This window comes from Mobula hypostoma, chromosome 31, assembly GCF_963921235.1.
Source record: "Mobula hypostoma chromosome 31, sMobHyp1.1, whole genome shotgun sequence".
In the NCBI taxonomy this organism is placed as follows: Eukaryota; Metazoa; Chordata; class Chondrichthyes; order Myliobatiformes; family Myliobatidae; genus Mobula; species Mobula hypostoma.
In genome coordinates, this window is record NC_086127.1 from 7,454,384 (window position 1) to 7,526,472 (window position 72,089).

General features: G+C 46.5%; 4 non-coding genes across 4 annotated transcripts; 3 read left to right on the forward strand and 1 right to left on the reverse strand.

Moving 5' to 3' along the window:
• Window positions 1-5,922: 5,922 nt before the first annotated feature.
• On the forward strand, window positions 5,923-6,012 carry trnap-cgg (transfer RNA proline (anticodon CGG)). Its single transcript is given in 2 exon segments — window positions 5,923-5,958; window positions 5,977-6,012. It is a non-coding gene; the product is annotated as a tRNA-Pro (tRNA).
• A 6,039-nt stretch (window positions 6,013-12,051) lies between these two features.
• On the forward strand, window positions 12,052-12,134 carry trnas-uga (transfer RNA serine (anticodon UGA)). The gene has a single exon. It is a non-coding gene; the product is annotated as a tRNA-Ser (tRNA).
• A 9,865-nt stretch (window positions 12,135-21,999) lies between these two features.
• On the forward strand, window positions 22,000-22,082 carry trnas-uga (transfer RNA serine (anticodon UGA)). The gene has a single exon. It is a non-coding gene; the product is annotated as a tRNA-Ser (tRNA).
• Window positions 22,083-36,401: 14,319 nt separating this feature from the next.
• trnae-cuc (transfer RNA glutamic acid (anticodon CUC)) lies at window positions 36,402-36,473 on the reverse strand. Its single transcript has one exon. It is a non-coding gene; the product is annotated as a tRNA-Glu (tRNA).
• Window positions 36,474-72,089: the final 35,616 nt, after the last annotated feature.

Consider the following 72,089-nt stretch of genomic DNA (forward strand, 5'->3'; position numbering starts at 1 on the left):
ACATTGATACTATGATGTTACGTGTTATGAGCGATGCAAGTGAACGCCCCATAGCTTTTGCAACACGTTCCCTTACCGCTGCACAGAAAAATTACGCGAAGATTGACAGAGTGGCCTTGAGTATGGCTTGGGGTATTTTACCCAGCACTTGTATGGGAGAGAATTTCCCAGAGTTATTGCTCGCCAACCACGAGTGTCCAGTTTTAATCCACGATCAGCAGCACCGCCAATGCAGAGACAGGCACTGGTTCTCGGAGGACACAATGACAAGATTAAATTTAACAGAGCGACCAATATTGGAAACGTTGTTATGTTTTCCCGTTTGCCCTTGGAAAATGAAATACTGGGAAAAAAAAGTTACAAAAATAAACGACACTCCTCTTCACGTATTTTTCCTAAGGCAAATCTAAACCGTTCCAATGATGTCAGAAATTATCCAAAGGGAAAGCAGAAAAGACCCCATACCTCCTCGGGTCTACATGGCCATCCAAAATGCCTGGAACGTACAGCATAAACTACTGTTCCCCCAATTTACCAGCGTCGAGATGAACTTGTCCTTGACGGGGGTTGCCCTATATGAGGAGATTGCGAGTTGTTGGACCATCCAGGATGAGGTAAAGTGTTGGAAGCGCTAAGAGAAGGCCATCTAAGCGTGTTTAAAATGAGGGTGTTGGCCCGAAGCTTTGTCCGGTGGCCTGGGATAGTTCAGCAGATTGAGCAGCTTGCCATGGACCGTGCAACATGCCAACATGTTCAAAAGATGTTAAGAAGTAGCGCCTCTCCATCCCTGGGAATGGTCTGCCTTGCCCTGGCAGAGGATCTATGTGGATTTTGCCTGTTCGTGCGTGCGCACGAATTTCATGGTGGTAGTGGATGCAGCTACAAGGTGTTCCCAATAGCATCCACTGCAGCCCCGCACACTGTTGATGGGCTGAGAAGCCTCTTCGCAAGGACGGGTGTTGGTCAGTGATAAAAGACTTAAGGGAATAGATGGTTTAGAGGGTGGGTTTGTTCAGCGTCTAACGAACACGCTGCAAGCAACATCGGCACAACATGCTGCGTTAACACCGAAACAGAAGCTAGTCGATGTCCTCCTTGCATATCATAATGCAACACATTTCACAACCAACAACTCACCGGCCGTGGGTCGTACCTTTCGCTCACGCTTGGATCTGCTCAAACCCAATCTCAGAAAGTGTTTGCAGGAAAAGGGATTGAGCAGATTGAGGAAGTATGAGGACCCGGATTGAGTAGATTGAAACATAGAAAATAGGTGCAGGAGTAGGCCATTCGGCCCTTCGAGCCTGCACCGCCATTTATTATGATCATGGCAGATCATCCAACTCAGAACCCCGCCCCAGCCTTCCCTCCATACCCCCTGACCCCCTGCCGAAGGGTCTTGGCAAGAAAGGACGACTGTTTACTCTTTTCCTAGCTGCTGCCTGGCCAGATGAGTTCCGCCAGCATTCTGTGCGTGTTGCACGGATTCCAGCATCTGCAGATTTTCTCTCGTCTGAGAACCTGAGTATGTTGTCTACTTGAATAAGCTACTTTGATGTGTGTAAGCTAAAATTATATTGGATTGATTAACGTCCAGCTGCTTTCTTATCGCTCAGTTAGATTTCAGAAAACTGATATTATAGGAATTTATCTCCTGGTAAATTATAAAAATTACAACGATTCATGGACTGGGCAATCGCGATATCCCGATAACTAAAGTCTCTTGGCAATTTCTAAAAGATTCGATTGTGTGGTTTAATGGGTAAGGCGTCTGACTTCGGTTCTTCATCTGATGTCATCAGAAGTTTGCAAGTTCGAGTCCTGTTACGTTCGTATTGCAACCTTAATGTATTGGATCCAGACATCGATTTTGAAGACGCAACATTTTATTTAATATATCTTGTCTGTAATGGTTTTATGTAACTATGTTCACAAAAAACGCGATTAAAATCCTCATCTGCTAACAGGAGCTGCTGCTAGGAAGGCGAAGAGTGCTTCACATTCCGTAGATCGGGCTCAGTTAGGATACACCGCAAGTGAACTGGGTAACCATTGGGACAGCACATCAAACACGTTTCCCTTGCGTCAGAAACGCACACGGGGAAGGTCCTGATTGTGAAGCGAAGGACTATCATCAGAATTCGGACGGGTGGCTACGTTTGAAGGAAGAATGATAAACGACTATAAACTGATAGGAATTGGTACAGGTACGTCATGTTTCAGTCCAAGGTGTGAGGCCGCAGTGCTGTTGTCCTGTAACTTGCCCAGTCCCATTGTTAAACTGTGAGAAGTACAAGTTATTTGAGCGTATTTCACAAAACAGTAATGTATCCAATGATTCCACCTGATGCGGGGACTATTTACGTAAAATACAGTAGTTAGCACGCAGGAACTTTCAAATCATCTCGTCTTCTCTGACCGCAATCCAAAATTAGACTAATTCTATCTGGTCGCGCCTACTCCATTTGCTTCTATTCTCGTCTTCTCTGTCAAAACAAACAACAACATCTCCTCCTAAAAAAAAGTTTAGTTTCTCCGACCCCCATGCCCGGAAACTTGAAAGCACTTTAATCGTTTCATTAGCTGCAGTAATAAAGTTAACCACAAATTTACCCATCATGGCCAGGATAGTCTAGTAGTCTAAGGTTGTGTTTAGGTTGCAATATTCATTGTAGAGGTGGTTTCCAGTTCCACTTCTGAGAGTTCGGCAATCTTCCTCCCGTTCGTTTCCTTGTTCTCTTTACTTTATCCCGGTTTTGCTGAATTACAGTTTCCATCATTGAATGTGTATCTCCAGCCTGTTGTTTTTTGCGATCTTCTCATTTTCCCCTCGACTGTCAGCAAGATATGTAAGCATCATCCTTTCCACTATCTCTCATCCCAGCTCCTTTCCGGTTGTTTCCCAGATATTTGTTGATGGAAATGACTACAGAAATCACTCTGGGCGTGGGGGCGGGCGACGTGGACAATGTGCTATACAGTTGGGAATGAAAATTTGGGAGAATTGCGACATAGATACTAAAAAGAGATAAATACAAAGAGTGAAGTCGGAAAGTGACGAGACATGAGCTGGAAGGTCACGTGATGGAGCCAAGCTTCAGTGAGGACAATCGAAGTAACAGAGCAGAATATGAGCTGGATTTGTGCAAATTTGTCCTGGCCTCAGCTCTTATTGTGTGCTATTTATCAAAAGCCTCCGCCATTGATAGTACAAATATATCTATACACACAACACCCATCAAAGTTGCTGGTGAACGCAGCAGGACAGGCAGCATCTCTAGGAAGAGGTGCAGTCAACGTTTCAGGCCGAGACCCTTCGTCAGGACTAACTGAAGGAAGAGTGAGTAAGAGATTTGAAAGTGGGAGGGGGAGGGGGAGATCCAAAGCGGTCTCTCAGTCTGCGTCGGGTCTCGTCAATATATAAAAGGCCACATCGGGAGCACCGGACGCAGTATATCACCCCAGCCGACTCACAGGTGAAGTGTCGCCTAACCTGGAAGGACTGGTTGTGGGCCTGAATGGTGGTAAGGGAGGAAGTGTAAGGGCATGTGTAGCACTTGTTTCGCTTACACGGATAAGTGCCAGGAGTGAGATCAGTGGGGAGGGATGGGGGAGGGGGGGGAGACGAATGGACAGGGGAGTCGCGTAGGGAGCGATCCCTGCGGAAAGCAGAGAGAGGCGGGGGAGGGAAAGATGTGCTTAGTGGTGGGATCCCGTTGGAGGTGGCGGAAGTTACGGAGAATAATATGTTGGACCCGGAGGCTGGTGGGGTGGTAGGTGAGGACCAGGGGAACCCTATTCCTAGTGGGGTGGCGGAAGGATGGAGTGAGAGCTGATGTACGTGAAATGGGGGAGATGCGTTTAACAGCAGAGTTGATAGTGGAGGTAGGGAATCCCCTCTCTTTAAAAAAGGAGGACATCTCCCTCGTCCTAGAATGAAAAGCCTCATCCTGAGAGCAGATGCGGCGGAGACGGAGGAATTGCGAGAAGGGGATGGCGTTTTTGCAAGAGACAGGGTGAGAAGAAGAATAGTCCAGATAGCTGTGAGAGTCAGTAGGCTTATAGTAGACATCAGTGGATAAGCTATCTCCAGAGACAGGGATAGAAAGATCTAGAAAGGGGAGGGAAGGGTCGGAAATGGACCAGGTAAACTTGAGGGCAGGGAGGCAAAGTTAAGAAAGTCAACGAGCTCTGTATGCGTGCAGGAAGCAGCGCCAATGCAGTCGTCGATGTAGCGAAGGAGAAGTGGGGGATAGATACCAGAATAGGCACGGAACATAGATTGTTCCACAAAGCCAACAAAAAGGCAGGCATAGCTAGGACCCATACGGGTGCCCATAGCTACACCTTTAGTTTGGAGGAAGTGGGAGGAGCCAAAGGAGAAATTATTAAAAGTAAGGACTAATTCCGCTAGATGCAGAGTGGTGGTAGAGGGGAGCTGATTAGGTCTGGAATCCAAAAAGAAGCGTAGAGCTTTGAGACCTTCCTGATGGGGGATGGAAGTATATAGGGACTGGACATCCATGGTGAAAATAAAGCCCTGGGGGCCAGGGAACTTAAAATCATCGAAAAGTTTAAGAGCGTGAGAAGTGTCACGAACACAGGTAGGAAGGGATTGAACAAGGTGGGATAAAACCGTGTCGAGGTATGCAGAAACGAGTTTGGTGGGGCAGGAGCAAGCTGAGACAATAGGTCGGCCAGGACAGGCAGGTTTGTGGATCTTGGGTAGGAGGTAGAAACGGGAAGTGCGAGGTGTGGGTACTATAAGGTTGGTAGCAGTGGATGGGAGATCCCCTGAGCGGATAAAGTCGGTGATGGTGTGGGAGGCAATGGCCTGGTGCTCCTTACTGGGGTCACGATCGAGGGGTAAATAAGGAGGTATCCGCGAGTTGTCACTGTGCCTTGGCAAGGTAGAGGTCAGTACGCCAGACTACAACAGTACCCCCCTTATCGGCGGGTTTAATAATAAGGTTAGGATTAGTGCGGAGAGAGTGGAGAGCAGAGCGTTCCGAAGGAGTGAGGTTGGAATGGGGACAAGGTGCGGTGAAGTCGAGACGGTTGATGTCCCGTCGGCAGTTAGCGATAAAGAGATCCTGAGCAGGCAGAAGACCAGAGCGGGGTGTCCATGAAGAAGAGGAGGGTTGAAGACGGGAGAAGGGGTCATCGGTGGGGGTCGAAGAGTCCTTGCCGAAGAAGTAGGCTCGGAGACGGAGACGGCGGAAGAAGAGTTCCGCATCCTAGAGATGATGCCTGGCCTGCTGCGTTCACCAGCAACTTTGATGTGTGTTGCTTGAATTTCCAGCATCTGCAGAATTCCTGTTGTTTGTATCTATACACACAGGTTGATTCATTAATTCATTCCAATTACCCAACTCCCACCAGCCACCAGGGCAGAGAATTCCTGAGATTTATATTCCTGTGCAATGGGAAGTTCAGATTTAGGTAAGTGTCCCTTGTTTGAAATTGTCCAATTGGCAAACGCATTCTAACATAAGGAATCAGGGTCCCTTACTATTTTCTACCTTCTAATCTTAAAACGAATACGGGCCTGACATATTTCTAAAGAAAGATGTGACATAATGTCAGAGAATTTTGAATCTTTGTGGGTGGATTAAGGAACTGCAAGGGTTTAAAAAAACATTATGGGAATCATATATAGGCCTCCGAACAGTAGCCAAGACGTGGGATTAAGATTCCATGTGTCGGTATCGCAATGGAATAAAGGGAATTGCAGAGGCGGTAGAGGGGAACTTGCCAGGGTGGATTGGAGGAGGATACTAGCGGCGATGAAACCCGATGGACTGAATGATCTAATTCTGCTTTTCTCTCCTATGATCTTATGGCATCGACCTCTCCTCTCAGCTATGAAAATTGCTTTGGTCTTCCAACTTTCAATGGCTTCAGAATTTAATCCACATATGTGGCTCGTTGGTCTAGTGGTATGATTCTCGCTTCGGGTGAAAAAAGAACTGTATATGCGAGAGGTCTCGGGTTCAAATCCCGGACGAGCCCCGTTATTGGATATTATCATTGATTTGTTTCTCGATTTTTACATCGAAGCAGGGAGTCATTCGTTGTATCAAGAAAGAACAGAAAATGATTTGGAAGTAGATTTCAATGCAGATAAGTGGGAAGTTGCGCATTTCAAACCAGCGAAGTAGTTATATATGAAAGGTAGAGCGCTAGGGAGTGCGATTCAACAGCGGGACCGAGTAGTACAAGTGCATAGCTCGCTGAAGCCGTGTCATATGCAGAGATAGGCTATGGAAAAGGAATTCAGCGCGCTGGCCTTCAGTGGTCTGAGCTTTGAGTGTAGGAGTTGGGAGATTGTGTAGCTGTTACACTCTATTACTGTATGGGGAAATGCGTGTAAAATGTAAAGAGCCTTTGTTTATACAGTAAGACTATGGAAAATTCGGGGTCTGCCTGGCCATGAGCTCTGTAAGCATTGATGTGGCCGAACAAGAAACCGGCAGGCGAACTTGCAGACTAGGAGACCGTTTCGCTGAACACCTACACTCTGTCCGCCAGAGAAAGCAGGATCTCCCAGTGGCCACAAATTTTAATTCCACTTCCCATTCCCATTTTGATATGTCAATCCACGGCGTCCTCTACTGTCAAGATGAAGCCACACTCAGTTTGGAGGAACAGCACCTTATATTCCGTCTGGGTAACCTCCAACCTGATGGCATGAACATTGACTTCTCAAACTTCCGCTAATGCCCCACCTCCCCCTCGTACCCCATGCCTTATTTATTTATCTATCTACCTATCTATCTATCTATTATTCCCCGCCTTCTTTTTTACCTCTCTCTTTTTTCTCTCTGTCCCTCTCACAATCACTCCTTGCCTGCTCTCCATCTTCCTCTGGGCTACCCTTCCCCGTTCTTTCTCCCTAGGCCTCCTGTCCCATGATTCTCTCCCTTCTCCAGCTCTGTATCCCTTTTTCCAATCAACATTCCAGCTCTTAGCTCCATCCCTCCCCCTCCCGTCTTCTCCCATGATTTCGGGTCGCCCCCTCCCCCTCTAAAATCTCTTACTATCTCTTCTTTCAGTTAGTCCTAATGAAGGGTCTTGGCCCGAAACATCGACTGTACTTCTTCCTATAGATGCTGCCTGGCCTACTGCGTTCCACCAACATTTTGTGTGTGTTGCTTGAATTTCCAGCAACTGCAGAGTTTCTCGTGCTAACCTTGTAATCAATATCAGTAAGACCAAGAGAAGAACTACCAATCCTTACCGAGGGTTCAGTAGGGTGAACATACTCAGCGTCTTGGGCGTCAACATCTCAGGAGATCCATTCTGAGCCCAACATATTGATGCAGTCACGATGCAGGCGCGCTGCGTGTTCACTGAAGAGATATAGAAACAGAGAAACAGAAACATAGAAAGCCTACAGCACAATACAGGCCCTTCGGTCCACAAAGCTGTGCCAGACACGTCCCTACCTTAGAAATTATTTAGTGTTACCCATAGCCCTCTTTTTTTCTGAGCTCGATGTGCCTATCCAGGAGTCTTATAAAAGACCCTATCGTATCCACCTCCACCACTGTCGCCGGCACCTCATTCCATGCACTCACCACTCTCTACGTAAAGAACTTGCCCCTGATATCTCCTCTGTACCTACTTCCAAGCACCCTAAAACTGTGCCCTCTCGTGTTAGCCATTTCAGCCCTGAGAAAAAGTCTCTGACTATCCACACGATCAATGCCTCTCATCATCTTTATACACCTCTATCAGGTCACCTCTCATCCTCCGCCGCTCCAAGGAGAAAAGACCGAGTTCTCTGAACCTATTCTCATAAGGCATGCTCCGAAATCCAGGCAACATCGTTGTAATTCTCCTCTGCACCCTTTCTATGGTTTCCACATCCTTCCTGTGTGAGGCGACCAGAATTGAGCACAGTACTCCAAGTGGGGTCTATATAGCTGAAACATTACCTCTCGGCTCCTAAACTCAATGCACTGCATGACTTTTTAACCAGAGTCCTGCGTAGCAGCTTTGAGTATCCTATGGACTCGGGCCCCAAGATCCCTCTGATCCTCCACACTGCCAAGAGTCCTACCATTAATGCTATATTCTGCCATCATATATGAGCTACCAAAATGAACCACTTCACACTTAGCTAGGTTGAACTCCATCTGCCGTATAGACTGCTGTGAAAAAAAAAATCTTGTGAATGTGTATGGACGTACGTGGAGAGCATTGTGAGTAGTTGCATCACAGCCTGGGATAGAATCTAGGGAGTGCTGTCGGCTCAGCTTGTTCTATCCCGGGCACACACCTCGCCACCGTTGAGGACATGTTCAAAATACGGTGCCAAAAGGCGGCTGCAGGCATCATTCAGAACGTACCATCAGGCTTAGGGTGTGGGGTGGTTGGGTGTACAGGAGACTGAAAATGGACACGCAGGTTTTTAGTGAGAGCTTCTTCCCATCTGCTTGGACATTTCTCAAACATGAACGCTCCCTGACGATTCCCTTTTTCAAAATCTAGTTATTGCATTTTACTGTCATTTACAGTGACAGATAGAAAAGAAATCAAATCTTTAGAAAGAGATAACATAGTATCCGAAGATGGGAGTTATAAACAGGCCTCTAGCAGCAGAACCTGATGGGAGTTATAGTCAAGTCTTCGAACAGTCGAGTACAAGTGGTAACTGGAGATACGCAAGTCATGTAAAAGTGACAATATTATGACGAGCACCGTAGCAAGTAGCTTGGGAAAATCAAACTGCTGCTGGATCCCAGCTGAAGGAATTTGCACAATTTCTGCTCGGTGGCTTTTCGGAACACGTTATGGTTGAGCTCATTAGGGAAAAAACAATTCTGGATTGTGCTTTGTGCTCTGGTTTGACGAGAAGCGTGAGATGCCGAAATGCTAAAGAGGCAGTGATTAGAATCGGATCGAATTCACCCGGCAGTTTGAGAGCGAGAAGCTAAAAGCTGTCGTCTCGGTATTACATGCACAAATGGATCTGCAGAGGCACAAGGGAGGAGCTGGCAAAGGTGATAGATAAGATAGAGTTCACCCTGCAGTTGGAGAGATGGGAGCAAAAGTCAGATGTGTCCGTATCATAGTGGAGTAAATGGAATTACAAGGGTATAAGAGGGGAGGTGGCCAAAATTGGAAGAGGACAGTAGCAGGAATGATGGCAGATCAACAATGGCTGGTGTTTCTGGGAGCAAAGAAGAATAACTGTAAAGGGAGGATGAGGCAACCGTGGTTGATAATGACAATCAAAGGTACCATAAGAGCCAAAGTGAGGCTAGAGAATAAAGCAAGAATCAGCAGGAAGCTGGAGGAGTGGGACGCTTTCTAAAACCAAAAGAAGGCACCTAAAAAGTCATTGCGAAATATGAAGGTAAGAAGGGTGATAGAGAGACGAAAATGCCATGCGTTTTTCCAGACACGTAAAATGAGAGGCGAGAGTGCATATCAGACAACTGGACATATACAGTGGGGAGCCAGTAATGGGGGACAAAGAAAACATGAGCAGGCTGAATGATTATTTTTCGTTTGTCTGCTCTGTTGATTATACCAGCAGTACGGCAACGATTGAAATGTATCAGAGGGCATAACTGAAGGTAGGTGTTATGACTAAGGACAAGCCGCTTGAGAAGATAAAAGGTTCCGAAAATAGATGTCACCCGGAGCAGATGGACTACACCCCGGGGGTTCTGACATTGGTAGCTGAGGATATCCTGGAGGCATTTGTAGTACTCCTTCCTCTATCACTAGACTCTGGAGTAGTTCCAGAAGAGGGAAAATTGCAATTACCACTCCACACTTCAAGAAGAGTGGAAGGCAGAAGTAGGAAATTATAGGCCGGTTAGTCCGACCTCAATAGTTAGCAAGTTGTTATAGTCCATTATTATCGATCTGGCTTCTGGAAACTTGAGGGACGCGATAAAATAGGCCGATAAAACATGGTTTCCTTGACAGAAATTCTTTCATTTCAAATTCATTGGAATTTTTTGCGGAAGGAACAGGTACGATAGAAAAGTGAGAGTCAGTGAAGATTGTTTGCTTATATTTTCAGGAGGCCATTGACGACGTGCCGCACAGGGGGTTGTTAAATGTTACTACACGAAAGATACTAGCATGGGAAGAAAACGGGCATTTTCTGGTTGGCTGCCCGTGACCAGCTGTGTTCCGCAGAGTTCGGCGTTGGAACGGTTTCTTTCAAGTTATGTGCGCAAGGTGTGTCTGACGGAATTGACGGATTGTGGCCAAGTATGTGGACGATAAGAAGATAGACGTAGGGGCAGGTAGCGTTGAGGAAGCGGAGATTCTGCAGAAGGAATTGGACAGTTGAGGAAATTGAGTAAATAGTTGTGAAATGGAGTATCGTGTAGGGAAATTAATGGTCATGCGTCTTGGAAGAAGGGATAAAGCTGTCTATGAACGGGGAAAATTTTCAGAAATCAGAGGTGCAAAGGGACCTTGTGTAGTATTCGCTAACGGTTTTCTTGTAGGTTTAGTCGGTGGTAAGGAAGGCAAATGCAATATTAGCACTCATTTCAAAAGGTGTAGAATCCAAAAGCAACGACAGAATGCTGACGAACATAAAGCATTGGTCAGACGGCACTTGCAGGGTCCATAGAAGGTTCACGAGAGTGATGCCGGGAACGGGTGAGTTAACCTATGAGGGGCGTTTGATAGCTGTGTCTGTGCGCCCGGCAGGGCCATCTCATTGAAACCTAACGAATATTGAATGGCCTAGTTGGAGTGGAAGTGCGGAGGATGTTTCCTATAGTGGGGGAACCTAGGACTAGAGAGCACGGCCTCAAAGTAGAAAGATGACCGTTTAGAGCAGGGATGAGGCAGAATAACTTTAGCTAGAAGGTGTTGTCTGTAGCATTCTTCAAGTCAAGTCAAGTCACTTTTTATTGTCATTTCGACCATAACTGCTGGTATAGTACACAGTAAAAACGAGACAACGTTTTTCAGGACCATGGTGCTACATAATCAATACAAAAACTACACTGAACTACGTAAAACAACACAAAACTACATTAGACTACAGACCTACCTAGGACTGCATAAAGTGCACAAAACAGTGCAGGCACTGTAATAAATAATAAACAAGACAATATGCACAGTAGAGGGCAGTAGGTTGGTGTCAGTCCAGGCTCTGGGTATTGAAGAGTCTGATGGCTTCGGGGAAAAAGCTGTAACATAGTCTGGCCGTGAGAGCCCGAATGCTTCGTGCCTTTTACCAGATAGCAGGAGGGAGAAGAGTTTGTATAAGGGGTGCGTGGGGTCCTTCATAATGCTGTTTACGTTACGGATGCATCGTGTGGTGTAAATGTCTGTAATGGCGGGAAGAGAGACCCCGATGATCTTCTCAGCTGACCTCACTATCCGCTGCAGGGTCTTGCGATCTGAGATGGTACAATTCCCGAACCAGGCAGTGATGGAGCTGCTCAGGATGCTCTCAGTACAACCTCTATAGAATGTGGTGAGGATGGGGGGGTGGAAGATGGGTTTTTCTCAGCATACGCAGAAAGTAGAGACGCTGTTGGGTTTTCTTCGCTATGGAGCTGGTGTTGAGGGACCAGGTGAGATTCTCCACCAGGCGAACACCAAGTAATCTGGTGCTCTTAACGATCTCTACAGAGGAGTCATCGATGTTCAGCGCAGAGTGGTCACAAGTGGCCATGGAGGCCAAGTAATTGGGTGTATTTCAAGCAAAGATGAAAATGGCTTGAGTAGTAGAGACGTCAATATCTACTGGGAAAAAAAGACAGTAGAATGGGGTTGAGGGGTAAATAAATCGGCTATGGTGACATTGATACAGACGCCAATGTGAACCCTCCGATCACACGTTCTGACCTAACGGTGAAGAAATAAATCCAAAAGTAGTCCAATCATACTTCTGTATCGGAAAGATGATCCCCAGTTTTGTAACTGAAAACAGCTTGATATTCAGCCAACACACACAGCATCTATAGGAAGTACAGTCGACATTTCGGGCTGAAACCCTTCGTCAGGATATTCAGCCCTCTCTTCAGGTGTAGTGCCCGGTCGGAGCTCAGTCTTGCCAGAGCTGCGATGGCCGAGTGGTTAAGGCGTTGGACTTGAAATCCAATGGGAGATTTCCCGCGCAGGTTCGAACCCTGCTCGCAGCGCTCTCAGTACAAGCGTGGGGAATTTGAACTCTATGTATCCTCCCTATTGAGTTGGTTGATAACATTTTTATTTGTATTAAAAATCATATAAACGATGCATTTCTACAGATTATGTGGAGTTCATTTCTATTCCTACTCTGATCAATTGCTTTGAGAAAGTCAAACTCTCTCCAGATTGGAGCTTTACCCTCTCGTTAATCTAAATGAATCAAACACTCTGAACGGATCCTTCAGCGTCAACGGCTAGAAGTGGACTCCATACTTTGACTCTACGACAGACATGTCGGCTTATTCTGAACGTCCGTCTCTAACCTCAACCAATTCCTGTGTTACTGCCGTTCTAACAGAGTCTACGCAACAACATTTGCGGCTATCTTAAAGGTTTCCTTTGTTAGAGAGAGAGAGAGGCTTCCTCTGATGAAATCTCCGGTATATCTGCAGATCTGTTACAAATCCCTGCTATCAGGCGATAGAAGCGACCAGATGTCATTGACTCGAGATGCCCCGATCCCTGAGATTAGACGTTGTACAGTTTCTCCCAGAGATTCAGCCTGCCGCTGTGTAATCTGTAATCGGGTTTTTGCAATTTAAATTGCCAATCTGAATGCACATCAACCGGGGAGGCCAGCTCCATGGGTTTAAAGACTTGCTGACTTTGAAAATTTAGAAACGTTCCTTCCTGTCTGGGGGACAGATCGTTACATTTCGGTCGCCCATTATGCTTCACAATCCCTCCCTGATTTCCTTAATGTTTCAGAAATGCACTCACTAAGGGATAATGTCTGTTATCTGTCAAGTAGGGGACTGTGCACAATCCTGATTTGATAGAGACAGACATGAGTGCATAGCGGAACATCTGGAAAACTTCTGAAATGTCTGCTTTGCTACCGCTGCTACTGTGCGGTAACCGGAATCTCCGGAGCTGTAGGCCTCGAAATCCTCGGCTTTGAGTGTTTCAGCGGCCAGGGAGAGGCCGAAGGCGCACGGCAGAGGCTGGCGCTCGGGAGGCTGTATCGGAGGGGCTGGTCGGAGGCTCGAAGTTTTCGGACGGATGGGGTCGGCTGCTTCCAAGGTATCGGCAAGTTGACGGTGCCTGGAGGTTTATGGCAGGGAGTTTCTCCCTTTTGCCGCCGCTATCGGGGACTCGGGAGTCGTTCGACTCGGGGCTGTGAGACTACTTATTTATACTGTGCCTATGGACTGTTCTTCATCAAATTATGGTATTGTTTTGCATTGCTGTAGTTGTATGTTATAATTATGTGGTTTTGTCAGTGTTAGTCTTTGGTCTGTCTTGTTTTCTGTGATATCACGCAAGAGAAACATTGTATCATTTCTTAATGCATGTATGCATTTCTAAATGATAAATAAAAGAGGACTGAGTGTTCTCATAATCTAATATCCTATTTAAATTAGCTGTCTTGTAACATCCACAACCCTGAGTCGTGAGGTAGTCTATCGTATTAGGAACGTGCGGGCAGATAGTCCTGTTTAACTCAGTTTTAAACGATAATCCTTATTCTGCAGCTAATTTTCCAGGACTACACGTCTCAGACGTGGCCTTAGATCGACTGCAATTTCCATATTCTACATTGAACAATTTTAATTTCAGTCGTTCAATAGAGCACCTACACTTCGCGCGGGCAGGTGTGTGCGCGTACGCGACGTGCCCGCATTGCAGAGCGACGCACAAGTATAAATGCTCACAATGCGCGTAGGCCAGTTGCGTAGGTTACGGCGTCCAGTTGACGCACAATATAAACCAGCCAAGTCAGTGCAATTGTTCTGGGCCTCTCCAGTGCTGCGGTACAAATAATCAGAATAAAATTACCGTCACCGGTCACCGCACCAGCCTCACCCTCAGAAACCTGCATCCAAGGAATCGTTATTCGCTGGTGCCATCTTGACTGGAGCGCCTTGCCCAATCTGAGTTCCACTCAATGGCTGGATTTTGATTTGCTGAGTTCTCGTCCCGTGTCCAACAGAATGCTGAAACCAGTAACGTGTTCGTCAATAATTCCTGATCGTTCGGCGGGGGACAGTTCGATAAGCTGTGGAGATGATAACTATCCGATATTTCCACCAGTCCAATGATGGCCGGATTTCTAGATGTGAATAAACACGAGATTCTGGAGCTCCCGAAGCGGAGTTTCGACCAAAAAGCATCAACAATATCTCCCTTCGCCCCCGCCCCCCCCCCCCCGAAGTGGCGGAGCCACAGATTTTTTCCTGTTGGTGCTACAGTGGGGCTGAATTATTTAGTGATAGTGCTAAGGGATGTACCCTATGGTAATATGTATTCACAAGGCCAGACGCGTGGTGTTCAAAAGTCAGTTTCAAACATTGTGCCTACTATAAATGCCTCTGTTGATTCACAAGCAACAGCAATTGATAGATATAATATAGAAGTGAACTGCGACAGTGTCAACAGCATCAGAGACAACCCGGGCTACACAGAGCATAAACAAACAAATGAACAGAGCATCCGAACCACAGCACACAACGTGAATCACGCACCAATCCCACAATCAGCGTCAAATGCGTGTTCTTCAACTGAAAAACACAACACCAACCCACAATGTCCACTGCTATTCGCGTTACGTAGACAGACAATGCCAAAAGATACACCGTTATTAAAGACAAATGAGGCAAACAGCAGATGCAAGGCTTTACCAGGATTTGGACAATTCGAACTCTGACCATGCAATACCTCAATTAATTGGGCTACTAAATTTAAAACAAAAATCAGCAGAATCACCGCTTGGACGTCTAAGCAAACCCGGTAGGCTTAATAGCAGTAAATGTAATAGTTTAGGATTTGCAGGAAAAAGGACTATGGGATATCCACCACAAAATAATAATTATAATCAGCATTAGTCTAGGCCCAAATTTTTAAAAAATCAACTGTACTCACCACTGATGTTTTCAGAGAAGCACAGTCCGTCTGTTGTTGTGATTGGTGGCGAAAGCATCAATGATTTTCTGGATGTCAACTGCCTTGGTCACTTGGTCTAATGCAGATTAGTTTGTATAAATCCAACGCGGTAGGGTCTCATTAGAGCTATAAATTCCACTGTCTGTCCTTGCTTTTGTTTTGTTTCCAGCAGAAGCCAAACCTGACGTAGCTCTGCAGTCAGGTTCACTGCAGTCACACCATAGTATTGGGCCACTCAACAAAATTTCCCCTACTGCCACATCCATCATCCCCCCGCTGTCCTCGCTGGGCAATGCCTTGACATGCACTATAGCGTAGAGATTCAACCACTGCTCTCATACACTCACGATTTTCTTGGACAATCTTTGCATGTCCTTGGTCAAGCATATTTCCCAATCTTGAAACGTCTTGTTTTCTCAATCTGAATTCGGCCCATGCCTCCATAGCAAACTTATGAGCTGCATTTACACGGTGGGTTTTGAAAGCTGTTGTAGCTTTCCGCCAATTGCGGTAACCGATGACAGTGAAGGTAGACTCAGAATGGAACCCATATCCTCCACACAGGAAATGTCTGCATGCGAAGCAGAACGTAGTATCTTTCGTGATCGAATATTCCAGTCAGTCAAACCAGCCAGGAATAAAACTCGTTTGCTGATTGCCAAACTGTTGTGAGCAGCAAAGGGTACTTTTTCCATGCTGACCGGGGGGTGCTTCCTCAGGCTGCTGGCCAACATGGCTAACAGTATTCCCACTAGCACTGGGAGCAGCTTCATCCGCGGTCTCTTCCGAATCCCGCTCCATTCCTTGTTCCTCTACTTCGCCCTCACACTCCTTCGATGAACTGCTGTCGTCCTCATCCCCACTTACTGCTTTCTGCATGTCACTTTCAATTAAGGGGGGCTCAGGCTGAGACACCAGATTCCTCTGGATGAGGTCGTTTTCTCATTAAAAATCGATCCATTTTCACGCCGGCCAAAATAATGCACGTGCCAGCCCCACGCAAGCTTGTAAATGCACAATGTGTGTGTGTGTGTGGGGGGGGGGGGGCATCCGTTAGTCTCGCGAGACGATGGATCTGCGCCTGGATCCTGCACAATCAATCTCTCGCGTGAGTGAGTGTGAGTGACATCACCACCTTAAGTGATCTTAGATTAATTTAATTGATTACATTAGATTGTGAGGCTACGCAGTCCTCTTTTATTGTCATTTACTAATGCATGCATTAAGAAATGATATAGTATTCCTCCGGTGTGATATCACAGAAACACAGGACAGACCAAGACTGAAAAACTAACTAAAAACACATAATTGTAACATATAGTTACGGCAATGCAACAATATCATAACTGATCTGAGGATAGCAACGGTAAAACACTGACAAGGAACGAATAAGCAGAAGTGTAGAGTGGATCTGACCTTAAACCAGCACAGAGTTAATAACTTCATTGCTGCGTGGGTGCTATGGTAATTAGAGGGGCTGTTTCACTCGATCAACTAGAGAAACAAGCTGTATTCAAAACTATACACAGAAAGCAGTTGTAATTAGTATGTCAAATTTCATTTAATTTCTTAGTGGTGTTATGGTGGTGTTAGTGTAATTTCTGCTGGTGCTATAGCACCAGCAAGCACAGCTCAGCACCGCCACTGCACGCCACCCCCCCCCCCACCCCCCACAGCCCCCGTAGATTCTAGTGCCTCGTTGAGCTTCTCCTACACTGGCATAATTGATGGTGATTCAATTGACCTGTATCCAGTGACGGGCCAACGGAGGGATCATACGCTATTGGCGATTACCTCAAATTGAAAGTGAATTTCTAGCCATATACACCTCCACGTGTATCCACAACTGCGGCAGCTGCTGATAAGTAGTAAAATGTCCAAATATCCTTCGAGAAACAGCACAGTTAGAACATAAAAAATCCAATTGAGTGCAAAATGATCAAAGCAGTCATCGCATTGCTGAATACTAATGAAAATGATGTTGCCGAATGGTTATAGAATTAAACAGTTCAACCTATCCTCGCTGACGCTGATTCGAATGCAACGTTACCCGGCATGCCATGCGGCTCAAGTTTCTGAGGGAAATCTGCAAGGGCACTACTGATGGCGATTGCACCCAGATGCATCTGGTCGGACAACTGGACAATTATACTGGGGAGGCAGTAATGGAGGACAAAGAAAACATGGGCAGGCTGAATGATTATTTTGCGTCCGTCGGGTCTGTTGTTTCTACAAGCAGTACGGCAACGATTAAAATGTACCAGAGGCCATAACTGAAGGTAGGTGTTATGACTAAGGACAAGCTGCTTGTGAAAATAAAAAGTTTCGAAAATAGATGTTACCTGGAGCAGATGGACTGCACCCCGGGGTTCTGAAATTGGCAGCTGAGGAAATCCTGGAGGAATTTGTAGTACTCCTTCCTTATCACTAGACTCTGGAGTAGTTCCAGAAGAGGGAAAATTGCAATTACCACTCTACACTAAGAAGAGAGGGAGGCAGTAGTAGGAAATTATTGGCCAATTAGTCTGACCTCAATGGTAAGCAAGTTGTTATAGTCATTATCGATGTGACTTAGGGGTGCTTGGAGGGACACGATAAAATAGGCCGATAAAGCATGGATTCCTTAAGAGAAATTCTTTCCTGTCAATTTTGTTGGAATTATCAGGCAGGATAGAAAAAGGAGAACCGGTGTAGGTTGTTTGCGTTATAAGGGGGCGATGGGACCCGACCCAAATACAAGTCACAGACACTAAGATACTAGGAACAGGACTAGGTATGTCAAGAAAGCAAGGAAAGTGAGGAAGAAACGACGCTGGACAAGACACAGGTCCTGGACGAGACTAGGATACAGGGCCTGGGATAGGACTAGACTAGGAAAGCGGTACCTGGACGAGGAACTAAGTACTTGGAACCTGGATAAGGGCTCCGAGTCAGAGACTGGACAGGGACCCAGAACCTGGGTCTTGACTCGGTCTAGGACACCGGATCTAGTCGAGGACAGGACGTGGCTACAGGAATGGACGTGGAACTCCTGCACAGGCCGAGGCACGTGGACAGGACGATAACCCGAAACCTTAACTGGGTCTTTGCAGAGCTGGAACATGGAACACAGAACTTGGACCCTTCCTTGGGAACAGGACTTGGGGAGTCAGGACCACTCCTAGAGAGCATTACGTAGGGCCGGGACTCACACACAGAACATTGAGAGACAGATATCCACTCAAGATAGCGGCAAACGGCCGGACCTACCCAGCGGAGGCGTGGGCACAGAGAGACGGTTCCAAACAACGAAAGACAGTTCCTTATCTAGACACAGCAAGGTTCCAGTCTTGCTCCGGCGGTAGACCTTGACAGCGATACAGGCGAGGACTAGGGCGAGGTTGCAGGCGAGTCTTCAGGCCAAGGCATCAGGAGGAAGGTGAAGGGAAGGGTAGGAAACAATCCAACCAATGAAGCTGAACCCAGGAGCTATTTATGTAGTGTTACGAGAATACACATAAAATTAAGATGTTTGCTGGCCTGGGCTAGCATCAGTGGCATCAGCAGTTGGTCTGCCACCTGCCCTCAGGGGAAGGAGAGATAAGGAACAATGGAGCAGCGTCTGGAGATGTGTAATGAAGGGACGTGGGAGAGAGAGAGCTGTCTGGAGCGGCTCCCCCTTTGAACCCTGAACTGTTTGAAGTGGTGGACAGGCGATACCCCAGCAGGGGGATAAAAAGGGGCAGGTTCGCTAAGACAGACACACGTCACCCGAGGTAACGAGACCCTGGAAGCGGTACGCCTCTCACGAGTGGTGAGAAGTACCGGACAACGCACAGGCTGGAAAGGTACGATCAGCGGGAACCCGGTGTGTGTCCGCCCTTGCCTGGGTGCCGGGTTCACTGCAGAGGATCGACCGCATCTGGAGGAGGGGTCACAGTCGGTGACCTCAGATGACATCACCAAGCCCAAAAGTTGCTTGTGAGCCATCTCGCCGGTCTGTGAGTGAAGCCGTGTCTGAATGATCAGTTGTTCCTGTCCTCTGTCTCTCTTCCCCCACGTTGTCCATCCATGGCAACGATTACTGCGAACTGAACTACTAACTGGACTGAACTTTGAGTCACTTTTAAATTTGGTCATTTACCCCTAGACAACGATAGAGCTTGATTGATGCTGTTATTTTAATTCTGTGCACATGTGTGTTTATCATCGCTGAACTGTTGCATTTATTATCCTTTCGATTACTGTGTTGCTTGTTTCTTTAATAAAACTTTCTTAGTTCTAGTACTCCAGACTCCAACTGAGTGATCCATTTCTGCTGGTTTGGCAACCCAGTTACGGGGTACGTAACAGTAGCCAGCCCAAAAATGAGAATCAGGTGCCTCAATTAGAGCAACCAACAGAACAAATGAAAACCTGAAAACCTGGAATAAGGAAACATGGACTGGACCTTGAACCGGAATTCGGACTTCACGGACTGGACCAGGACAGTTTGCATAAGAGGCCTTTGACGACGTGCCGCACAGGGGGTTGTTAAGATCACAAGATCACAAGACAAAGGAGCAGAAGTGGGCCACTCGGCCCATCGAGTCTGCTCCGCCACTCCACCATGAGCTGAACTATTTTCCCATCCAGTTCCAATATCCGGCCTTTTCCCCATATCCTTTGATACCCTGACCAATCAGATACCTATCAATCTCCTCCTTAAACACCCTCAAAGATCGCAGCTGTATGTGGCAACGAATTTCGTAAATCCACGACCCTCTGGCTATATCTATATTAAAAAAAATCCTCATCTCCATTTTAAATGGGTATCCTCTAATTCTAAGACTGTGGCCATTTGTCCTGGACTCACCCACCAAGAGAAACAGCCTTTCCACATCTACTCAGTCCAACCCTTTCAACATTCTAACTGTTTCTATGAGATCCCCTATCATTCTTAAATGTTGCTACACGAAAGCTACTAGCATGGATCGAAAATTGGTCGACAAGCTGGAGGCTAAAGTGGAAAGAAAGCGGGACTTTTCTGGTTGGTTGCCCGTGACCAGCTGTGTTCTGCAGAGTTCGGCGTTGGAACGGATTCTTTCAAGTTATGTGCGCAAGGTTTGTATGACGGATTTGTAGCCAAGTATGTGGACGATAAGAAGATAGACGTAGGGGCAGGTAGCGTTGAGGAAGCGGAGATTCTGCAGAAGGATTTGAGCAGTTAAGGAAATTGGGTAAATAGTTGAGAAATGGAGTATCGTGTAGGGAATTTAATGGTCATGCGTCTTGGAAGAAGGGATAAAGCTGTCTATAAACGGGGAAATTTTTCAGAAATCAGAGGTGCAAAGGGACCTTGTGTAGTATTCGCTAACGGTTTTCTTGTAGGTTTAGTCGGTGGTAAGGAAGGTAAATGCAATATTAGCATTCATTTCAAAAGGTGTAGAATCCAAAAGCAATGACAGAATGCTGACGAACATAAAGCATTGGTCAGACGGCACTTGCAGGGTCCATAGAAGGTTCACGAGAGTGATGCCGGGAACGGATGAGGGGCGTTTGATAGCTCTGAGTCTGTGCGCCGGGTAGGGGCATCTGATTGAAACCTAACGAATATTGAATGGCCTGGTTGGAGTGGAAGTGCGGAGGATGTTTCCTGTAGTGGGGGAACCTAGGACTAGAGAGCACGGCCTCAAAGTAGAAAGATTACCGTTTAGAGCAGGGATGAGGCGGAATATCTTTAGCTAGAAGGTGTTGTCTGTAGCATTCTTCAAGTCAAGTCAAGTCACTTTTTATTGTCATTTCGACCATAACTGCTGGTACAGTACACAGTAAAAACGAGACAACGTTTTTCAGGACCATGGTGCTACATAATCAACACAAAAACTACACTGAACTACGTAAAACAACACAAAACTACATTAGACTACAGACCTACCTAGGACTGCATAAAGTGCACAAAACAGTGCAGGCACTGTAATAAATAATAAAAAAGACAATATGCACAGTAGAGGGCAGTAGGTTGGTGTCAGTCCAGGCTCTGGGTATTGAAGAGTCTGATGGCTTCGGGGAAGAAGCTGTTACATAGTCTGGCCGTGAGAGCCCGAATACTTCGTGCCTTTTGCCAGATAGCAGGAGGGAGAAGAGTTTGTATGAGGGGTACGTGGGGTCCTTCATAATACTGTTTGCTTTACGGATGCATCGTGTGGTGTAAATGTCTGTAATGGCGGAAAGAGAGACCCCGATGATCTTCTCAGCTGACCTCACTATCCGCTGCAGGGTCTTGCGATCTGAGATGGTGCAATTTCCGAGGCAGGCAGTGATGGAGCTGCTCAGGATGCTCTCAATACAACCTCTGTAGAATGTGGTGAGGATGAGGGGTGGGAGATGGATTTTTCTCAGCCTTCGCAGAAAGTAAAGACGCTGTTGGGCTTTCTTTGCTATGGAGCTGGAGTTGATGGACCAGGTGAGATTCTCCGCCAGGTGTACACCAAGAAATTTGGTGCTCTTAACGATCTCTATGGAGGAGAGTGGTCACAAGCGGCCATGGAGGCCAAGTAATTCGGTGTATTTGAAGCAAAAATGAAAATGTCTTGAGTAGTAGAGACGTCAATGTGTACTGGGGAAAAAAGACAGTAGAATGGAGTTGAGGGGTAAATAAATCTGCTATGGTACAATGTCCGTAACATTGTACAGACGCCAATGTGAGCCCTCGGAACTCACATTCTGACCTAACGGTGTAGAAACAAATCCTAAAGTAGTCCAATCATACTTCTGTATCGGAAGGATGATCCCCAGTTTCGTTATTGCAAACAACTGGTATTCAGCCAACACACACAAAATGCTGGTGAACGCAGCAGGCCAGGCAGCATCTATAGGAAGAAGTACAGTCGACGTTTCGGGCTGAAACCCTTCGTCAGGATATTCAGCCCTCTCTTCAGGTGTAGTGCCCGGTCGGAGCTCAGTCTTGCCAGAGCTGCGATGGCCGAGTGGTTAAGGCGTTGGACTTGAAATCCAATGGGAGATTTCCCGCGCAGGTTCGAACCCTGCTCGCAGCGCTCTCAGTACAAGCGTGGGGAATTTGAACTCTATGCATCCTCCCTATTGAGTTGACTGACAATATTTTTGCCCGTATGAAAGATGCATTTCTACAGATTATGTGGAGTTCATTTGTATTCCTAATCTGATCAATTGTTTTGAGAAAATTTAAACTATCTCCAGATTGGAGCTTTACCGTCTCGTTAATCTAAATGAATCAAACACTCTGAACGGATCCATCAGCGTCAACGGCTAGAAGTGGACTCCAAACTTTGACTCTACGACAGACATGTCGGCGTCTTCTGAATGGCCGTCTCTAACCATAACCAATTCCTGTGTTAGTGCCGTTCTAACAGAGTCTACGCAACAACATTAGCGGCTCTCTTAAACGTTTCCTTTGCTCAACAGAAAGGCTTCCCCTGATGAAGTCTCCGGTATATCTGCAGATCTGTTGCAAATCCCTGCTATCAGGCGATAGAAGCGACCGAATGTCATTGACTGGAGATGCCCCGATCCCTGAGATTAGACGTTGTACAGTTTCTCCCGGAGATCCAGCCTGCCGCTGTGTAATCTGTAATCAGGTTTTTGCAATTTAAGTCGCCGTTTTTTATAATACATCAGCTGGGGAGTCCAGTTCCATGAGTTTAAAGACTTGCTGAATTTGAAAATTTAGAAACATTCCTTCCTGTGTGGGGACAGATCGTTACATTTCGGTCGCCCATTATGCTTTACAATCCCTCATTTCCTTAATGTTTCAGAAATGCCCCTGCAGTATGTCCTATTTAAATTAGCTGTCTTGTAAAATCCACAACTCCGAGTCGTGGAGTAGTCTATTGTGTCAGGAATGTGCGGGCAGATACTCCTGTTTAACTCGGTTTTAAACAGTAAATCCTTATTCTACAGCTAATTTTCCTGGACTGCACGTCTCAGGCGTGGCCTTACATCGACTGCTATTTCCATATTCTACATTGTACAGTCTTAATTTCAGCCGTTCAATAGAGCACCTACACTTATCACGGGAGGTAAGTCAGTTGAATTGTTCTGGGCTTCTCCAGTGCTGCGGTACAAATAATCAGAGTAAAATTACCGTCACCAGTCACCGCACCATACTCAACCTCAGAAACCTCCGTCCGGGGAATCGTTGTTCGCAGGCGCCATCTTGACTGGAGCGCCTTGCCCAATCTGAGTTCCACTCACTGGCTGGATTTTGATTTGCTGAGTTCTCGTCCCGTGTCCAACAGAAGGTTGAAACCAGTAACGTGTTCGTCAATAATTCCTGCTCGTTCGGCGGGGGCGAGTTCGATAAGCTGAGGAGTTGATAATTGACTGATATTTCCACCAGTCCAATGACGGCCGCATTTCTAGATGTGAATAAACACGAGATTCTGCAGCTCCCGAAGCAGAGTTTCGGCCAAAAAATATCAACTATGTCCCGCCCCCCCCCTCCCCCGGAATAGCCCCCATAGATTCTGATGACCCGCTGAGCTCCTCCCACATTGGCATAACTAACGGTAATCCTATTGACCTGCGTCCAGTGACGGGCCAACGGAGGGATCATACGCTATTGGCGATTACTTCCAACTGAAAGTAGAATTTCCAGCCATATACACCTCCGCGTGTATCCACAACCGCAACAGCTGCTGATAAGAAGTAAAATATCCAAATATTCTTCGAGAAACAGCACAGTTAGAACATAAAAAATACAATTGAGTGCAAAATGATCAAAGCAGTCATCGCATTGCTGAATGCGCCGATCGTGCATGCGGCCTGGTACAGCCGCTCCGATCTATTCTTTTACTTTCTTCTTCTTACTTTTTAATTTACTTTATTTTTTGTATTTTTTTTCTCACGGTAACACGTCGAAGCTGCACCCTCTCTAACATGCTGGTAGAGAGGGTTTTATTTGGGTTTTCCTTAGTGCTGGAAATGGTTACATCCCGACACGAGGGACAGAAGCAAAGTCGCATTGTGTATTCCACGGACCGGCAAATTCCGGTCGGCTTAGCTAACAGAGCGGCGGACACCCCTGCTGAAATCCGGAGGAAACCACACAGAGCATGCAGAGGGGAATCACAAAGCCGAGGAAAGAGGACCGGGTCGAAACAACAGAGACTTTTGGAGAAGAGGAGTTTCGGTGGGTAATACCGTTCTGCCTGACCGGAAGTGCACCGAGAGCGGTAAGCGTAAAGGAGTTGGGTGCTTACTGTTCTGGCTAACAACGGATGGTGCAATCCGGGGTATATTACGAACGAGGAACGTTTTTGCAGACTGGATATTGAACTTTTTACCGTTGGACTTCGGCCACAATCCACCGTGATACAACACTGGCGGCACGGGAGGTCGTTCCTGCCTGGGGCCATCGAACATGCAGCTCCTTCCGTGGAGGGTCAGACACCCTGAGCCAATAGACTGGTCCTGGACTTATTTTCCATCTGGCATAGTTTGCATTTTGTTGGTTGATTGTTGTTTTTTTTTTGTATTGCTATATTTACGCTCTATTCTTGGTTGGTGCGGCTGTAACGAAACCAAATTTCCCTCGGGATTAATAAAGTATATCTATCTATCTATCTATCTATCTATCTATCTAATGAGAATGTTTGTGCCGAATGGTTATAGAATTAAACAGTTCAACCTATCCTCGCTGATGCTGATTCGAATGCAACGTTACCCGGAATGCCATGCGACTCAAGTTTCTGAGGGAAATCTGCAAGGACACTACTGATAGCGATTGCACCCAGATGCGTCTGGTCGGAACGATGCTTGGCCTTTCGGCGTCGGCAATAACCAGGGATTACCAATGACTTCGAAGTTCTGGGCTCACTGCACTTGACACATCCTTTTCACAAGGATGTTGCCTGGATTGGAGAGCATACCTTATAAGAATTGATTGAGTAAACTTGGCCTTTTCTCTTTGGAGCGACGAGGGGGGCGGGGAGGGAGGGGAGAGGGGCGGGATAAGGTGTGACCTGATAGAGGTGTTTAAGATGATGAGAGGCATTGTTCTTGTGGATAGTCAGAGGCTTTTTTCCCAGGGCTAAAATGGCTAACACGGGGGATGGGGGGGCATAGTTTAAGGTGCTAGGAAATAGGTACCGAGGGGATGTCAGGGGTAAGTTTTTCACACAGAGAATGGTGGGTGCGGGGAATGCACTGCCGGTGGCGGTGGTGGAGGCGGATACAATAGGGTCTTTTAAGATCCTCTTAGGTAGGTAGGAGGAGCTTAGAAAAGTAGAGGACTACGCGCTAGGAAAATCTAGGCAGTTTCTAAAGTAGGTTAAATGGATGGCACAACATTCTGGGCCGAAGGGCCCGTAACGTGCTGTAGATTCCCATGTTCTATGTGTAAGACTTGGATGACGCAGTACCATTACCTATTCAAAACTCACTCAGCTATGTAAATTACTGGAAATACTCTGACGTTCGTGCAGCATCTGTTGAAATAGGGAAAGAGTGACCTTCATGTCGAAAACTCTGCATCGGGCATGGCAAGGAGAGAAAAAAAAAACGTATAACTTGAGTCGGGCAATGAGGAATAGAGCGGACAAAGGCCCTACCTCTGATATTGTCAAGCCTATAAGAAATATCATGGAAATGGACAGAAACTGGCCGAATCATCACTAGTTTAGCTGCGCCTTTGTTCCCTCGGAGACTCTGTATAATAATGCCGATGTTATTCACGGCTGTACGGATATAGAGCCCCTCGCTTCGCTTACTGACGTACATCCTTAGTTGTTCAGGGGCAATTTAACGCACTGTGATAAATTCTTCCATCGAAATCAGCTCTGGCTTTGGAACTTGAAGGGTTAATGATGCTGCGAGTTACATGTGAACAAGGGTAGATTTTCTTTGCAGGCGAATGGAACGCCAAACATCAGGAAACTGATCATTTTCAGGCCAGCAAAGTGTAGCTGCTGAATTGTCGAATGCATAATGCGGGGCCAAGAATGCGTAAACCAGCTTGATCACGGAAACGGTTACTTTCTAGCCAGCCTTGCTGCTCGCGGCCTGATAAATGAGGAAACGCGCTGTAAGGAGGCCACATAGTGTCGGTGATGACGCAGAGACGGGTAAGAGAGAGGGATGTTTCCGCTGGAATATTGTGCGAGGTGAGCCAGTGCTGTGGTAATGGCGGAGAAGCCAGGAGGCCTCTTCAGGAAGAAAGATAATGGAGTGATGTTTGTCAGAACGATCCCTGTGTCGTAGATGGACGAGGATGCTAGCAGCGGAAACAGTGATCGGTGAGCAAGGCTTAGCTTTTGTTAAACTGTAAATCCGGTTTACAGAGTACCAGTGCGATCGCGGGGAAAGTAGAGCGGTACTGGGGTTGTCCCGGGAAGGTCGGCTCATTAAACTGATGTAGGATAATGAGGGTAAGTCAATCTTATAGTGCCTGTACTCTGCAGACGAAAGTGATCTAAAACATAGTTAATTCAGAAACAAAGGTTCTGAACTTAAAGAAGGGTAACTTTGAAGGTATGAGACGTGAGTTAGCTAAGATAGACTGGCAAATGACACTTAAAGGATTGACGGTGGATATGCAATGGCAAGCATTTAAAGATTGCATGGATGAGCTACAACAATTGTTCATCCCAGTTTGGCAAAAGAATAAATCAAGGAAGGTAGTGCACCCGTGGCTGACAAGAGAAATTAGGGATAGTATCAATTCCAAAGAAGAAGCATACAAATTAGCCAGAAAAAGTGGCTCACCTGAGGACTGGGAGAAATTCAGAGTTCAGCAGAGAAGGACAAAGGGCTTAATTAGGAAGGGGAAAAAAGATTATGAGAGAAAACTGGCAGGGAACATAAAAACTGACTGTAAAATCTTTTATAGATATGTAAAAAGGAAAAAAACTGGTAAAGACAAACGTAGGTCCCCTACAGACAGAAACAGGTGAATTGATTATGGGGAGCAAGGACATGGCAGACCAATTGAATAATTACTTTGGTTTTGTCTTCACTAAGGAGGACATAAATAATCTTCCAGAAATAATAGGGGACAGAGGGTCTAGTGAGATGGAGGAACTGAGCGAAATACATGTTAGTAGGGAAGTGGTGTTAGGTAAATTGAAGGGATTAAAGGCAGATAAATCCCCAGGGCCAGATGGTCTGCATCCCAGAGTGCTTAAGGAAGTAGCCCAAGAAATAGTGGATGCATTAGTGATATTTTTTCAAAACTCGTTAGATTCTGGACTAGTTCCTGAGGATTGGAGGGTGGCTAATGTAACCCCACTTTTTAAAAAAGGAGGGAGAGAGAAACCGGGGAATTATAGACCGGGTAGCCTAACGTCGGTGGTGGGGAAACTGCTGGAGTCAGTTAACAAAGATGTGATAACAGCACATTTGGAAAGCGGTGAAATCATCGAACAAAGTCAGCATGGATTTGTCAAAGGAAAATCATGTCTGACGAATCTCATAGAATTTTTTGAGGATGTAACTAGTAGAGTGGATAGGGGAGAACCAGTGATGTGGTATATTTGGATTTTCAAAAGGCTTTTGACAAGGTCCCACACAGGAGATTAGTGTGCAAACTTAAAGCACACGGTATTGGGGGTAAGGTATTGGTGTGGGTGGAGAATTGGTTAGCAGACAGGAAGCAAAGAGTGGGAATAAACGGGACCTTTTCAGAATGGCAGGCGGTGACTAGTGGGGTACCGCAAGGCTCAGTGCTGGGACCCCAGTTGTTTACAATATATATTAATGACTTGGATGAGGGAATTAAATGCAGCATCTCCAAGTTTGCGGATGACACGAAGCTGGGCGGCAGTGTTAGCTGTGAGGAGGATGCTAAGAGGATGCAGGGTGACTTGGATAGGTTAGGTGTGTGGGCAAATTCATGGCAGATGCAATTTAATGTGGATAAATGTGAAGTTATCCACTTTGGTGGCAAAAATAGGAAAACAGATTATTATCTGAATGGTGGCCGATTAGGAAAAGGGGAGGTGCAACGCGACCTGGGTGTCATTGTACACCAGTCATTGAAAGTGGGCATGCAGGTACAGCAGGCGGTGAAAAAGGCGAATGGTATGCTGGCATTTATCGCGAGAGGATTCGAGTACAGGAGCAGGGAGGTACTACTGCAGTTGTACAAGGCCTTGGTGAGACCACAGCTGGAGTATTGTGTGCAGTTTTGGTCTCCTAATCTGAGGAAAGACATCCTTGCCATAGAGGAAGTACAAAGAAGGTTCACCAGATTGATTCCTGGGATGGCAGGACTTTCATATGAAGAAAGACTGGATGAACTGGGCTTGTACTCGTTGGAATTTAGAAGATTGAGGGGGGATCTGATTGAAATGTATAAGATCCTAAAGGGATTGGACAGGCTAGATGCAGGAAGATTGTTCCCGATGTTGGGGAAGTCCAGAACGAGGGGTCACAGTTTGAGGATAGAGGGGAAGCCTTTTAGGACTGAGATTAGGAAAAACTTCTTCACACAGAGAGTGGTGAATCTGTGGAATTCTTTGCCACAGGAAACAGTTGAGGCCAGTTCATTGGCTATATTTAAGAGGGAGTTAGATCTGGCCCTTGTGGCTACGGGGATCAGTGGGTATGGAGGGAAGGCTGGTGCAGGGTTCTAAGTTGGATGATCAGCCATGATCATAATAAATGGCGCTGCAGGTTCGAAGGGCCGAATGGCCTACTCCTGCACCTATTTTCTATGTTTCTATAAGCATACAAGATTCTGAGTCAGAAGTCCCATACTGAAAGGACTTCTCTCCTTAATGGAGTCCCTGCATCGGACGGGCGTAGATTGAGACCCGGTCCACTGCTCATACGAAGCCGGAGAAGCTGTCTCCCACAAATATCTGTGCGTCTCTCCATTCTCCCTCTATAAAAGGAAGCTGGGGCTGATTGCATCCGATTCCCGTTCGCACTGAAACAGAACATCGCTCCTTGCTGTTAAGTGGTTGTGACTATCCCCAGCGTTTGCGCAATCTGTTTTCCCCGACCTGGATTTTCTTTTTAGTAAAGCGGATTTCGGTCGCGTACCAGTGTGAAGTAACAGGCAGGCAAAAAAAAAATATAAAAATAAATTAGTCTAACCCCTACCCGTAGGGGCGAGGTTTGTCGCCCGATTACCGGTTGGCCGGTAAATCAATATAATAACAGTTGTTGGCCATCTCCCTGTCTTTTGTATTTTTGTTGAAATAGATAATGCACGATAATGTATTCAGTATATTATTGAATTAAATAACAGAGGGATATATCCTCCGCACAATCGGTGAGGGGACATCCTTGCCCGCAATATGTGCGGAGAGAGTTGTCTCCTTTGAAAACGGAACGGAGGAGTCCCAGTCCTGATACCTACATAAGAGCTCCGCTCAGTGAGAGCCGCTAACTTCCTCGTACGAGGCCGTCAAATCCTTCGTACAATGCCACCATTATTGATTGGGTAGTCCCTCTGACTATGTCCGCAGATATGTGACAAGAGCCCTTTTATCAGAGAGAGTTGAGTACTGTGTGGTTAATGTTCACGGGCCGATTTGCAAACCATCGGGCGAGACAATTTGTTGGAAATGGGATGGATGATTGCATGTAGGTTGTCTTTATAACTTAAGAGATTTGGAGAATTGGCGTCAATAAATCTAAACGGAGCACCCTCTCTTGCTGCCCTCTGTGGAAAGGCCATGACCAAACACATGAACTATTTCTCCTGCTCAGTCCGAACGCTGATAATACCCCAGAGGCCTCCAGCTTCTGAGTTTAAATGAAGGGACGGAGTGATTCTCTTTGTCATGTCCGTGCGGTGAAATAATGCTCTCTGATGGTCAACACAAGACTGTGAGGAAAACGGTGGCCGAAGTAAAGAAGCGAACAGGAAATCCAGAAAATGCGTGTAACTCTCTCTTTCTCTCTCTCTGTCTATCCATCTCCCTCCCTTTTTCACTCTCTCTTGCTTTCTCTTTGTCTCTTTATCTCTCTCCCCCCTCTTTTTCTCTCGCTCACTCGTGAGTGCGCTGTCTCTCGCTCTCTCTCTCTCTGTCTCGTTATCTCTATCTCACACACTTTCTCTGTCCCTTTATATATCTCTCTCCCTCGCCCTTCCTCTTTCTGTCTTTTTATCTCTCTCTCTCTCTTCCCCTGGTTTTCGCCCGCCCCGACTATCTCGCTCTCTTTCTGTCTCCACTCTGCCCCGTCTCTCTCTCCAACTATGTCCCCTATCTCCCGCTCTCAATCTCTCTCCCCTAACACACGCACACTCTCTCTCTTTCTCTCTCTGTGTCTCTCTCTGTCTCTCTCTATTTCTCTCTCTTTTTCTCTCTCACATTCTCACTCTCTCTCGCTCTCTCTATCTCTGTCTTACTCTCTCTTTCTGCATCTTTTTCTCTCTCTCACTCTTTTTATCTCTTTATATCTCTCTCCCGCTCTCCCCTCTTCGTATCCCTGTCTCTTTATCTCTCTCTCTTCCCCTGTCTTTCTCCCGCCCCCGTCTTTCTCTCTCCCTCTCCCTGTCTCCACTCTGCCCCGTCTCTCTTTCACTGTATTGCTACCCCACATCTCCACGTCCCCATCTCCTGCTCTCAAGCTCTCTCTCACCCCTAACACAAACACACACTCTCTCCCTTTCTCTCTCGTTCTCTCTCCCTCTCTCTCTCTCACACACACACACACACACACACACACACACACACACACACACAGAGTCGCTCTCTGTCTCTCCCTCCCTTCCTCCCTTCATCATTCCCCCCACATTGCGCACAAGTCTGAAGCAAAGAGTTACCATTGAATGGTCATGTTCAGAGGTAGACACTGAGTGATTTGGATGGGGGGCGGTTGTAGATATATAAAGACCTCAGCTGGGATGGGTTGTACAGGTAACATGTCATGATGGAGTGGCGATTTTCCAATAAATCTGTTCCCCTGATTTCGATTCCCTAACCAGAGAACGACCCCGTCTATCGCCCTACACAATCCCGTCGGCAGAGCTCCATAAACACCACCCTCGCCTGTTGTCACAGATGCGGTTTAAGGGCCGCGCACGCAGTCGTCATCAGCCAATCGTCATCAGATGACGCGCAAGAGAACGTTCCTCGATCCCAGGATCTCACGTTTTAACCAATGGCGGCACAACCGAGGGGTTGTTCCCTGCCGCATATCCCGCCTCCATCTGCCTCCCAAAAGTCCGTCCAAACTTGAACAAAGTAAAACGAAACAAATTGTTTTACTTGCTTATTTGTTATTTTTAATTGTATTATCATTGTTATTATTATTTCTCTACTGGATTATGTATCGCATTGAACTGCTGCTGCTAAGTTAACAAATTTCTCGTCACATGCCGGAGATAACAAACCTGATTCTCATTCTGTTTCTGATTCTGAAAATCCTGTTTTTAAAAAATGATTTCGACATGCCTCTGAGGGAAGTTGGGAGCGTTGTCAGCGCGGCGAATTAAAGACGATGACAAGAGTTTACCTCCTCTCACCGGGGGAGAGGGAAAAAGCATTGGTGAAAGACAAGCGCTTTCTGTTCACCGTCAAGTGCGGTGTGGGGTTTACTATTGAGAGCAAGTTTGGACCAGCCGAAGTCTCATTGAATATCAGGCCGGACTGGAGAAAGCAAGTGGTCTGCTCCTCTTTCTGTTGTCTGTTTAAAAAAAAATACCAGGCCCTTCTTGGACCGGCATGCTTCATCAGTGGATGTAATAGGGACCGGTGCTTGGAGCCCTGTTGTTCACAATCTGTGTCACCAATTTGGCCGGGGAATCATTTCCATGACTGAAAGTGGCACAAAATTTGGAGCTAACGTTTGTTAATGATGCAGAGTTGTTACTTTATATTCTGAGTACTATCCAAACCTACGTGTCTGTTATGATGCTGCTGACATTTCTGTCAAGAGGGGTCAAAGTTGACGTGGACAAGCTGATTGCGTGGGAGCTGGAGTCCAATGTGGGAGATGAGATCTCACACGGTTCTGCAGAACAGACGGCATCGCCAGTCTGTTTAAATGGCGAGGGAGTGCGGTGCAGTGAGTAGTGAGGGAGATCAAAGGTAAATGCAAGAGTTACTATGTGAAAGATCTCACACAGTTTTGTTGGGCTTTATTGAGACTGCACCTGGGGTATTGTGCGAAGTCCCCCTCTCCTGGTTTAATAAAGGTCATGTAATGCAAAGAACAAACTGCTGTCGGAGCAGGGGAGAGCGGGTCAGGCAGCATCTGTGGATGGGAATGGACCGTACTCATTTCAGCTCGACGCACTGCCTTTCAACTGAACAGAGGGTAGACGGCTAGTATGGGGGGGGAGCGGTGGGCGTGCAGCAAGAATTGTGAAGAAACCGGCGAGTGTAAGTGGGGAGGTTTAGTAGGCAGCTGGATACTGGAGACTTGTGGTACGCCACAGAGTTCGGGAGCGGGACCTTAGTTATTCGTTCTGTATGTCAATGATTTTGATGCGAAATCACTCTTTATCATTAAGTTTGCGTATGACACTAAACTAGGCGGCGCTGTTCATAGAGGAAGATTACTGTAGATTATAAGGAAGTCTCGATCAGTTAGAGAAGTGGGCGGAGACGTGGCAAATGGATTTCAATACAGATAAGTAGGAGGTAGTGCATTTTTGAAATGAAACTTTGCAAAGGAATTGTGCCATAAATGGAAGGGCATTAGAGAGTGCAATTGACTCGAGTATCCCCGGAGCACAACTGCACAGTTCGTTTAAGTCGGCGACACATGTCGACACAATGCTGAAAAGCCGTTTATCAGGCCTGCTTTCCTTATTCAGGGCAACAATAAGGAAAGTGAGTTGGGACATTACGATACAGTTGTGCGAGTCGTTGTCGAGGCTGTCGTTGCAAAGCACAGTTAGGACTCTATTAGAAAAGATGCCGTGAAACTGGAAAGGGAGCAAATAAATTTTACGATGATGTTTTCAGGACAAGAAGACCTGCGATACATAGAGAGTTTGTCCACGCTAGGTATTTACTCATTACAAGATAAGGAGAATGCGGGCGACTTTATGCAAGATTCTTAACTGATGAAGGGCAGAGATAATGTCAATGTCAATACCAATCCTCACAGAGGAATCAGAAGTGTAGAGAGTGAGCAGTTTCAAGTTCCTGGGTGTCAAGATCTCTGACGAATTAACCTGGTCCCAACATATCGATGTAGTTATAAAGAAGGCAAGACAGCGACTGTACTTCATTAGGAGTCGGAACAGATTTGGTATGTAAACAAATAAACTCAAAAACTTCTATAGATGTACCGTGGAGAGCATTCTGACAGGCTACATCATTGTTTTGTATGGGGGATTCGGGGAGCTACTGCACAGGACCGAAAGAAGCTGCAGAGGGTCGTAAATTTAGGTGGCTCCATCTTGGGTACCAGCCTACAAAGTACCCAGGACGTCTTCAAGGAGCGGTGTCTCAGAAAGGCAGCGTCCATTATTAGGGACCTCCAGCACCCAGGGCATGTCCTTTTCTCACTGTGACCATCAAGTAGGAGGTACAGGAGCCTGAAGACACACATTCAGCGATTCAGGAACAGCTTCTTCACCTCTGCCATCCGATTCCTAAATGGACATTGAACCCTCGGACAGTACCTCACTTTTTAAATGTATATCATTTCTGTTTTTGCAACCATTTTAATCTATTCAATAGACGTATACTGTAATAAATTTATTTATAGTTATTATTATTACGTGTTTTTTCCTTCTGTATTATGTATTGCATTGAGCTGCTCTGCTAAGTTAACAAATCTCACGTCACATGCCGGTGATAATAAATCTGATGTTGATTCTGATTCTGTTAACAGTCTTTTCCCCCCTAGTGCAGGGGAGACCAAAACTCGGAAAGTGGGTTTAGGCTTCGATGAATATGGGCGCAAAGCAAGAAGTTAGAACTGGCTGTGTGGGCATCGTTCTTGGAATGGTTCTTTGAGCCGAAGAGCCTGTATCAATTCAGTATACCTCCGCGAAACGTATCAGTGGGATGCGTCAGATATGACTAGAAAGGTACAATGTGGAAGTTAAGGGTAAAGAGGAATGCTTGCTTAGCAAGCGAACTACTGCTCTCATCCAGGAGGGGGCGATACCGTCATTTTTGCAAGGTGATCATACGGTCTCTGACTCGATGTCTGCTTCGGGAGCACGTGGAGCTTTCCCCTACCGGGGCGAGAGCGTCAACACGAAGCCGACGATCAGCTACCAACAGCTGGAATCAGAATGGACGCAGGTATGTTCGCTGTCCTCTTCCTAACTAAATTGTCCTGCTGGTGCACGTTTAGACAAATGGCGAATAGCTCCGAGGACGAAGCTGACACATGCGCTAAATGGACACAAAACAGTGATTTGGTCCGACTGGTAAAGCAGACTGGGATAATGGAACGTTCCAACAATTCCAGTGCAGGAATAGTTCAATCACTCCACTCACCGTGCAGAGATTCTTCTAAGTGAAAGTAGCAGGAGGTCCTGAATCAGGAGGATGTAGACAGGGATGCAGAAGCAGTTGTTGGGGATAATGAGACAGACCAGGGAATAGGCAGGGTCTGATTCACTTCGTGGCCGCCCGGATGTGGAAGACTCCTTGAAATCCCGTTTATAACAAGCAGCGCCAGATTATTGGAGCATTTGGGGAGTTAGGAGATTGCATGACATGAGTACAGTTCATATATTGGAAGGACAGCAGTCAAATTCCCGCTGATTATCGGGGTGGGGGGGGGGGGCGGGTGCGCTTGCAGTTTTCAGCGCTGAACAAAATTGTTTTCAGTGGTGGAAATGGCCGAGGAGCAGAATGCAACACATTGTACATAGATGCCAAATCTGTTCCGACGTGTTATCGCAATAATGAATATCTGGACTTATGACCAATGGTGAGCGTGTTTTCTGAAAATATGCTTCGACACTGAAGTGGGATGGGAACTTTGATAAACATAAAGAAGGTTAGAAAGTGTATGGTCATGCACTTTGGTGGAAGAAATAAACGGGCAGATTATTATTTAGATGGGGAGATATTTCAAAATGCAGAGTGCAAAGGGACTAGGGAGTCCTTGTGTAAGATATCTTAAAGGTTAACACCCAGGTTGAGTCGGTGGTGAAGAGGGCGAATGCAATTTTGGCATTCGTTTCTAGAGGTATAGAATATAAGAAAAGGGATGTGATGTTGAGGCTCTATAAGGCACTCGTGAGACCACACTTGGAGTATTGTGTGCAGTTCTGGTCTCCTTATTTTTAAAAAGATAGGATTCAGAGAAGATTCACAAGAATGATTCCAGGAATGAAAGGGTTACCGTATGAGGAACATCAGGCAGCTGTTGGGCTGTATTCCCCAGAGTTCATGAGAATGGAGGGGGGGGGGCGGTGGTAATCTCGTAGAAACATTCTGAATGTTAAAAGGCCTGAACAAATTATATATGGCAAAGAGAAGTATAGGACAAGAGGGAACAACTTCAGGACTGAAGGACGTCCATTTAGAACAGAGACGCGGAGAAATTACTTTAGTCAGCGGGTGGTAAGTCTGTGGAATTTGTTGCCACGACTGGCTGTGAAGGCCAAGTAATTGGGTGCATTTAAGGCAGTGATAGATAGGTTCTTGATTAACCAGGGCATCGGAGGGTATGGGGTGAAGGCAGGGGAGTGGGGATGACTGGAAGAATTGAATCAGCTTATGATTGAATGGCGGAGCAGACTCGGTGGGCCGAATGGCCTACTTCTGCTCCTATATCTCATGGTCTTATGGACAACTTCAAAGGAAAAAAAACGGTGTATGGAATCGTCCTTGACGACTGGGGTAATATTTTCCAACAAGAGGATAACTAGAGATATCAACACGCAAAATACCGGAGGAATCAAGGACAGGCTGCATCGGAGGGAAATGAACACGGAATGAGTCGTGTAGAAACTCTCAGTCAAAAATTATTCAATTTAGTCTCCTTTAACTGAAAACTTAATCCTAAGAAGCACCCCTTCACCTTATCCGGTACAGCTACGTTATTTCTATATTATTGTTACCAGAACGGCACACACTAGTCTAACTGGCCTAAAAAAAAATCTTACAGATTTGTAACAAGGCTTCCCTGTATTTGTATTATGTCGCCTTCTCCTCGTTGTCTACATATGCTGCCACTTTCAGTCATCTTCAAATGTCCAAAAGTTCAAAAGTAAATTTATTATAAAAGTGCATTCTTTTCACCATATTTCAGCCTGAGATTCATTTTCATCAGGGCATCACAGTAAATGCAAAGAAACAAAATAAAAGCAATGAATCAGCATCAGAAACAGCTTTAATATCATCGAAATCTGTCCTCAGATTTGTGGTCTTGTGGCGGTAGGACGTTGTAATACCTAGTATAGTAATAAGTACTGTAAAGCACAGTAAGAAGGACTATAAATTGCATCGGGTAAAATTTAATTCCCTGACCGGGAATCGAACCCGGGCCGCGGCGGTGAGAGCGCCGAATCCTAACCACTAGACCACCAGGGAAACTGCTATTCAACTTCAAAGAAAGTGATGACTAACCCAAAGAAAGCTGTGCAAACACAAGAAGATATTCGTAGCAGTACATTCGCCAGTAAATACGTAATACATGTTCTCTGCGTGAGCTGTGAAATTCTTCAAACTGTAACCATGAGTTGTGAAGTCAATTCAGCACTGAGGTGAGCGGTTATCCCACTCTGGGTCAGCAGCCTGATGGTTGAGAGGGAATCACTGTTTTCCTGGCTCTAGTCGAAAATGACCTGTGGCTTCTGCCACCCCCGCCCCCCCTCACTTCCTGATAGCAGCAGCGAGAAGAGAGCATGCTCTGAATCTTTGATGCTGTGATGTCAGCGCTCCTAGTAGACGTACTCTCTGCAGGGAATACAATTAGCTCTAATGAAATAGCCTGTATCCCTTACTTTATGTGCACTTTTTCTTTCACGGGCATGGTGTTTCTATACCAGGTCTTGATATACTCGCCACCGCACAACCGTAGAAGTTAGATCAAAAGCCGAACATTCGTAAACGTCTAAGTGAGGAGGGGAGCTGCCGTGCCTCCTTTGTAATGGCACCTTCGTGCTAGATCCAGCAGAGATCCTCAGATGTGATAACTTTAAAGTATTGACCCTCTCTACTTCTGGTACTCTAATGCGAACTAGTTCATGCACCTCCGGTTTCCCCCATCCTATAGTCAGTAATCAGCTCTTTCGTGCTGTGAAAGTGAATGAGCGGTTGTTTTGTTGGAGCGATCAGGTTTATTATCACCGGTATGTGTCCTGCAATTTGTTAACTTAGCAGCAGCACTTCAATGCAATACATAATATAGAAGAAGAAAATAATAACCAATAAATAAATTACAGTATACGTATATTGAATAGAATAAAAATTGTTGCAAAAAACAGAAATAATATATATTAAAATAGTGAGGTAGTGTTCACGGATTCAATGTCCATTCAGGAATCGGATGACAGAACTGTTCCTGAATTGCTGAGTGTGGGTCTTCAGGCTTCTGTACCTCCTACCTGATGGTCACAGTGAGCAAAGGGCGTGTCCTCGGTGCTGGGGCCCTTAATAATGGACGCTGCCTTTCTGAGACACCGCTCCCTGAAGATGTCCTGTAGGCTAGTACGCAAAGTGGAGCCGATTAAATTTACGACCTTCTGCAGATTTTTTTCGATCCTGTGCAGTAGTCCCGCCCCCCCCCATACCAGACAGTGATGCAGCCTGTCAGAATGCTCTCAGAATAGAAATTTTCGAGTGTATCTGTTGACATCCCAAATCACTTCAGATTCCTAATGCAGTATAGTCGCGGTCTTGCCTTCTTTATAACTACATCGATATGTTGGGACCAGGTTACGTCCTCAGAGATCTTGACACCCAGGGACAGATTCAGGCAGACTTGCAATCTCCCTGCTTTTTACTGATTCACCCCTCACCTTTCGTACGGAAAGCAATAGCGGTGTCATCAGCAAAGTTAAATGTGGCCTTGGGGCATTATTTAACCTCAGTCACAAGTATAAAGAGAGCAAAACAGTGAGCTAAGCATCCAGCCCTTCGGTGTACTTGTGCTGATGGAGATTGTGCAGGAGATGTTCGAAGGTTCAAACGTCCAATTCAATGTCAGAGAAATCTATACAATATACATCCTGAAATGCGTTTTCTTTGCAAACATCCGCGAAAGGAGTTGAGGATGCCATCACCTACCTGCTGAACCGTGTCTACGCCCACCTGGACAAGCCAGCGAGCACTGTGAGGGTCATGGTTTTTGACTTCTCCAGTGCGTTCAACACCATCCGCCCTGCTCTGCTGGGGGAGAAGCTGACAGCGATGCAGGTGGATGCTTTCCTGGTGTCATGGATTCTTAATTACCTGACTGGCAGACCACAGTATGTGTGCTTGCAACACTGTGTGTCCGACAGAGTGATCAGCAGCACTGGGGCTCCATAAGGGACTGTCTTGTCTCCCTTTCTCTTCACCATTTACACCTCGGGCTTCACCTACTGCTCAGAGTCTTGTCAGCTCCAGAAGTTTTCGGATGACTCTGCCATAGTTGGATGCATCAGCAAGGGAGACGAGGTTCAGTACAGGGCTGCGGTAGGAAACTTTGTCACATGGTGTGAGCAGAGTTATCTGCAGCTTAATGTGAAAAAGACTAAGGAGCTGGTGGTAGACCTGAGGAGAGCTAAGGTACCGGTGACCCATGTTTCCATCCAGGGGGTCAGTGTGGACATGGTGGAGGATTACAAATACCTGGGGATGCGAATTGACAATAAACTGGACTGGTCAAAGAACACTGAGGCTGTCTACAAGAAGGGTCAGAGCCGTCTCTATTTCCTGAGGAGAGAGAGGTCCTTTAACATCTGTGGGACAATGCTGAGGATGTTCTACGAGTCTGTGATGGCCAGTGCTATCATGTTTGCTGTTGTGTGCTGGGGCAGCAGGCTGAGGGTAGCAGACACCAACAGAATCAACAAACTCATTCGTAAGGCCAGTGATGTTGTGGGGATGGAACTGGACTCTCTGACGGTGGTGTTTGAAAAGAGGATGCTGTCCAAGTTCAATGCCATCTTGGACAATGTCTCCCATCCACTGCGTAATGCACTGGGTGGGCACAGGAGTACATTCAGCCAGAGACTCATTCCACCGAGATGTAGCACAGAGCATCATAGGAAGTAATTCTTGCCTGTGGCCATCAAACTTTACAACTCCTCCCTTGGAGGGTCAGACACCCTGAGCCAATGGGCTGGTCCTGGACTTATTTAATAATTTACTGGCATAAATTACATATTACTATTTAACTATTTATGGTTCTATTACTATTTATTATTTATGGTGCAACTGTAACGAAAACCAATTTCCCCCGGGATCAATAAAGTATGACTATGACTATGGCTATGACTAAAATAGAGGAGTACCCCAAAGAATGAACGACAGTTAAATGTAAGAACCCCGAAGTGCCTCCCACCAGCTCCCCTCCCTCCCTCGCGTAAGCAGCAGCAAGCAGCAATCCCCCCTCGCCCCCCCCCCCCCGCACCGGCAAAAAAGGCACCCGCTACCGAGCACAAGCGTGAGCAAGGCAATAACAAAGACACAGACATGCAGTTACCCCAAAGACTTCGCCTTTCACCCGGTGTTCGACATACTGCAGGCTCTCTCCCTGATAAGGGAGAAGGAAGTGACTCCATTTTCTCAGCGAGCGGGGAGATATAACAAACAACTCGCCGGGTTAAAAGTCCGTTCTGTCGTTTTTTCCGTGCTCTGTGCATGAAGATTGCAAAGTTCCTGGGCCTTCGGGCGCACAGCAGATATCCAAACACCCCGAAGACGTTCAGGTCTCCTGTCGTGACACTGACCCTCGGTTCTCCCGTCTCCAGAGCCCCGAGACCTTTGGTTTCCAAATTCGAGCGAGAACCCTTGGCATGCAGAACAACAACGGCCAGCCCTGAAAACCCGAGAACGGATCCCATTCTAGACTCTCTTCTCTCCTGTTGGCGTCAGTAGTTAACCTCCCTCACGTTCATTGAGTTCCACACTGCAACGGAGACTTTGAGTTATGACTTGTCTCCAACAGCCCTGGCGTCAGCTGTAAAACCGACTGAGGTGGACATCACAGGGGAATGCAGATTCGGGGTAATCTTTTCCCCTCAAATTCGCTGTATGTAGTGGGGAGTTGTGAGTGCAGTGGCTGCATATCTGGACTGTTGAACGGACATTGAATCTCAAGTCCACTTCGCATCCCATCAGCGTTTTTAGTCAAATTCCGTGGAGTTATCTGATCCACAACCTATGTTAAGATGTCTGACGTCACCTGTATCCACCGGGTTCAGTGCAGTCATTTATGGAGGAAGGGTTGTCAACCGGAGCTGCACTGGCCTCTATCTGGGTATACAAGTAAACAAAACTTTTCCCGATGTCTCGTGATGCTAGAAATCACTTGGTTGGTCTAAACAGCTTTAAAGTGGCTGAATAAATAATAAAAATCTGACTCAGTTAATAACGGATTAACAAGAGACTGGGATAAACTCTTCCGTGAGTGTCGACGGTGAAATCCAGTTGGACTCAGTAGCTTCCTACTACTGGATACTATGGATGTGGAGAGAACGTTTCCTATGGTGGGGGAGTATTAGACCAGAGATCCCAACCTCAGAATAGAGGGACATAGAGGGACATCCACTTACAACAAAGATGAGGAGGAATTTCTTTATCCAGAGGGTAGCGAAAGAGATAAGGTCGTGTAGAGTAAATACAGGGGGAGTACGGAGCCACGTTGTTTAGTTTATTTAAAGAGAATGTTGATAGGTCCTTGACTAATCAAGGCGTCAAAGGTTACGGGGTCAGGCAGGAGAATGGGTTCAGAACGTTAATAAATCAGTCGTGTTGAAGTTGCAAAGCAGATTCGATAGGCCAACTAGCCTAAGTGTGTTCCCATGTCTTATTGTCTATCTACCAACAATTATGCTTCTCTCTAGAGGAACGCGGGACCTTCAGATATGGATGGCATCCATTAGTCTCGCGAGACCATGGATCTGCGCCTGGAAAGACTTGCTTCAATCTCTCCAGGGCACAGGCCTGGGCAAGGTTGTATGGAAGACCGGCAGTTGCCCATGCAGTAAGTGCCCCTCTCCACGCCACCGATGTTGTCCAAGGGAAGGGCAAGGGCCGATACAGCTTGGCACCAATGACGTCACAGGAGTTGCCAGGGCGAGGTTGAAAGGAACGTCGGACCGCCTTAGGGACTCCAGCTCCGGATTTGTCCTCCGGGTTTCCTCCCGAAGCATTTCCCATGAGTGGGCATTGCCACAAGGCAGAGGAAGTTTGAAATCAGAGTTTTCTTCAGATATATCTTTCTCCTTATGGAGGTAATGGAATCAACAGATCACCCGACCATGATCCTCAACGTCACATTGCCTATAATTTTAAATAAAGTGCCCGGATCTATTTCAGCCCGAAAATTATTTCCAAGCAGCCACTTTCCGGAATAGTTTCACACTGGAACTGTCGGTGCATTGCGCAGAATTACTTGCATTAACTGGATTTTAAATTCATGACGAAGATTCGATAAAAGAGGTCAAAATTGATAAAGAACCATTTGTAATACGGATAGTAAGATCTGCGGTTGTTCTTCGGCAGATGTTTCTATCTCGGTTTTTCTCTCAAACAATGCTAGTGGGTTTGAATTTGGACCCATCAGATATCAAGTTTCCTTTGGTTCATGCGTGCACCCTGATGCATTGCGATAGTTAAAATACGTAAGGTGTTCCCATTTATAAACATGGAATGGAACATCTCACCGGACAGGTGATGCTAGAACTGGTTACATAAATGGCAATTTAATGTTTCCATTAATTTATCCGAAAGAGGTGGTTCCACAAGGCGCGGGGTGGGTTGGATGATCTACAAAGGAGATGTCATCTAGACGGAGAGGGAATAGAAGAATTGACCGACTACGTTGTTATGACTACGGCTTTACCAGGGTAAATTACTAGATAAGCAAATGTGGTCTTCTTAGGGGGAGAATGAGCGGAGATTAAAATTATGAAGGACGATGAGTGAGAAAGTGAGATGTATTCATTTTCTTAATAAGACAATAAAGGGGAATGAGGAAAATTGAAGTATTTGGTGGGAAGATTAGAGGAGAGAGAAACATTTAGATTTTCGAACCCAGTGTATCAAATAGAAACAGAGAAACATAGAAAACCTACAGTACAATACGGGCCCTTCGGCCCACATAGTTGTGCCGAACATGTCCCTACCTTAGAAATTACTAGGCTTACCCATAGCCCTCTATTTCTCTAAACTTTATGTACCTATCCAAAAGACTCTTAAAAGACCCTGTCGTATCCACCTCCACCACCATTGCCGGCAGCCCATTCCACACACTCACTACTCTCTGAGTAAAAACCTTACCCCTAACATCTCCTCTGTACCTTTGAAAGTCCAAGTAAGCAATTTCCGCTGACTGTCCTTTATCTCTGCTGTCTGTTATTCCACAAACTACTCAAAGTGATATTTCAACCCTGAGGAAAGTCTTACTGACTTCGGTCCAGTTTATCACACGGAATGCCTCTTGAGATCCCCGAAACTCCGCCCTAATAACGCCCCTAAACATCTTGTCAACACCGAGGCACTAACATATGCTGAGGAGGGGCTCTTCCTCCTGGATTATCGATAATCAACGAGCGTTAATCAGTATTAATATACAGAATGGAACCGTCCCTCCTGTCGGGGCAGTGCACTGAAGCGCAATTTTACTCCTTGTTTGTTAAGAGGCTGGAAATAACATCACGTGTTGTTGCAATCCATTTTGTTATTTTAATTTGCTTGAATCATGCAATGTCTTCCTCATATAAGTGGATAAATCAGAGCGCAGTCACACACTCTGGTCGGGTACATCGAGTTGAAGGCAAATGTTTAGTGGCGTCTGCCACTGAGCAGATTGTGCATTGGGGAACATTTATAGATGCAGCGGAGCAGAGATTAGGACAAAAACTCTTCACTGCATCGAGTATTGTTAAATCAACAACGTTGATTTTGGACCTGCTTTTTACGTTCTCTGACCGGGAGTGCAATTCTACTACAAAACTGGTGCATTTAATGTTCATCTCAGGCGCACACTTGACAGCAGTGTTAAACTGGAAGACAATTGCGCACAACTGTAGGAAATGGGACGTGCCCTAATTCACAAGATTAAAGACGTTTACTATCCCTTCCTGGCAGCATTTTGCATTCCCGGTAAGTTATGGTTTGGATTTGTGCATATGGTATACAGCTTTATTTTTGTTATGCATAGTGTAACAGATTGATTAACACGTCCTCATCGCAGATATCCTTGTCTCCCGTTTTGTTTTTTTCTCCCCCACGGGAGTACTGAAGTGATTCCGTGAGCCGGTCAATGCGACAGGTCGGTAATGTTTTCCAAACTGAGTGCCAGGGCGGCTGAGTTACGATTCACGCTTCCTACACCCGTAATACAAACCACTATCATCCAACTTCAGCTCCTCGCACCGAACGCGTATGATTCACTGAGAGATATCACCAGAACCCCGTCACTAACTGTGAAGTTATCCACTTTGGTGGCAAAAATAGGAAAACAGATTATTATCTGAATGGTGGCCGATTAGGAAAAGGGGAGGTGCAACGAGACCTGGGTGTCATTATACACCAGTCATTGAAAGTGGGCATGCAGGTACAGCAGGCGGTGAAAAAGGCGAACGGTATGCTGGCATTTATAGCGAAAGGATTCGAGTACAGGAGCAGGGAGGTACTACTGCAGTTGTACAAGGCCTTGGTGAGACCACACCTGGAGTATTGTGTGCAGTTTTGGTCCCCTAATCTGAGGAAAGACATCTTTGCCATAGAGGGAGTACAAAGAAGGTTCACCAGATTGATTCCTGGGATGGCAGGACTTTCATATGAAGAAAGACTGGATGAACTGGGCTTGTACTCGTTGGAATTTAGAAGATTGAGGGGGGATCTGATTGAAACGTATAAGATCCTAAAGGGATTGGACAGGCTAGATGCGGGAAGATTGTTCCCGATGTTGGGGAGGTCTAGAACGAGGGGTCACAGTTTGAGGATAGAGGGGAAGCCTTTTAGGACCGAGATTAGGAAAAACTTCTTCACACAGAGAGTGGTGAATCTGTGGAATTCTCTGCCACAGCAAACTGTTGAGGCCAGTTCATTAGCTATGTTTAAAAGGAAGTTAGATATGGCCCTTGTGGCTACGGGGTCAAGGGGTATGGAGGGAAGGCTGGGGTGGGGTTCTGAGTTGGATGATCAGCCATGATCATAATAAATGGCAGTGCAGTCTCGAAGGGCCGAATGGCCTACTCCTGCACCTATTTTCTATGTTTCTATGTTTCTATAAGCTTTCTTAACTACCCTATCCACCTGTGAGGCAACTTTCAGGGTTCTGTAGACATAGACCCCCGGATCCCTCTGCTCCTTCACACTACCAAGTATCCTGCCATTTACTTTGTACTCTGCCTTGGACTTTGTCTTTCCAAAGTGTACCACCTCACACTTCTCCGGGTTGAACTCCATCTGCCACTTCTCAGCCCACTTCTGCATCCTATCAATGTCTCCCTGTAATCTTCGACAGTCCTTTACACAATATGCAACACCACCAACCTTTGTATCGTCTGCAAACTTGCCAACCGACCCTTCTACCCCCACATCCAGGTCGTTAATAAAAATCACGAAACGTAGAGGTCCCAGAACAGATCCTTGTGGGACACCACTAGTCACAACCCTCCAATCTGAATGTACTCCCTCCACCATGACCCTCTGCTTTTTGCAGGGAAGCCAGTTCTGAATCCTGGCCAAACTTCCCTGGATCCCATGCCTTCTGACTTTCTGAATAAGCCTACCGTGTGGAATATTCAAATGAAACGAATGTATGAGACATGTCGAGTGGAAAATATTTCACAAGATGTCGCTGAAATGTATTAGTTAGCCACCGAACGTGAAAACTAATTGTGGGCAATTCCAAACACTGAGGAAAAGAAGCATTTCAACTCAACCCAGTACTGTTGCCTCTTCCGATTCCCGAAGTATTTCGGATTTTGTCCGTTAACAGGGAGGTGTGAAACTGTGATAACATTTGCAGCCGAGGGAAGGGGAAGAGAGAGACTGGGTTCTCGTCGTTTCTGCGTTTCCATTTTTGACTTGTGTTTCTAGTAATCCAAATGAATTATTGGCTTCGAAATTCAGCAGGGAACTTATTTCTGGTATCCCAGCCATGGGAATAAACCGGTGATAATAAATCTAATTCTGATTCTGATTCATGATGTTGTATACTTCTGTTAGGATACCGCCCTATTTCTAGAGAGATAACAAACACAGAATATATCTCCTTCCTTTTACGTGGTGACCAAAACTGCACACAGTAATCCCACAGTAGGGTAATCCCACTCATTCACAACTCTTCGTTCTGCGGACGAAGTTTAAGAGTGACTCTCCCTTGCATCACCAGAATAAAAAATGCAGGCGGCCCACGTTAAAAATATACCCGTGACGAAGTGGAGAACTACGGATAGGTACGAATAAATAAACTCCTTGACCATCCTGCTCAGCGAGCCATCGGATAGGACTTTAAGGGCTGTTCAAGGGAGACCGAGATAGATGTGAAGATTACGACTGTCAGGCTGTGTAATTAGCCGCTTCAATATAACACCAATTGCTTAATGACGCTCCAACTGTTGTGAATGATACATAGAAACATAGAAACATAGAAAATAGGTGCAGGAGTAGGCCATTCGGCCCTTCGAGCCTGCACCGCCATTTATTATGATCATGGCTGATCATCCAACTTAGAACCCAGCCTTCCCTCCATACCCCCTGACCCCTGTAGCCACAAGGGCCATATCTAACTTCCTTTTAAACATAGCTAATGAACTGGCCTCAACAGTTTGCTGTGGCAGAGAATTCCACAGATTCACCACTCTCTGTGTGAAGAAGTTTTTCCTAATCTCGGTCCTAAAAGGCTTCCCCTCTATCCTCAAACTGTGACCCCTCGTTCTAGACCTCCCCAACATCGGGAACAATCTTCCCGCATCTAGCCTGTCCAATCCCTTTAGGATCTTATACGTTTCAATCAGATCCCCCCTCAATCTTCTAAATTCCAACGAGTACAAGCCCAGTTCATCCAGTCTTTCTTCATATGAAAGTCCTGCCTTCCCAGGAATCAATCTGGTGAACCTTCTTTGTACTCCCTCTATGGCAAGGATGTCTTTCCTCAGATTAGGGGACCAAAACTGCACACAATACTAGAGGTGTGGTCTCACCAAGGCCTTGTACAACTGCAGTAGTACCTCCCTGCTCCTGTACTCAAATCCTCTTGCTATAAATGCCAACATACCATTCTCCTTTTTCACCGCCTGCTGTACCTGCATGCCCACTTTCAATGACTGGTGTATAATGACACCCAGGTCTCGTTGCACCTCCCCTTTTCCTAATCGGCCACCATTCAGATAATAATCTGTTTTCCTATTTTTGCCACCAAAATGGATAACTTCACATTTATCCACATTAAATTGCATCTGCCATGAATTTGCCCACTCACCCAACCTATCCAAGTCACCCTACATCCTCTTAGCATCCTCCTCACAGCTAACACTGCCTCCTAGCTTCGTGTCATCCGCAAACTTGGAGATGCTGCATTCAATTCCCTCATCCAAGTCATTAATATATATTGTAAACAACTGGGGTCCCAGCACTGAGCCTTGCGGTACCCCACTAGTTACCGCCTGCCATTCTGAAAAGGTCCCGTTTATTCCCACTCTTTGCTTCCTGTCTGCTAACCAATTCTCCACCCACACCAATACCTTACCCCCAATACCGTGTGCTTTAAGTTTGCACACTAATCTCCTGTGCAGGACCTTGTCAAAAGCCTTTTGAAAATCCAAATATACCACATCCACTGGTTCTCCCCTATCCACTCTAGTAGTTACATCCTCAAAAAATTCTATGAGATTCGTCAGACATGATTTTCCTTTCACAAATCCATGCTGACTTTGTCCGATGATTTCACTGCTCTCCAAATGTGCTGTTATCACATCCTTCATAACTGACTCCAGTAGTTTCCCCACCACCGACGTTAGGCTAACCAATCTATAATTCCCCGGTTTCTCTCTCCCTCCTTTTTTAAAAAGTGGGGTTACAATTGCCACCCTCCAATCCTCAGGAACTAGTCCAGAATCTAACGAGTTTTGAAAAATTATCACTAATGCATCCACTATTTCTTGGGCTACTTCCTTAAGCACTCTAGGATGCAGACCATCTGGCCCTGGGGATTTATCTGCCTTCAATCCCATCAATTTACCTAACACCACTTCCCTACTAACATGTATTTCGCTCAGTTCCTCCATCTCACTGGACCCTCTGTCCCCTATTATTTCTGGAAGATTATTTATGTCCTCCTTAGTGAAGACAGAACCAAAGTTATGGTGTATTAACCTTCATAAGTCGAGGGATAGAATTTAAGAGTCGTGAGGTAATGATGCAGCTCTATAAAACTCTGGTTAGGCCACACTTGGAGTACTGTGTCCAGATCTGGTCGCCTCACTATAGGAAGGATGTGGAAGCATTGGAAAGAGTACAAAGGAGATTTGCCAGGATGCTGCCTGGTTTAGAGAGTATGCATTATGATCAGAGATTAAGGGAGCTAGGGCTTTACTCTTTGGAGAGAAGGAGGATGAGAGGAGACATGATAGAGGTATACAAGATAATAAGAGGAATTGATAGAGTGGATAGCCAGCGCCTCTTCCCCAGGGCACCACTGCTCAATACAAGGGGACATGGCTTTAAGGTAAGGGGTGGGAAGTTCAAGGGGGATATTAGAGGAAGGTTTTTTACTCAGAGACTGGTTGGTGCGTGGAATGCACTGCCTGAGTCAGTGGTGGAGGCAGATACACTAGTGAAGTTTAAGAGACTACTAGACAGGTATATGGAGGAATTTAAGGTGGGGGCTTATATGGGAGGCAGGGTTTAAGGGTCGGCACAACATTGTGGGCCGAAGGGCCTGTACTGTGTTGTACTATTCTATGTTCTATGTTCTAGATTAAGTATGGAAAGGAGGCTTTTTTTTAGCGAGGTAATTTATGTAAATATCTGACCACCGTTCCTCCCGGTTTCGGCCATTTTTAATTCTCAGCGGTCTCTCTTTCAGCGAATCTCCTCAACATCGTGGTTCTCTCCAGGGGAAACTGCGCTCTGTCAAAATGCATCTCCGTCTACATGGTGGCCATGGCGGCAGCAGACCTGCTGGTCATGATTTGCAACGTAATGTTATATCAGATTTTCATGCAAAGTCTTGGAGTTCAGATCTTATCGCACACTTACGTTCGTACAGTCACCCTGTATATCAGTAGCGCCAGTGTGGGACTGTCGGTGTATTATACCGTTTTCTTCACGTTTGACCGATTTGTAGCCATCAGTGGTCTGAAATTTAAATCCAAGTACTGCACAGTGCGCACTGCGAAAGCTGTTCTAATAATTGTTTCCATTTTGGTCTTTCTGTGGTTCGTTCCAAATCTGTTTGCATATGAACCTAGAATTGTTATTAACGATGTGTGCTTCGGTACCCGCCCCAGACCGGAGTTCTATTCCTCCCCGATTGGTTCCGTGTACATGAAGGCGAAGTCCATTTTACTCTCGTGGGTTAGCGTTGCTGCAATATTGCTGAGTAACTGTCTGACGGTCAAATCCATCATCGTGGCCAATAAATCTCGAAGGGCTCTGCGGTGTAAGGACGGTGCGAATGGGGTCGATCCAGAGATTAAAAACAGGAAGAAATCAATAACTCTACTTTTCACTATCTCGGGCAGCTATGTAATTCTCTGGGTGGGCGCAGGTGTATTCGGCAGTTTGTCGGTGTACCGGCGAGCAGACTACAACTCCCGGGAAGTTGTCGCCGCTGAAACTGGCTACATGCTCATGTACCTGAGTTGCTGCAGCAACGCCTGCATTTACGTAGCGACTCAATCTAAATTTCGGGAGCAGCTGAAAGCTGTGGTGAAATCTCCTGTAACTCTCATCCCGACGTTGGTTAAACAAATGCAAGTACTGAAGCAGTCTGTCCCGAACTAAACCCGCTTATGCACTGGGTTGCGTTTCTGGAACTGCGTTCTGTTCGGATGGAAAATGTGAAATGAGATAATAAAAGGGAAGAAAAATATATTTCACTGTGAGCACAGCCTCCCTTACATCGACCTTTCTCAACGCACATCCGCAGCCCGCCCCCTGCATTCACCCACAGCTTTCGTCCTTCATCCCTGCCGACTCTATGACGCAACTCATGACCCCAGCCGCGTCCCATAGAGCAGGCCGGTCCCATGTCCACGGACAGCCCTGAACTTTCGTGAGTCTGGGGTGGCCTGTCGTTCTCTACAATTGTCCTTTGTGATTAATGATGCTGCTGAGCTTCTCGCTGTCACAAGATCGTGATTCGGCCCACTGAATCAGTTCCGAGCGAATTCCGCAGCGAACATCTTGCCTCACTCGCTCCTTTGCCCTTACCCTACAGGCACACGCGCTGCTGTTTCCCGGAACAACCGCTGAACAGCGTTGTCGGACTTCCTTCACGACTGTCCATGCAGTCAATCCCTGAACCTCGCCGCCTATTTGTGTACGGGAAAAGATTTCCCTCCTGAGTTTCGTGTTTTGTTGAACGCCTTCATTCGATTCCTCCATTCACGGGGAAATCTTGCCTGATAAATCTGTTCGAATTTAACTGTTCACAGATTGATTGGGACTCCTATAACCAGATGGGATAGAGTTTCTCAAACGTGTTCAGGACAGCCAGACTGAAACTGTCGAGGGATAGGTAGCAGCACAATTTGTAGCGGCGATGTTCACTAATATTTACATTTTACCAACGACTGGCAGAATGTGAAGTACGTGATTCACCTATTTCTGTTTTACCACTCGGCATTCTTCAGTTTAACAGAGAAATAGGAAATAATTCGCTTTTTTTTAAAGAATGAGGCCATAACATCGCCCTCGCTTGTGAGAAGACGCTTTAACTCATTTCACGCTTCGCTGTTGTGACTCCATTTCTGACAAGGCATTGCACATCTATAACATTTGATAGCGTGGATGGCAGGAACATACTTGCGAACTTGTGCTCCCCGGCTCTCACCATATTTCCCTGCATCCTACAGTTCTATTCTGCCCTCCCCATTCTTCCTCTCCAGTCCTGATGAAGGGTCTTCGCCCGAAACGTCAACTTTCCATTTCCCTCCATAGATGCACCCCGACCTGCTGGGTTCGTCCAACAACTATGTTTCTGTTACCAGTGCGACAGTATTGTTCTGATATTCATTCTTTGCCGGTATATTTCCGTTTAGTTCTGGGGACAAAGTAACGCCGAGCCAAAACGTCAGTTTTAATCTGATTTATTTCAGCTGTAAAATGGTACAGAGGTATGACGCAGGCAGAAATTGATACATGAAAGCAGCTACGTGCGTGTGCTTTGCCCGAAGAGAAGACGGCCGGAGTCGCTTGGCACTGCTTATTCGGGCTAGCGCGTTTATTCGGTGTTTCATCATCAAACTAACAAAAATTAGTGACAGTGGCGAAAAGAAATCCATCAATATACGGTGGGGGGAGAATTTATGGAGTGTTCAGAGACTGTCTCTTACAGCAGTAAGTCACAGAACCTACTCAGGGAGATGTAGCTCTCTGTGAGGAGGTGGGAGTAATGACAGATCCTCTGTGAAGGATCCCCAGGAAAGAAATGATAATGACAAGGGAGAATTACAGACACAGTCTGAGGATGAACATAGAAAATTGAAAACCTAGAGCGCAATACAGGCCCTTCGGCCCGCAATGCCGCGCCGAACATGAACACCCGGGTCTAGAACCAACGTCCTCGGACTAAATGAGGGCAATTGCACCGATGTGACGGGGTGGTGGTCTGGGGTGATCGGGGTGAACAGGCTCGGGGACACGTACTGCAGGTGAATGGAAAATTTTGTCATAACACTCTGTGGAGATTGGTCCCAGTTAGGTAGAGGAATTTCGCACAAATAAAAACCTTCTTGGGGCAATAACGGAGGGTGAGGGAAATATTAAATCCAAAACATATGAAGAGGCAAGAGTTGAGTCTAGGCCAGCGGATGAGAATGTTTTTTCCGGGAACCAGTGATAAGAGACAAGAGCTAAAGCTAACAAGGAGTTGGCAAACACGAGAAAATCTGCAGATGCTGGAATTTCAAGCAACACACATAAAATTTGCTGGTGAACGCAGCAGGCCAGGCAGCATCTCTAGGAAGAGGTACAGTCGACGTTTCGGGCCGAGACCCTTCGTCAGGACTAACTGAAAGAAGAGATAGTAAGAGATTTGAAAGTGGGAGGGGAGATCCAAAGTGATAGGAGAAGACAGGAGGGGGAGGGATGGAGCCAAGAGCTGGACAGGTGATTGGCAAAAGGGATATGAGAGGATCATGGGACAGGAGGCCCAGGGAGAAGGGAAAGGGGGAGGGAGGGGAACCCAGAGGATGGGCAAGAGGTATAGTCCAAGGGACAGAGGGAGAAAAAGGAGAGAGAGAGAAAGAATGTGTGTCTGTAAATAAATAACGGATGGGGTACGAGGGGGAGGTGGGGCATTAGCAGGAGTTAGAGAAGTCAATGTTCATGCCATCAGATTGGGGGCTACCCAGACGGAATATAAGGTGTTGTTCCTTCAACCTAAGTGTGGTTTCACCTTTACAGCAGAGGAGGCCGTGGATAGACATGTCAGAATGGGAATGGGATGTGGAATTAAAATGTATGGCTACTGGGAGATCCTGCTTTCCCTGGCGGACAGAGTGTAGGTGTTCAGTGAAACGCTCTCCCAGCCTGCGTCGGGTCTCGCCAACATATGGAAGGCCACATCAGGACCACCGGGAGTTGGCAGATGGGGAAATTCAGCAATCTGCATCGGGGTGCCACATGAAGGTTTGGTGCTCAGGACCAGAGCTCACGGTGCTGGTGGTGTGTTAACGTGGATTGAAGGCTGGTTGTCACGCAGAAGGCAGAGACAAAATGAGCTGGTATATTTCAGGCTGGGAGGATGTAACTAGTGGATTGTCCCACGGATTAGTTCTGGGGCCTCAACTATTTCTGATCAATATTAATCACCTAAAGCAGGGGGTCCAAGTGTGAGCGATCCAGATCTGGCAGGAACATGGAAACAGATGGGGAGGGCATGTGGGTGCTGTCCTGGATCAGTGGGTCCCTACAGCAGGATATAGAGAGGTTGTGTGAGGGGACCCACTTGGTGAGTGAAGTGTAATCTGGGGAAGTGTGATGGCATGTGCAGTGGTAGGAGGAATAAAAGGGCAGACTATTATTTCTGTGGAGAGAAAGTGTAAATGAGACATATAAGTGGCTCCAGTTGTTGTTCTGGACAACAAACCAGCAGAAAGTTGCAGTGAGTGGCTCAAAAATTAACTGATACAATGACATTTATTACTGCTGGGTCGGTGTAGAGAAACAGTGACAGACAAGTGCATCCTAGTGGACTTCTGGAAGTTAAGGCAGGCCAGGGCATACAGAGTGAATGGCAGGTGCCGCGCAGAGATAATGAACAGGGATAGATTGGGTACAGGATCCCTGAAAGTCGCATAGGTAGGCAAGGTAGTGACAACGAGGTGCGTGGGGTGCTTGCCCTCTTTGCCGCATTACAGTTGCACAACCCACCATCTCGGGCACGGATGGAATATCCTGTATCTTTATGGTCACCACACTATCGCATGGATGGGATTAAGCTGGAAACTGGCAGGAAAGGATCACAGGAAGGTTGAGTTGCAAGGAAAGATTAAATGGTTAGGACTGTTTTTTTCCTGGAGCACAGAGGCTGAGGGGATACCTGATAGATGCCTATACGACCATAAACCGCTTTCTCACCCTCCCTGATCTTTAGGAAAGCGTGCCATAGTTCCTTTTCTCAGATCATCTCCACCATCTCCTCCCAGGGTTTCGGCACCATCGGTTCCACAAAGTCGGCAAAGTCCACACTACCCCCGACTACGGGGGAAAGTGTGGGGGCAGGGAAAGTGGAGAGAGATTGCGGGGAGGGATGTGGGAGAGAGGAGGTGAGATAAAAAGGGGAGAGAGGGTGCAAGAGTTGAGTGGATAGACAGGGTCAGTGAGAGGGTGGGGAGGACAGAGGATGGAGATTATTGGGGAGAACGACAGGGAGAGAGTGCGATAGTGAGAGGGGGTTTGTGACAGAGAGAGGAGGGAGACTGGTTTAGAGGGAGAAGTGGGAAGAGCTAGGGATAGGGGAGTGAGGAGAGAGGGGAGAGAACAGGAGAGCAGGATAAGGGCGTGGTAATAGAGAGCAACTGGGACATATAATATTCAGTTGAATATGTATCTAAGCTGTGTTCTGGGAGCGTTTGGTACCCACATTCGGGATAAAGCTGGTAGTGGAGGGGGGCAGGCACATTGTGGGGTGATGTAGAGGGAGCTCCACACTGTATCTGCCCGCATCCCATGAGCGCTCGGCGCTCAGACCTGGGATTAAGTGGGGCTGGGAGATACAATGCGGGGGTGATGTAGAGGGAAGTTTGCTGTTCACTAATAACTTGAGAGAGATTGATCTGTTTTATTTTATTTCTCTTTGTATTTATCCCAACTACCACATGCTGCACGTCAAAAAATTATAAATATGCTTATACTGATTTCTAAACAATATTGAAAGTGGAGAGCAGTGATATGCACAGTGAATGTGAAGGGGTATTAATGGAACATTATGTGATAACAGTCGTAACCCATAAATGCTGACCGACGTTTTATGTGTTGGTCCCATTTCGCTGCATTTGGCCCACATTTCTCTAACCCAGAGATTCCCAACCTGGGGTTCACAGACCCATTGCTCAACTGTATTGGAGTGATGCCATTTTCAGACAATTATTCCGAGGTCTCTCCGTTCTGCGATGCTCCCGGCACCATACTGTTCACTGCCATTGGCATTCAGTATAAAATTGTCAAATGTACTAAAATGCAGTGCAAAGGTTTGCTTGCGTAACATGCAGACATTTCAATCAAAACATAGATAGATCAAGGTTCTACAAAAGGAAACTAAGAAACAGAAATGAGAATATATTACTAGAGCTACAGAGAAAGTGCAAGGCAAGGGAAGTACATAGTTTATGACCAGACCCTTAACAAAGTTGTTGTACTGAGGGATCATGGGGTCCAAGTCTCTACAGGTTGGTGGCATGGTGATGAAGGTGTAAGGTATGAAGTTCAACAGTTGGGAAGTTATATTATGATTTGGATTATTTTCTGAAGAGGCAGAGCTCGATGTCAAATGGAGGCCTTTTGGAAGTTTATAAGATTATGACAGGCATAGAGCGTGTAGGCAGTCAGTGTGTTTACCCCAGAGCCTATACCATGCACTGAAAGTCTATTGAGTGTGTAAGTTTGAAGAAGATGTACAGGTAAAGTTTTTTTTTTACAGAGTGGCAGATGTCTGGGATGTGCTGCCAGGGGTGTTAGCGAGTAAATGCGTTACAGGCTCTCAGACTGACACTTGGACGCGCAGGGACTGCAGACTTAGGGACCATGTGTAGGCAGATTTGATTAGTTTTGTTCAGTATTTAGTTACGAATTTAATTACTTTAGCACAATATCATGGGCCGAAAGGCCTGCTCCTGCACTGCACCACTGTCTGCATTCTATGCAAACACAGAAGGTGCAAGGGCCAAGATAACGAAGTCTGGGAGATCAAAAGATCAAAGAGCATCTTTCAAGAACTTGGTGGTACGTGTTCTTAGTCTTCCCGTTGGGAACGGGGAGAGGAGAGAGCGACTAGTGTGGGCTGGGCCTGAATTTTGTTGACTGCTGTCCATGGCAGCAGGGATGCCAGACAGAGACAATGCGTGGGAGGTGGGTTCATGTGAAGAGACTCGTTTCCGTTCACAAGCCCAACTCGGGTTTGATTTCTCTAACTGCAGCGTCTCTGTCACAATGTGCGCTGACAATATCGGAACCCAAGTGCAGAGAAAGGACAGGCTCCGCTGCAGAGGCCGCGATGAGAACTTATTCATAGTAATTCCAAAAGGCCATTGGTGGTACATCCCACTTATCTGGATTGGAAACCACTTACCATTCCTCAGCTCTGCTTTCTCCGCACAGCCCTGTGTCAGTCCCCGAAGGAATTAATTGGGGGAAGTGGAATTATGATGCCATTAGGCTGGAACCTCGGAGCATCAATCAGGAACGGATTTTGCTCTGGGAAATGCACAACAGGAATCAGGAGGTATTGCAGGCAGCAGTTGCACTGTTCTGGATAGGTTTGTCCCATTGAGGCAGGGAAAGGACGGCAGGGTGAAGGAGCCCTGGTGACATGGAATATCCAGTCAAGAGGAAGAAATAAGCTGATTTAATGTTATGAAACGAGCATCAGACAGGGCTGTAGAGAGCTACAAGAGGAGAAGGAATTAAAGATTGAAATTAGGAGAGCTAAAAAGGTCTTCAGAAGGCCTTGTCAAGTAGGATTAAGAAAAACCTACTTTGTGAAGCGGATGACAAGAGTAATGGTAGGATTGGTCAGGGATCTATGGTGGAGTCAGGGGAGGTGGGGCAGGACCTTAATGAAAACTTTACTTCAGTATTCACCAATGAGAAGGATCTCGGAATTTGTGAGGGATGCGTTAAACAGACTGATGTGCTAGAACATGTAGTGGTTAAGAGAGAGGATGTGCTAGAACTTTTGAAAAGCATTAAGATAGATATGTCTTTGTGTGGTCAGGATATGTCTTGGTTACTGCAGGAAATGGGGAAAAGATTGCTCCACATCCTTACATAACTCAAAGTTTCTTCACAAGTTGATAGCTTGGTTAAAAAGGCTTATGGGATGTCAACCTTCATGAGTCAGGGGCTTGAGTTCAAGAGCCAAGAGGTAATGTTGTAAATTTAAAAATCCTGGTTCGACCACACTTGGACTATTGTGTTCAGTTCTGAGTGTCTCATTATAGGAATTATGTGGAAGCTTTGGAGCAGATGCAGAGGAGGTTCACCAGGATGCTGCCTAGATTAGAGAGCATGTCTAATGAGGGTAGATTGTGTGACGAGAATACACATAGATAAGATGTTAGCTGTCCTGTGTGATCAGCAGTTGGTCTGCCACCTGTCTTCAAGAGAGAGATAAGGAACAATGAAGCAGCATCTGGAGATGTGTAATGAAGGGACGGGAGAGAGAGCTGTCTGGAGCGGCTCCCCCTTTGGACCCTGAACTGTTTGAAGTGATGGACAGGCGATACCCCAGCAGGGGGATAAAAAGGGACAGGTTCGCTAAGGCAACACACATGACACCCGAGGTAACGAGACCCTGGAAGCGGTGCACCTCTCACGAGTCGGTGGGAAGTATCGAACCTTAAACGCACAGGGTGGAAAGGTACGATCAGTGGGAACCCGGTGTGTGTCCACCCTCGCTTGGGTGCCGGGTTCACTGCAGAGGATCGACCGCATCTGGAGGAGGGGTCACAGTCGGTGACCTCAGGTGACATCACCAAGGATCAGCCCAAAAGCTGCTTGTGAGCAATATCGCAGGTCTGTGAATGGAAGCCGTTCTGAATGATCAGTCGTTATCGTTCTCTCTCTCTCCTCCCCCCACGTTGTCCATCACCATGGCAATGATTACTGCGAACTGAACTACTAAATTGGACTGAACTTTGTGTCACTTTGAAATTGGTCATTTACCCCTAGACAACGATAGAGCTTGATTGATGCTGTTATCTTAATTCTGTGCACATGTGTGTTTATCATTGCTGAACTGTTGCATTTATTATCCTTTCGACTACTGTGTTGCTTGTTTGTTTAATAAAACTTTCTTAGTTCTAGTAATCCAGACTCCAACTGAGTGATCCATTTCTGCTGGTTTGGCAACCCAGTTACGGGGTACGTAACAGTGAGCAAGCTTGGGCTCCTCACTTTGGAGCGGAGGGTGAGAGCTGACTTGACAGAGGTGTACAAGATGATAAGAGGCAAAGAATGAATGAACAACCACAGACTTTTCTCCAAGGGGGAAGTGGCTGACATGATGGGGGCATAATTTTAAGGTAATTGGAGGAAAATATAGGGGGATGCCAGAGGCAAGTCTTCATACAGAGAGATTGAAGAGTGCGTGTTACGCCCTGCCAAGGGTGGTGATAGGGTCAAAAATGTTAAGGACATTTAAGAGTCTCCTCGGAAGGCACACGGATAAAAGAAAAATGGAGGTCTATGTCAGCGGAGAAGCTAGATTGATCTAAGGTCAGCACATTGTTCTATAGAATCAAATCTGACGAACAGTGAGGAACAGATATTCAGGCAGTTTAAGAAAGATGTAAAATCATTAGGGTTGCTGTCATAGGGGACTTCGACATCCCTACTATAAACTGGGCCTTCTTAGTGCAAGTAACTTAGATGGAACAGAGTTAGTTAGCTGCATCTAGGAGAGTCTTTTTTAAATCAATATGTAGTTAGTCCAACAAATGGGAGGAACTTGGTCTGAGGAAGCAGGGTGACGGGTTTGGTGAGGGTGACAAGAGGTAATGATTACAATAATAATAATGTAGGTCACATCTGGAATTTTTCCGGGTAGCAGACAACTTCCTCCCACGCTGTTCTGACATAGTTGGAATTCACATACGAGGCAAGTTACAGCAGTGGTTTGCTGTTGCCTTCTGCCGGGTGAGTTTTTTTTTCCAAAGAGATCACCAGCTCTTAACCCCGCACAGATGGAAAGCGTGCCGGGGGGAGCCGGCTGGGTTTGAAATTCAGAACCTCTCCTCGCAGTCCAGCGCTGATGCCACTACACCACCAGCCAGCATAATGATTACAAATAAGCACATTAATTATTTCTTTACAAACAGTAAAAGGTTTGACCAAACACCTAAGTCCCCACAAGTTACACAAACTGCAAAACTAAATATTCCACCAGCAGATACTTAGCTAAGAGAGTACGTGGGGCCTTCGATATCTGCAGCAGACTTTCCCAATGTTTCTTCAGCGATGGTCACAATGTCAGTGTGAACACGAGTGCCTGGGGATGAAAGGAGGAGGCCGAGCCTCCCAAACCTGCTATTCTTATAGTCCTGCGGTACCTGAATTTGGGCACTGGCGCCATGGCACACCAGACAACCAATGGGAAGGAGCTGCTTTATCATTCATGAGGGCCAATCGATGACCGGCACGGTAGAATCAGCTTCTGACCAACAAGTAAACCACCACCTCAGATAACAGAGCTGCAGTGGATCTGGTGAACCTGGCCAGGTGACAAACATTTCAATGAGTGAGCAGATAGGGAACAGTGAATGCAACACCTTAAGTTTTAATATAAGTACAGATACCTCCCTGTTTATCCTATATACCTCAGACTGAATCATCTCATCGGCAGAAATTCTCTGATGACTCGGCAATGGTTGGGTGTATAAAGGGAGGATGGGAGGATGAATACTGGGCCCTGGTGGTGGACTTTGTCAAATGGTACAAGCTGAATCATCTGCAGCTCAACATCAGTAAGACAAAGGAGATGGTGATGGACTTTAGGAAGCCTAAGTCTGCACTGCTCCCTGTTACTATTGATGGTGAGGACCTACCAGTACCTGGGGGTGCACCTGGATGACAGACTTGAGTGGAAACCAACACAGAGACTGTGTACAGGAAGGGCCAGAGTCGCCTCTACTTCCTGAGGAGACTGAGGTCCTTTGGAGTTTGCAGGCCTCTCCTTCACATGTTCTACCAGTCTGTTGTCGCCAGTACAATCTTCTATGTGGTGGTGTGCTGGGGCAATGGCACCAACACGGGTGATGCCAACAGGCTCAATAAACTGATTAGAAAGGCTGGCTCTGTCATTGGAGTCGAACTGGACACACTGGAGGCTGTGGTGGAACAAAGGACCCCCCCCCCCCACCAGCATTTCTGGGCAATGTTTCTCACCTCTGCATGCCACCATGGCTGAATAGAGGAGCACTTTCAGTTATAGACAAAGACAACTGCACTGCTCCAAAGAGCGCTATATGAAGTCATTCTTACTCTCAGCCGTTAGGCTCTATAATGAGTCAACCTGTAGCCGGGGAAGTGATAATCCCCTTGTACTTGGCTGTGTTAGTAAATAAGCAGATAATACAAACATTGGCGGTGTGATAGCATAGCTGACTGGCAAAGAATACAGCAGGATCCTGTAGAACTGCTCCAGATATGGGCAGAAAAATGGCAGATGCAGTTTAACCCAGTCAAATGTGAAGTGTTTCACCTCAGTCGGTCAAACGTAAAGAGACAGTACACTTTCAGGGCAAGACCCGTAAGAACATGACCTTATACTTAAAATTTTGATAAGCAGAGGGATCTTGGGGTCCAAGTTCATAGCTCCCTAAAAGTAGCTAACCAGGTTGATCGGGTGGTTAAGAAGGCATACAGCATGGTTGCCTTTATTAGTTAAGACATAGAGATCAAATGTCAGGAAGCTGTGTTGCAGCACTATAAAACTCCAGTTCGGCCACATCTGGAGTATTGCATACAGTTCTGGTCACAGTAAGGATGTGGAAGAGGTTTACCAGGATATTACTTGGATTAGAGGGCATGAGCTATAATGAGAGGTTAGACAAACTTGGTTTGTTACCTCTGGAGTGCTGAGGGGATATCTGGTGGAGGTTTATAGGATTATGATAAACACAGACAGAGTAGACAAACAGTATGTTATTCCTCAGGTTGCAATGTCTGGTACCAGAGGCCACACATTTAATATGACGGGGATAAAATCAAAGGAGAGGTGAGAGGCAGGTTCTTTTACACAGAGAGTAGTGGGTGGCTGGAATGTGCACCTGGGATAATGATAGAGGCTGATACATTCGGGACTTTAAGATACACTTAGATAGGAACATGAAGTGCGGGAGGTTGTGGGAAATGGACATTATTTAGGCAGAAGGGATTATTTCAGTGGCCATTTGATGATGGATTCATTTGGTTCAGCAGAAGATTGTGGGCTGAAGGGCCTGTTCTTGTGCTGTTCTGAGCTATATTCCCCAACATTGTTAATTCTACAAAGTTTCAATGTGATTCCCAGTTCAGTGTGTTGTTTTACCATATCGAGCTCCAGAACTTCTTTCAGCATTTTGTCCAACTTTGCCAACCATTCCGCATTTCCAAAAGGATTCCCACATCACTCCCTGGAACTGGGAGCCTTTCACCATCACCGGGCTGAAGAAGACCGGGGAATTCTCTGTCGGGGTTCCCTTCTCTGTGAGTTCAGTGTTTTCCTGTAAACAATGAACTTGTTGAGTGACAAACTGAGTGAAAGAGAATGGAGAAGACAATATTTGCTCAGTGATGGGATGTCCTAGTGACTTTGAGTCACTGGGCAGCCTCTTCATTCTCTCGGTAAGTTTTTGAGTTCTAAGGAAATTACAAGTCAGCATATTATTTGAGCCACAGAGCACAACAGCACAGAAATAGGCCCATTGGCCCCTCTAGTCCGGGCCAACACATTTTTTCTGCTCATCCCGTCTACCTGTACCATAGCCCTCGGTACACCTCCCACCTTGTATATATCAAAATGTCTCTTAAATCTTGAAATCTAACCTGCATCCTCCACTTCTGCTGGCAGTTCATTCCACACTCTCACCAAACTCTGAGTGAAGAAGTTCCCCCTAAGGTTCTGCAAATATACTTCACTTCAAACCCTGAACCTATGACCTCTGGGGGATGAGGGAGAAGACAGGGTGGAGAGCGAAGGAGGGTAGGGAGGGGGAAGATGTGGCAGGAGGGAGACAGCAGTATAGGGAGGGGGAGACCGATTGGGGTGAGGGAAACAGAAGGCAGTGTTTATACCTGCAACCTTTGAAAAAAAAAGTCATTGTTTGAACTTGCTGCAAACTTTCTAACCTTACCCTGTACATTCTCACCCAAATTATTGATAGAGATGACAAGTAGTAATGGACATAACCCTGGGCAACAGCACTAGACATGGGCCTCGAGTGCAAGAAACAGCCTCCCACCATCACTCTGATTCCTACCATCAAGCCAACTGTGCTCCCAGTTAGCCAGCTCTCCCTGGATTCCCCCGTGATCTAACTTTCCACACCAACTTACCATGCTGAACATTATCAAAGGCCTTGCTGATGCCCATATAGGCCACTTCCTGGGACAGAGGTGTCAAAGATCAGAAGGCATAGATTTAAGCAGAGGAGTAGGAGGTTCAGAGGGATCTGAGGAAGAGATTTTTCACTCAGGGGGTAGTTGAAATCTGGAACACACAGCCCGAAATGATGGCAGAAGCAGGTCCCTTCACAGTATTTATGAAGTGGATGAGCATTGAAACTGCCAGGATACAGTCGGCTGTGAACCAAGATCAAACAATGACTTTTTTCAAAGATTGCAGGTATGAACACTCCCTTCTGTTTCCCTCACCCCAATAAATGGGGCCAGTGTAGACTGTGAGTGGGTCGTCAGAACAGGTATGGCTGACCAAAGGCCTGTTTCTGTGCTGTGTGATCCACCACTCCGGACAGGCTAAATTATGGATGGTTTCACCACAAGGCATTGATTTTAAAGCTACACACCCCTCTCCAACCTGAAATAAAGCAGTCTACACCGCTCAACAGGTCTCTTGCTCAGTCACTGGTCTAGGAGAGAACTCCTGTACCCCTTCACCCCTGAACTATAGTTAAAACTATATCTCTCCACACCCCTATTCCCATTTTCTTTGGCAACTCCAGATATGCCACCAGATCTGAATCCACTGTAAGGCATTTACATCTCACAAGAGGTTGTACAAACCCGTGTCCTTCTCTGATGTAGAGGTCACTGACTTCTCCCCGCCCCCCAACTCAGTCTGCACTCGCAGCCCGGAGAGTGACCGCTGTTCCCTAGGGCTCAGTGGCAAACACAATATCAGCAGCAAGATTAGACAGTAATTAATACGAAGAGAGAATAGTTGCTTTCTGAAAGAACACGCGTCTGTGCGATCCAATGGACTAGACTCTCCCGGGACCTCTCCTCCGCGGGTCACGCAACATCCAATCAATCATCCCACTTTCTCTCAACATCCACCCCCTCCCCGGCCAACGGTCCCACACCCTCCTCACACGTCCACCAATAACCTCTCCCCACGCACACAGTCAGATCCCCTTCACCCCAAACCCCTTCCAGCTTGGGGAACCACAACTAACTGATCCCACAGCCGGGGGCTCGGGCGCAAAACCGAACAGGAGTGTCGGACTGAAGAACCCGGAACCTCCAGCCGTCCGGCAGAGCTCGGTCCTGGCCCTTTCCCACTGCCGCCAACCCTCGATTTACACAAACCTCAGATAAATTCCTTCCTCACCGCCGGCAACCCCTGGGGTCGACACTGCGCCTGCGCTTAGCAGGGTTCGCTGAAGCGCTACCCGTGGTCGGAGGACCCCGCAGCGCCGCCTGCGGCCGGAGGTCAGACGGACAACACAGAGTGTTCAGCCATCCGGCTCTTTCACTGGGACACACCGACGTCCACACCAACTCCATCCAAATGAATGTGGGTGAACATTAATAACCAACAACCCTAATTGCTCTCAGCGATCAGCTGTCTGAATGATTCACTTTTAGTGTATGTTCCAAATTGTCAGGGTGTTTACTTCACCAGGAGACAAAGACTGCAGGGACTAGAGCTTTTCTGTTGACGAATACGCTGTGTATAGATCCCGCTGGCGATTCTAGTTTGCCGTTCTTTGTGAAACTACTAAACAACGAGACACTGCACTGACATCACAAACCATATCAACCGAGAAAGTCATCCGCAGAAACGTTTGGGGTTTTGTGACCAAACTCGAGACAAACACCAGGCTGCCCGTTCCACCAACAGCATGGCACAGCAGGGGACTTCACATCACACAACACTGGATTCAGCGATGAAACAAGTGATTAATTTTGTTGCTCCACTGAAATCATAAGAAACGCCCATTGACTTGTTTTTAAATACAAGAGCCACCACCACATGTGACGTCATATTGGCGCTCCCACGCGCCTAACATCACCCATGGGCTCCACACACCAGGGTCTTACGTCAAGTGCGCTACATCACGGCTGATGGAACAATTTCCACTCACAGCACGCTGGAGGAACTCAGCAGGTCGGGCAGCATCCGTGGAAACGATGAGTCAACGTTTTGGGCCGGAACCCTTCGTCAGGACTGAAGAGGGGCGGGGCAGAGGCCCTATAAAGAAGGTGGGGGGAGGGTGGGAAGGAGAAGGCTGGTAGGTTCCAGAAGAAAAACCAGTAAGGGGAAAGATAAAGGGGTGGGGTGGGGTGGGGGGGGGAGGGGAAGCAGGGAGGTGATAGGCAGGAATGGTGAAGAAGGAATAGGGGAAAACAGAATGGGTAGTGGAAGGAGGCAGAACCATGAGGGAGGTGATAGGCAGCCGGGGGGGGGGGCAGAGTGAAACTAGGATGGGGGAAGGGAAGGGGAGGGAATTTCCAGAAGTTGGAGAATTCTATGTTCACACCAAAGGGCTGGAGACTACCTAGACGGTATATGAGGTGTTGCTCCTCCAACCTGAGTTTAGCCTCATCATGGCAGTAGAGGAGGCCATGTATGGACATATCCAAATGGGAATGGGAAGCAGAGTTGAAGTGGGTGGCTACTGGGAGATTCTGTCTGTTGTGGCGGACAGAGCGGAGGTGCTTGTTGAAGCAGTCCCCCAATCTGCGTCGGGTTTCACCAATGTAGAGGAGGCCGCACCGGGAGCACCGGATGCAATAGATGACCCCAACAGATTCACAAGTGAAGTGTTGCCTCACCTGGAAGGACTGTCTGGGGCTCTGAATGTTGGCAAGAGAGGAGGTGTAGGGACAGGTGTAGCACTTACGCTTACAGGGATAAGTGCCGGGTGGGAGATCCGTGGGGAGGGACATGTGGATCAGGGTGCTGCGGAGGGACCGATCCCTGCAGAAAGCAGAGAGGGAAAGATGTGCTTAGTGGTGGGGTCCTGTTGAAGGTGGCGGAAGTTGCGGAGGATAATGTGCTGGATCCGGAGGCTGATGGGGTGGTAGGTGAGGACAATGGGAACTCTGTCCCTGTTGTGATGGCGGGAAGATGGGGTGAGGGCCGAAGTGCAGGAAATGGAGGAGATGCAGGTGAGGGCATCATTGATCACCGTAGAAGGGAAACCACGATCCTTAAAGAAAGAGGACATTTGAGATGTCCTGGAATGGAAAACCTCATCCTGGGAGCAGATGCGGCAGAGACGGAGGAACTGGGAATAGGGAATGGTATTTTTGCATGCAGCAGGGTGGGAAGAGGTATAGTCGAGGTAGTTATGAGAGTCAGTGGGCTTGTAGAAGATGTCAGTGGACAGTCTGTCTCCAGAGATGGAGACCGAGAGATCGAGAAAGGGGAGAGAAGTGTCCGAGATAGACCAAGTGAATTTGAGGGCTGGGTGGAAGTTTGAAGTAAAGTCGATGAAATTGACGAGCTCAGCATGGGTGCAGGAAGCAGCACCAATGTAGTCATCAATGTATTGAACGAAAAGTTGGGGAGCAGTACCAGAATAGATTTGGAGCACAGACTGTTCCACATAACCAACGAAGAGGCAGGCATAGCTGGAGCCCATGTGAGTTCCCATAGCTACACCCTTAGTCTGAAGAAAGTGGGAAGAGCCAAAGGAGAAGTTATTAAGTGTGAGTACCAGTTCTGCCAAGCGGAGGAGGGTAGTGGTAGTGGGGAACTGGTGAGGTCTATTGTCCAGGAAGTAGCAGATGGCTTTGAGGGCTTCTTGATGGGGAATGGAGGTATACAAGGATTGGACATCCATAGTGAAAATGAAGCGGTTGGGACCTGAGAACTGGAAGTTATTGAAGAAGTGGAGGGCATCGGATGTAGGTGGGGAGGTACTGAACTATGGGTGACAAAATGGAGTCCAGGTAGGCAGGTACAAGTTTGGTGGGACAGGAGCAGGCAGAAGCTATGGGTCTACCAGGACAGTCAGGCTTGTGGATCTTGGGGAGGAGGTAAAACCGGGCAGTACGGGGTGCGGGGATTATGAGTTTTGTGGCTGAGTATGGAAGGTCTCCGGAGTTGATAAGGGCGACGATGGTGCGGGAGACAACGGTTTGATGTTTTTTGGTGGGGGTCCTGGTCCATGGGTAAGTAAGAGGAGGTGTCAGAGAGCTGCCATTTGGCCTCAGTGAGGTAGAGGTCCATCTGCCAGGCTACTACGGCACCAGTTGATGGAATAATTTACATGGCCCCCACCCCTCCCCCAATGTCAACAAAGGATTTAGGAGACACACTGTCTGTGACAGATCTCATTCCGAGGTGGCTTCCTTGACACATATTTTCTTGCCCTCTTTTGGAAAAATATTGGAAAGACATCTTTGATATTATTTCAGTAGTTTTGCACATTGATTTACAATCTCATCCTATTACTGCAATTTTTGGACTACCAATGATAGACCTTAGCCATTTACCCCTTCAGTTTGTCGTTTGATTGCATTTGTTACATGAATAGCCAGAAGATCCATTTTATTTAAATGGAAAGATTCTAATCCCCCTACTACATTTCAATGGTTTTCCCAAATTATAACATGTTTAAACTTGGAAAAAATTAGGAGTGGTACCACGGATCCTTCGGTTAAATTTGAAGAAACTTGGAGGCCATTTACTCAACATTTTCATATGATGTAAGCTGACCTTTTCTGAATCCTTTTCAATAACTCTTTGTGTATAGAGGAGTGGAGTTACTGACAAATAATGATTTTAACTGATGAAATATGGCAGCCCAGTTTTGTTTTGTTTGGTTTATTTTAGTGCAGGGGGTAAAACTTTTTTTTGAATCTTTTTCATGTTCAGTTATTAAGAGACTGGGAGGTTTAAGTTAAATATGTTACTCGCACTCTGTGTCTGTATACGTTAACCATTATTAATGTAACCCCGATCTCCTTATATTATTATCATTGTTATGTTTATCAATTTGAAATTCAATTAAAAAAGATTGAAAAAGATTTAGGAGATACGCTATTCCCATTGATGCATGTGATGTCAATCACTGGTTATACCCAATAGCAGAAGTGAACCAGCCAAGTGGGCGTTACCCTCGCTGATTCCCCTCCTCTGCTCCCAGGCTGAACTCTCCATCAAACCCAAATAAACTTCAAGTAAGTGTCCCGCTTTTTGATTGATCTCTATTTCCCACCGAGTGAATTTGGTGGCATTTGTGAAGCATCTGGTGAGGCTGAGTCTGATGTATCGCTGAGAGGGTGGAGGACCCGCTTGGCCCATTGGCTTGATTCCAGCTCCCCAAGGAGGGATCCTGGCAGAAGAAGGAGGGAGATGGGAGGGGGTGGAATTTCATTGGAAGGATAAAGATGGTGTGAGAGGGGGCAGACAGCATGTTTGTCCGGTGGGAACAAGGGGGGCTCATCTGTGGAAATGACTGAGCCCACTGTGGTAAGGAGCAGAGGGATTCACCACAATTAAAGCTAGAGAGGGTATTGGGGGTGGGGGGAGGGAGAGAGTCTGAGGTGAGGGATTGTCTGGTGTTTACTGAGGGTCTTGGGGGAAGGGAGAGATTCTGAGGTGAGGGAGTGTCCGGTGTTTAGTGAGGGTCTCGGGGGGAGGGAGAGAGTCTGAGTTGAAGGAGCGTCCGGTGAGTAGTGAGGGTCTTGGGGCGAGGGAGAGCGTCTGAGTTGAGGGAGTGTCCGGTGTTTAGTGAGGGTCTTGGAGGGAAAGGGAGTGTCTGAGGTAAGGGAGTGTCCAAGGGTGTGGGGACAGACACTCCTGAGGTAGATGGACAGTCTGAAATGTGGATTTAATTGGAGAGATTGAGGGAACTCAGGGAGAGGGAGGGAGCAAGGGGAATGTGAAGGAAGGAGTGGGGGACCAAATAGAGCTTGGCACAGGCAAGTGCAGAGAGGAGGAACAGCAGGACAAAGGGATGAGAAGTGGAGAGGGGAGAGGGTATAGGACCGTAAGTAGGCAATGAAGGGAGACAGGGAGCTCGGGGTGGCGGAGGGGTGCAAAATTGAAAAGGAAGAATGGGGAACAAAGGAGGAGAGAAACAGAAAGGTTGAGCTCGAGGGAGGCGAGAGAGAAGGAGGGAGGGAGTGACTGAGTGGGGAGTGAGATGCAGGAGAGAGGAATTGACTGAGGATAGAGATGCAGGGAGGGATTGAATGGGCAGTGAGATTCAGGGAGTGAAGGATTGTGTGGGGAGAGAGATGGAGGGGAGGATTGTTTCAGGAGGAAGCGAGTTGAGGGATTGGGGAGGGTGTGATAGTCAGGTGAGACATGATATAAGGGAATTAGCGAGGGGAAAGTGCTGGAGGGAAGAAGGACGGTGGGAGTGAGGGGAGAAGAAGAGCAGACTGAGGGAGGGACTGAAAACAAGGAAGGACAAGTGGAGGAGTTAGTTGTTGGGAAAAAAGTGCAAATGAGGGGAGAAAAGGAAGGAGAGAGGGACAGAGTGAGGAGGGTTAAATGGAGGGAGAAAGGCCCTTAGTCATTGGACAGCTAAGCTGTCAGTGTGCAAATGGTGGGAGGGGCTGAGGTGAGGGAATTCTTTAAGATGTGCAGACTGAGGGAGCTGACCTCTTCAGCTCTTCTGGGAGATGAGAATTTCCAGGGAACCCTGGATCTTCACTGTGGTCAATGCTCACTCTCCTCATGCTCTCCCTCGCCTCTGCACCTACCCCGGCGCCTCATCCAGAGTGAGGGAGCTCTTGTGATACAGTATTGCTGTTGGGCTGAGGGGAGGTTTGAGAGTGAGGGTCTAACTGAGGATTAGTGAGTGTCTGAGCTTCAGGTGAGGGAGCTCATCATAAGTGAAATAGGTCCTGAGGCAGAGGGATGTTCTGATCATGAGGGAGCTCCTTAGGATGAGGGACAGACTGAGTAAGCTCCCTGAGGTTGAGGGATGGACCTGAGGGTGTGAGGTGGGCAGATTCCAATGGCCAGAGTCCACTGATGACGAGTCTGTTACAGGAAGGTGTCAGACTGAGAGCGATGGACTCTCCGTGTCAGAGGCAGAGGCAACGTCTGGTGAGGAGCAACAGGGGAACATTGAACAACAGATGGAAACCAGGCTGAGGTGAGAGATGGAGCTGAGACTGGGAGGGTGAACATTTCCTCTGGTCTTACTCCTCACTGAGATATTACTGCTGTCCCATCCTTGTCCCTACTATCATGATTTAAATTCTACAACACTGTCCACCATGACCCTCCGCTCTGGAATTCCATTGTTGGACTCCTCCACCTCTACACAAGAACACAGCAAATCAGGAGCTTGACTGGGTCACCAGGATCCTCAACCCTGACCCACTTCTCAAATCGACCTGAGCTGATTTGCCTGGCCTGAACTCCTCTCCTGAGCCAGCTCCACAAAGCTGTCAGATCTCCATTCCTTCACAGGTTGATATGTTTCATTAAACACCTCCAACGATTAATACCCCGAATTTAACACTGTGAGAAGAAATACCGATGTACATCACTTAGACAACTTTCTACCACATCCCCCTTATTTGAGTTGTACCCACTGCTGGAAACTTCTCAACATTTACGCTGTCATCAATCTCCTATCACCCCCCATTACTCCAATCTGTACAGGACTAATGCTTTTAGCTCCTCAGGGGCAGACATCCTTCTTATCCCAGGAATTAGCTGAGTAAATCTCTGCTCATCTACCTTCAATATTAGTATCTACTTTTGTATAAATAAGGGTACAACAGCTAGATACTGTATAATATTCCTCCTTTGGAATACACCCTCCTTTGTGTGACATTACTCTTCTAAACTCTACCCCCTGACAATGATGACAAAATGTCCTTTACCTTCCTGATTGCTTGCTGCAGCTTCATGCTGACTTCATAGTGTTTAATTTGAAGAACACCTCAATCCCTCTGTACTCCATTCACCTAAAATGCTCTCCATATAGATTTTTGTAAAATTTCACGTCAACTTTATTCACAAAATATATCCAGGAAATATACAATAGTACATTGCATTCCTCACGTTTATAATGTTGTCCAAAGGACATGCTCATAGCATCCTGTTTCTCACTCACTCAGTGGCCATTTTATTAGGTGCACCTGTACATCTCGATAATACAAATATCTAATCAGCAAATCATGTGCCAGCATCTCAATGCATAAATACATGCAGACATGGTCAAGACATTAACTTGTTCAGATCAAACATCAGCATTGGGAAGAAAGTGGTGGAAATGTGTATGACTGTAGTATGATTGCTGGTGCCAGATGCGGTGGTTTGAATATCTCAGAAACTGCTTAGGTCCTGAGAATTTCATGCAAAACAGTCTCTCGAGGTTAGAGAGAGTGATCTGAAAATAAAGTTCAAAGTACATTTATTATGGGAACATTATACAACCTTGAGATTCATCTCCGAAAAGGCAGCAAAGAAACCCAGAAGAACCCATAAAAAAGACATTGAACACCCAATGGTCAGAAAGAAGACAAATCATGTAAACAATAAATGCAAGCAAATGGAGATTTGAATGGCGTCCCCGGAGAGTCTGCTCCCAAACTCTCAGTTCAGTATGGAGCTGAGTAAATGTCGTGGAGCAGCAAGCTGAACAGGTCTGTTCCTCCCCTCAGGCCCCTGACTATTTCAATCTGGCCCGGTGCCTAAAACGTCCAAACCGTGTCGTCTCAATTCAGCCCATACCCTACCTTTCCGATTCGGCATGGAACTTCAATTGTTGTCCAACCATCCGGTTCTGCCATCTCAGACCATTCTACGGCCTGGACCCAACATATCCAACCAGCCCCAGTGCTTAAATCATTCAAACATTGGGTTCTATTGCCTCGATCTGCTCTGGGACGTGGAACCCGATGCCCTCGAATCGGCCTGTACCTGACCTTTCTAATTTGACCTGGTGCTTAAGTCGATCAAACCTCAGGTCTATCTCGCTCTCGGCGAAGAGCCAGCTGCCTCACCTTGAATTTCCTCCAAGTCCAAAGGGAAGTAACAGACTATTACTTGTCATGGTCATTTACCAGAAAAAAAGAGTGATTAGCGAAGTATTCAGTTGTTTTCCTTGTTTCATTAGACACCAGCCCAAGGTTGGTCAGACTCACCAGCGGCAGTTCTGTGGGTGAAAGCACCTGTTAATGAGAGGTCAAAGGGAGAATGGCCAGACTGGTTCAAGCTGACTGGAGGGCAACGGTAACAAAAATAACCACGCACTACAGCAGTGGTGTGCAGAAGATCATCTGTGAATGCACAATGTGTTGAACTTTAAAGGAAATGAAGGCAACACTGGCTTCCACTCCTGTGCTGAATAAAGTGGCCATTGAGTGTATATGGTGAATGTAATGCATTCTATGTACAAAACACTAATGCCACTCAGAACACAGAGCAGTACAGCACAGGAACAGACCATTTGGCTCATAAAACCTCTACTTACCATGTTGTCAGTCTAAACAAATCCCATCTTCCTGCACAGTATATGCTGGTGTGGGTGAATCAATCCTGCAGTCTGTCTCTCACTCTCTGTCCATTACAATCCTGTGTGCAGTGTGACATCATGGACACAGACACAGTCTGGGGCTGGATTTATCCTGCGGAGACAATTGCTCATAGATTAATTAAATGTTTTGACCTGGAATATTGACAGTTCATTTCCCTCCACAGATGCTGCCTGACCAGCTGAAAGCCTCCTCCATCTTATATGTTGCTCCAGATTCCAGCCGTCTCTGGTGCCACATACTGATATTGTGTTTGTGAAAAGAAGCTGACAGAGGGTGTAGAATGGACTCTCCATGTCAGATGCAAAGACAATATCTACTGAAAAGCCACAGGACAACACTGTAGAGCAGATGGAAACAAGGCCGAGGTGAGAGATGGAGCTGGGAAACAGAATCAGATTTAATATCACTGACATATTTTGTGAAAAATGTTTGTGTTGGCCGTACGGTGTGAGACATAAAAATTAATATAACTTACAAAATAAATGAATAATGCCAGAGATGAATAATGAGGTTGGGACAGGGAGAAGGATGCATTTCCTCTGATCATACTGAGGTATTTCTATTGTCTCAACCCCTCTCTATCCAGAATTGAAATCCTCCAGTGCTGTCCACCAAGACTCTCTGCTGTGGAATGACTTCCTGAGACCCCTCTACTGCTCAGCTCTACAAATCTCTCAAATCATCATTCCATCAATAATTGATCTATTTCTTCAAATATCAAATCATTGTGGTGAAGAACTCCACCGATTCAACAGAAATACCGACGTGCATCAGTTTAAAATTACCACCACCATGCAACCATGTCCCTTCTTTTAAATGTCTACAGGAACATCTACCTTGTCATGGTCCTCGGGGACCTTGTGTTTTAGTCAGGCTTTTGCAATGGTATCTCATGGCAGAATGATCAGACCGATTGAGGTGCATGGGCTCCTTGGTAGTTTGGATTCAGAATTGCTTACCCATCTGGCTGAAAGTCAGGTCGACAGGTGCTAGGAACCTTGGTTTTCAAGAGATATTGAAGGCCTGTTTAAGGAAAATAAGGGGGTGTACAACAGGTATAGACAGGTGGGAACAAATGGGGTGCTTATGGAGTATGGGAAATGCAGAAGAACACTTAAGAAAGAAATCAGGAGAGTGAGAGGAAGGCATGAGGTTGCTTGAACAGACAAGGTGAAGGAGAATCCTGAGAGCAAAAGGATTGCAAGGGACAAAACTCATCCTCGGGAAGATCAGTATGGTAATCCACGTGTGGAGACAAAAGAGATGGGGGAGGTCTTAAATATTTTTTTACATCCATATTTACTCAGGAGACGGACACAGAGTCTATAGAATGAGGTAAAGTGGCATCAACTTCATGGATCCTACACTGATTACAGAGGAGGGGGTGTTTGCTGTTTTGAGGAAGATTAGGGTAGGTAAATACACAGGGCCTGACAAGGTGTTCCCTTGGACCCTGCAGAACGCAAGTGCAGAAATTGCCAGGATCCTATCAGAGATATTCAAATCATCCTTAGTAAGGGGTGAGGCACCAGTGGATTGGAGGGCAGCCAATGTTATTCCACTGCTCAAGAAAGACTCTAAAAATAAACAAGGAAATTGAGTCTGACATAAATTGTGGGAAAGTTATTGGAAGGTATTCTGAGGGACCAGATATATAGGTATTTGGATAGGCATGGACTGATTAAGGATAGT